General features: G+C 40.7%; 4 protein-coding genes across 9 annotated transcripts in view; 2 read left to right on the forward strand and 2 right to left on the reverse strand.

The window, feature by feature from the left end:
• Nucleotides 1-7,159, forward strand: part of slc39a11 (solute carrier family 39, member 11) — a 199,712-nt gene extending 192,553 nt beyond the window's left edge. For both annotated transcript variants that reach the window (XM_085415770.1, XM_085415771.1), the window contains exons 7-10: nucleotides 4,667-4,736; nucleotides 6,135-6,233; nucleotides 6,317-6,475; nucleotides 6,582-7,159. In XM_085415770.1, coding sequence (XP_085271896.1) covers nucleotides 4,667-4,736; nucleotides 6,135-6,233; nucleotides 6,317-6,475; nucleotides 6,582-6,660 — 407 coding nt within the window. In that variant the 3' untranslated portion in view covers nucleotides 6,661-7,159. The remainder of the gene's footprint in view (nucleotides 1-4,666; nucleotides 4,737-6,134; nucleotides 6,234-6,316; nucleotides 6,476-6,581) is intronic.
• Nucleotides 7,160-12,180: 5,021 nt separating this feature from the next.
• Nucleotides 12,181-18,774, reverse strand: LOC146663156 (uncharacterized). Its single transcript, XM_085415747.1, has 5 exons — nucleotides 18,387-18,774; nucleotides 17,656-17,770; nucleotides 14,019-14,292; nucleotides 13,748-13,870; nucleotides 12,181-13,620 (listed from the first exon to the last, which is right to left on the reverse strand). Exons 2-5 carry the CDS (start codon nucleotides 17,754-17,756, stop codon nucleotides 13,267-13,269), a joined length of 852 nt encoding a protein of 283 aa, XP_085271873.1. The 5' UTR covers nucleotides 17,757-17,770; nucleotides 18,387-18,774; the 3' UTR covers nucleotides 12,181-13,266.
• A 2,523-nt stretch (nucleotides 18,775-21,297) lies between these two features.
• Nucleotides 21,298-23,964, reverse strand: LOC146663157 (ankyrin repeat and SOCS box protein 12-like). 3 transcript variants are annotated; one of them, XM_085415753.1, is made up of 4 exons: nucleotides 23,906-23,961; nucleotides 23,546-23,581; nucleotides 22,284-23,054; nucleotides 21,298-21,654 (listed from the first exon to the last, which is right to left on the reverse strand). In XM_085415753.1, exons 3-4 carry the CDS (start codon nucleotides 23,044-23,046, stop codon nucleotides 21,503-21,505), a joined length of 915 nt encoding a protein of 304 aa, XP_085271879.1. In that variant the 5' UTR covers nucleotides 23,047-23,054; nucleotides 23,546-23,581; nucleotides 23,906-23,961; the 3' UTR covers nucleotides 21,298-21,502. The 3 variants fall into 3 exon arrangements, with proteins under 3 accessions (XP_085271879.1, XP_085271877.1, XP_085271880.1); XM_085415751.1 differs by lacking the exon at nucleotides 23,546-23,581 and having other exon boundaries at nucleotides 23,906-23,964; XM_085415754.1 differs by lacking the exon at nucleotides 23,546-23,581 and having other exon boundaries at nucleotides 22,284-23,051; nucleotides 23,906-23,960.
• A 2,052-nt stretch (nucleotides 23,965-26,016) lies between these two features.
• pkd1b (polycystic kidney disease 1b) lies at nucleotides 26,017-60,436 on the forward strand. 3 transcript variants are annotated; one of them, XM_085415748.1, is made up of 42 exons: nucleotides 26,017-26,590; nucleotides 28,876-29,056; nucleotides 29,237-29,430; nucleotides 30,210-30,328; nucleotides 30,480-30,627; nucleotides 31,144-31,409; nucleotides 31,507-32,268; nucleotides 33,333-33,464; nucleotides 33,616-33,791; nucleotides 33,917-34,053; nucleotides 34,795-38,462; nucleotides 38,945-39,097; nucleotides 39,236-39,376; nucleotides 39,548-39,824; nucleotides 40,032-40,134; nucleotides 40,260-40,388; nucleotides 40,509-40,659; nucleotides 41,166-41,303; nucleotides 42,137-42,281; nucleotides 42,359-43,045; nucleotides 45,475-45,628; nucleotides 45,724-45,979; nucleotides 46,081-46,276; nucleotides 46,408-46,575; nucleotides 47,994-48,134; nucleotides 48,298-48,508; nucleotides 48,608-48,731; nucleotides 50,273-50,416; nucleotides 50,506-50,827; nucleotides 51,003-51,114; nucleotides 51,205-51,362; nucleotides 51,820-52,022; nucleotides 54,441-54,638; nucleotides 54,720-54,874; nucleotides 55,806-56,006; nucleotides 56,441-56,615; nucleotides 56,729-56,911; nucleotides 56,985-57,089; nucleotides 57,177-57,311; nucleotides 57,391-57,593; nucleotides 59,142-59,253; nucleotides 59,354-60,436. In XM_085415748.1, exons 1-42 carry the CDS (start codon nucleotides 26,494-26,496, stop codon nucleotides 60,230-60,232), a joined length of 12,339 nt encoding a protein of 4,112 aa, XP_085271874.1. In that variant the 5' UTR covers nucleotides 26,017-26,493; the 3' UTR covers nucleotides 60,233-60,436. The 3 variants fall into 3 exon arrangements, with proteins under 3 accessions (XP_085271874.1, XP_085271876.1, XP_085271875.1); XM_085415750.1 differs by lacking the exon at nucleotides 50,273-50,416; XM_085415749.1 differs by lacking the exon at nucleotides 33,333-33,464.
• Nucleotides 60,437-60,948: the final 512 nt, after the last annotated feature.

Below are 60,948 nucleotides of genomic sequence, written 5' to 3' on the forward strand. Positions count from 1 at the left end.
ATTTTATTGATTTTATTTGACCCAATTTTTACATTTCACGTCCACCTTTCTTTAAAGTTAAACCCAGAACGTGTCTCTAAAGGAAGTGCTGTCATGAGAAAGAGAATGAGCTGCCTACATAGTGAGAAATATACTGTAGTATAATGTTATGTAATAAGCTCAAGTTATACATATCCAGTTATTTAATACCCCCATTATTCATTACCTACTCCTACATAGTGTTTGTGTAATCATAGTAAACGTATGTAAGCGTACCCTTATCTAAATTTCACTGCACTAGAAAACCTCTTCAATTATATTCTAAAAGAACAAAGCAAAAAACAAAAATAATATATTCGAAATATAATATTATTTCTTGAAAATGTAAATACATTTTAATTTTTTTTCTATTCTTTTTTTAAATGTAATTCGTTTTTTCTGTCACCAATTAACTTCAAAAAATGATTGAAGTAAAGCAGACACGTTGGGGTTTTTTAAAATGAGAGTTGGCATCTTTAAAGGAAGGAGGCAGGAAACCGAAAGGCTGAACCAAGGGCCAGTAAGAGATAAATAGGAGTCATATTAAACTGTGGATCACTCAAAGCCACTCTAACAGAGTCCAGTGATAAAATTATGGAGGTGGAAACGAGCATAGTAATGGTTTGGTTTTTAACAAAAGCTCTGTGGCACAGTAAGAACATATTGTGACTTTATGGCCTTTGTCCAGGTTCCTTGTTTAACTGTTTTTCAGCAGTATGATTGTAACACCATAGAGTGAGAAATTGTCTGTATGAACAGTTTGACTGCTCGTTCTCATAGTTTCTCTATTTAAAACTCTGTTCTCTGAATTTAAACTGAGGGGAGGAACGCCGTGTTTCCAGAAAATATTCCCTCCTTTAGTGTTCGATGGCAGTGGTGGAGAGTGTGAGCTGACACAGAATGGTGACTGTAAAGGCCATAGCATATGATTCACAATTTCCATGGTGATCGAGGTTGGTGACCTATTGTTTTCTGTGCACGGCAAAAGATTTCAATGAAGAATAAATAAAAAACTCAATAAAATAAAACAGTGCAGTTTATTCCTACTCAGCCTTTCTTCTAAGACTTGATTTGTGGAGGACGTCAGGAAGGTACAAGAATTTTTTTTCCCCTCCACAGTATTTTAACAATCCACAAGGTATGCATTTAAATGCCACGAGATGCAAGCAAAGACAGTAAAACATAGGGCTCAGGGATAAAACCTGACAGGTGTGTGAGTGTTTACCACTCCCCTGCTAGCTCTGGACTGTGCTTTGGAAGAAAAGCTTCCAGCCCAGTGGACTCTTCAGCTGTGAAGCAGGACGAGAGGTCAGCAGCTGTTGTCAGAAAACTAATTCTTCATTCAAAAGAGCAGACAAAAGTCTGGCAAATAATCAGTGTCAATGCTGAAACTCATCCTGATTATTTAGGTGTTATCCAAGTAGCTGATGTAATTTCCTTAGTATTTAAAGCAGCTCATTTTGAAAACTTCTAGTGTGCCTCTAGCCTTGCACAAGCAGCTCCAAACAGTGAAACTCTCACAGCTTATGTTTTATTCAAACACAGTTGAAGGTTTTTCAGTGCCAGATTTTTTACTGGCCCTTCAGCATTTCAGACTGTTTCCGAGGATTAAGTGAAGCAGACCCACAGCGTACCCAAAGGGTGGTTTTTTTCCCCATAATGCCACTACACTGTGTCTGCCTGTAATGAGGCAGCGGGAGGTTGATAAGAACTAGTCTGTGTTGTTATGAGAGGTAATAACAGGTGTTAGATTGTGATGAAGTGGTACCTCAGCTGGAGAAGTCTGTTTTGCAGGGACACCTGGTTCCTAGAAAAACATCCTGTTACTTTTTTTGGCCTCTGTGTTAGCTTTCCCCTCTTTAGTTTATCTTCTTGTTGCTTCATTTATCTCTCTTATTCACATTCTACTTGTTTTTGTATACAAGAGGTGAAATACTTTTAGAAGAAAAAGTGTTTTAAACCCTTTGAAATTACCAACGGAAGATCAGAAAACTATGTTCTTTCAAGATTGTTTCTACAACAGGACAAATTACTAGAAGTACCCTGTGTTGTGTCTTGAGCGCCAGTTCTCCAGGCTTTTGAGAGTTTTTCTCACTCATTTTCAGTCCTGGTTTTTAAGCCACTTAACACTGACCTATGAATCAGCTGAACATAAAAAAAAACTTGCCTAACTCGAATGACAGACAACTCGCAAACACAGTCTGACAAACATCAAACAGTATTTTGGCAGCAAAGAGGTGATCCCCAAAGAGCTGAAAATGTGTTATGTTTCATTGTATGCAGTGTGTCCTTAAAAAACCTTTAACAACTTGACAAATAGAGAACATAATAAAATGTGGCTGAGTTGATGATTATCGGTAGAACAGTATCTGACGTCAGAGGAAATCAATTCAGCTGACAGGACCTGAGTGATACACCTGGCTCTTCAGTTGATCACCATCACTCATTATCATCATCAGAAATGGTCTCAATGACTGAGCGTCTGTCGTCTTTAAGACGCACTTAAAGAATGAAATCGGGTTGAATATGGGGTTTGACAGATGACACGAGAACTGGAGTGAAAATCAGCGGCAACAGGTTTTATGGAGTCAAATGTCAATTCTTGGTTTAAATGGCGGTCAATATTTAAGGAGGACGTCGAGAGAGACATGCAGTGAGTGCCTACAGTTGTCTGTAAAACGGAGCGGAGGCTTGGTCAGGATTTCTGGCTTTTAGCCAGGCGGGGGGGGGGTTAGGTTAAAATTAAAGGAAATATTTTTTTCAACCATGCAATACTAGCTGGAAAGCATCTGACGGCTTCATTTTTCAGCATGATGATGATGATGATGATGATGATGTCAAAAACACTGCCAGTGCTGTAAAAGCATACGAGAAATGACATAATGGAACACGATCAGTCTGGATTGGCCGCACCTCAACTTTGTTAAGCAGTGTGGGATCATCCTGAAAGCGAACAGAACAAAAGGCAGCCAACATCCAAAGAAGAGTTTTAATGTCCCTAAAAAGCTGAGCATACCAAATATTGACTTTCACCTCCTAAATATTGTACAAATTCTGGCTTATATTCTGTATTTCCATGTGTTTGTTTCAGTACATCGCTGCACGCGCTTCCCATTTTCCTAACAAAATATACAGAAATGAGAAGTGGCTCAAGAGTTTTGCACACAAAAAAAATTAAATATAAATGTTACCGTGGACTGTAAAAGAAAAGCGTATTTATTAGAACATGAGGTAATTTGGGCCTCCTGGAGCTCAGTCATACTTCAATTCAATTCAGTTTTATTTATACAGCACCAAATCACAACAACAGTCACCTCAAGGTGCTTTATATTGTAAAGTAGACCCTTCAATAACACATACAGAGAAAAACCCAACAATCATATGACCCCCTATGAGCAAACACTTTGGTGACAGTGAGAAGGAAAACCTCTGGCAGAACCAGGCTCAGGGAGGGGCTCTATATTAATATATAAAATGTAAAGAAATGAATAGAAGTTGGCAAAAGAGCAGAAACCATGATGTTATCTTTTATTTTAATCACACCCTCTGTGACCCTCTCAAAGTACAGTTTAGGCTGAATTCTGTTAAAAAGCATTAATTTGGTTACTAACAAGCTAGTATTAAGAAGGTAACGCGCTGTGTCTGTAGATAAAAGGTTGGATTAACAAACACAGCAAAAATTAGTAAAGAAAAACATTTGTTAATGGTGCTTTAAATGTTTCTGTAATTTAATCAGTGTGTCACACGTGATTCTAAGTGCTGTGCAAACCTCCTCCAGGCACAGTTTTACCCTTGATTCTTGTTCCTGCCTTGTTTCTATAAATCCTCGCTGTGCATAAAGAAAATAAATAAATAAAGAGACTATGAATCAGCAGGTTGTAGCTTTGTAACAACATAGCTGTTAATGCGCATGACAGGATGTGTTTGCTTGTCAGTGTTTGAAGCAGGCCACACACACACAAACACTCATTATAGATACCCTGTGACCTTTTCACTTTCAGTTTGAATAGTGTGTACTTTAAATATATGTGGCAGGCATGACAAATGAGACAAATGGGACATCAGAGGAGAGGGCTGCTGCTCAGAGTGTGCAGAGAGGCAGACAGACTGGCTCTACACACTGGTCCCAACTTTAAGAAGCCCTCACAGCACAGATAAAGCGGCTTTCCCATTCTATAGCCTCACTGTCTGTAGCATCTAAAGCAGACAATTCACAGCACCTTATAAGGAAAAAAACCCAAAAAAAACCCCACAAGACCTAATTTCTTATATTTACACTCAGTCACAGTTCAGCAATCATATTTCAATCTACAGTCTCCATCCCACAAGGGCTGCATATCCACGTATAGCAGGTTTCATAATAGAAATCTGTTTGTAAACAGCAAGACCATCCTTCAGACTGGGAACCTCCACAGGCGTTTTGCTGTTAATAGATCGGTTTCCTGTTTGAAAAGACAGCACCTAGTATTTTTCTTTCACAGTACACAGACTTTCTGTCCATGCTGATTTTCTTCACGTATTTTGTTATCATCTACAGTTTGCCAACATGTTCTTCTTTCATCCATCCCCTTAAACTGTTCTTATTCCTGTGTAACAGAGAAGCCCAGGGACATACACTAACAAAGATCAACTGTTTGTGTCTCTGCAGAGGGCTTGGCAGTAGGTGTTGGTTTTGGAGCTGTAGGAAAGACAACATCTGCTACCTTTGAGAGTGCCAGGTAAGACTGATGTAAAACCCGAGAAACAAATACAACACACGGCCTTTCTGAAGTTGTGAAAAATGGATTCTTGCTTTATTGATTGGTCTGTTAATTTGGCTGTTGAGCATTTTATCCGTCATTGCAGCTGGAGACAGTTATGGTTGAGGTTATCTGTTCACAAGCTCTGACTGGTTATTGTTACTACATTAAAAACTTCAGATAGTTGAGTTAAATACTGAAGCTGATGGTTGGCTTTTCTTATGCTCATTTTTAGCTCCATGTTGATTTTATGAGCTTTGCACAATTCACAGTTCAAAAGAAGGGGGAGAAACCCATAGTCTATAATTTGTTCTCAGTTTTAGGTCATTTCCCTTTACAGCGAGCTTTCTTTTGATTGGCCGCTCCTCGTAAACTCAAGATTTTAACAGCAAGCGAGGGGACTTCAGTGCTGTGTGTCTGAAATAATCACAATCAGGGTATCCTCTCATCTTGATATCACACAAAGCTGAGATGAGCGTTTAAAGAACTAACCTTAGTATTTGAAATGTTGGCTATGGCTAATGTGAGTATCCAACAATGTAATAGTATATAAATGATTGGAAATAAGTTCCACTTTGAAGATGGGTTTGATTACTTTAGTGTGTTTCCATGCAATCCCATAACTGTTCTCTGTTGTGTGCTGCTGACACCTAGTGGTTATATTCTGGTACTGGCGATACAGTTGGAGATCCCAGCAAACCTTTTCTAAGCCAGCAGCCTTGTCTCTTGAAGCAGCTGCATGTTTATCTGTGGATCTGAAAAGGCATTAAGATTGAAAACAATCAGGTCTTTAACAAATAGAAACAAGGTAACACTTTGATCTGCTAACAGCGTGATTGCAGTTTCAGTTACACACACTACCAAAAGCAGTTATAAAATAGAGTTAAACTACACGTGTAGATACTGATTAAACACAGGCTGCAGCACTTATTAAAAAATATTGTTAAACCCAGGACCCACTGCACCAGTGTAGGGTCTGACAATGAGTCCAAGGATTTCATTCCAATACGTAATAGCAGTCAGGGTGGCTTTGCCTAACCTGTGGACTTCTGGGTCCCGCTCCATGGACCTGCCTCCCCACACCATCACTGACCCATGGCAAACAAACCAAATTGGTCCCCGCTGCTTATCCAGACCCTTTCTGAAGCTTGGGAGCAAGCTCAGGGTGAACCTCCTCTGATCTGTGCGGTTGACCTTCCAATTCTGGTATTCAATGGCAAATGCCAATCGGGCTATGTGGCACTGGGCATTGAGCACAGGGCCCAGTAGAGGACGCTGGGCCCTCAGCCCACCTTCATGAAGTCTTTTTCTGATTTAATATTTCATAATATTCCTTGTAAAGAAAAGTTGGGTGACTGATTGTTTGTGTTCCATCAGAAATTTGGCCATTGGTATCGGAATCCAGAATTTCCCTGAAGGGCTGGCAGTGAGCCTGCCCCTCCGCGGGTCAGGGGTCTCAACATGGACAGCCTTCTGGTAGGGAAACCACAGGTTTCTACTCACTGTATCAATCTTCAAACAGTGTGCAGCTTCCTTCATTGTTGGTGTTCTTCCTTCAGGTATGGTCAGCTTAGCGGTATGGTGGAGCCTATTGCCGGGCTGCTCGGCGCCGTAGCTGTTGTTGTGGCAGAACCTCTATTGCCATACGCGTTGGCATTTGCTGCCGGGGCGATGGTCTATGTGGTGGTGGATGACATCATACCTGAGGCGCAAGTCAGGTAAAAGTGAAAAGGAGGAGTTACTTTTGGGGTGGGGGGGTCAAAGCTAGATTACTTGTGCAAGAGGTCTAATCTATTACCCTTTGCTTCAACTTGGCATCACCAGTGGAAACGGAAAGCTGGCATCCTGGACCTCCATCCTAGGCTTTGTAGTGATGATGTCACTAGATGTGGGTCTAGGCTGAGATCACCGTGAGGACCGGCGATCCCTCACAGGACATGATGTCGTCATCATGATGCAACTTGTATTTTAAGTAAAAGGGGGACCAAAATTAGTGTTTGATTCTCAAACACTGTTTATGCATTTAGTTTTAATTGTTGATCATAAAATGGATCAGGTTTGGAAGGATGATCATACTTGAACTTAACTTTTGTCATTCACATTTTAACAGTGATTTCCTGAGAGCAGCTGACATGTTTTTCATGTCTGATATTTCATTAAGGAATTAATTTCTGAATATTTAAATGAATATTCATATTCCAGGGCTGGAGAATGTTTTGTTGGGACTTTGTAGCTTTTAAGTTTAGAAACAATATTATAAGTACAGATAATTTCTGTTCTGTTAAGTTAAAATGAATGTGTTGGGTTTTGTTTCGTCCATTTCCCTAATGATCACGATACTTGAACTCTGGTGTTTGGCTTGCTGTTGTTGGGAGTGAAAATAAATAATTACAACATTTCTACATCAGTCGTCTTGTCATCATTAAGAAACCAGACAGTATGATTATGGTGTGTTGAATTATGGCATTTCAAATATGACACTTTGCAGCTACATGTTTAACCTAAATATTTCAAACATGCAATCTAATGTCCCAGGATTATGATGCTTTTATTTTGAGATGTGGTGTTGTCGGTATTGATTTGATTTGAACAGTAGTCTATTTTCAGACCTTTTGATTTTACCGTGTCATAAGATCTTGTATTTGTTCATCGACTAACCTTTTGTAATCTATGAAAGTACCTCTCACAATAGTGTACAGCAAAATGGCCATAAAAAATGTAACCTATATACAGTGGTGTGAAAAAGTGTTTGCCCTCCTCCTCTTGTTTCATCCGAACCACATTAGAGAAAGATAAACAAATAATGCAGTTTCTAAATTATAGTGTTTATTATTAGGGAAGGGGAAAAAATCCAAACCTGCTCGGCCCTGTGTGAAAACGTGATTACCCCCTTAACCTAATAACTGGTTGGCCCACTCTTAGCAAAAACAGCTGCAATCGAGCATTTGTGATAACTGGCAATGAGGCTTTTACAGAACTAGGAAGAATTTTGGCCGACTCATCTTTGCAGAATCATTTTATTTCAGCCACATTGGATGGTTCTCAAGCATAAACCAGCTTTTTAAGGTAATGCCACAGCATCTCAATCAGAATCCGGTCAGGATTTTGACTAAGCCAATGTCGTCCTTTGTTTTTTTTTTCTTAAGCCATTCAGAGATGGACTTGCTGGTGTGTTTTTTGATCTTCGTCCTGCTCCCGAACCCAAGTGTGCTTCAGTTTGAGGTTACAAACAGAAGGTCGAACATTCTTCTTCAGGAGTTTTTGGTAGACAGCAGAATTCATGGTTCTATTTACCACAAAGTCTTCTAGATCGCGAAGCAGCAAAACAGCCCCAAACCATCACACTACCACCACCATATTTTACTGCTGGTATGATGCGTAATGAGACACACACCCTGCAGAAACTTCAGCTTTTGTCTAGTCAGTCCACAGAGTAATTTCCCAAAAGTCTTGGGCATCATCAAGATGTTTTCACAAAGGGCTCCATAGGCTTGGATTTTTTTCCCTTTAATAATACACACCTTTGTTTAGAAACTCCATGTTGTGTTTACGTGTGTTATCCAATATTTAAATCTGAAACATTTAAGTATGACAAAAATAACAAAAAAATAGGAAATCAGGAAGGGGGAAAACCCTGTAAATTCACCACAGTGCAAGTCAACCTGTTTATCCTGCTATACATTTGCATAGTGACTGAAACCAGCAACACTGACTAACAATGGGCCGTGAGAACAGTTTCATGATCAATAATATGCAAATTGCCATTGTCATACAGATATTTGTATCCAAATGTAGAGACTAAAAGTAAAAAGTAAATACGTAAAGCACAGATACCTCAAAATTCTACTTAAGTACAGTACCAAATTTGTACTTACTTCCCACCTGCGGTCAAGGCACGCCTCCTGGCAGCCCTGTGAGACCAGAGACTGCAGTTTGTTCCAGACCGTTTGGCCATATCTTCCTGCAATCCTTGACTGCAAATCTGTAAAACATTGTGTAGCGACAGGGTGCGGAAACCCTTACTCTTATATTGTCCCTTTATATCTCTTCAATTTCAATTAATTGTCAGATTTTTTTCTTTTGAAACGGAACTTTCAGACAATAAATAAATAAAAATATAAATATTTCAGTATGTTTCATCAAAAAAAAATTCTTACATGCAGTATTGTGTAATTTATTCCTTAAAAATGTATTGTGCTATTTACAGTGGCTTGCAAAAGTATTCGACCCCCTTGAACTTTTCCACATTTTGTCACATTACAGCCACAAACATGAATCAATTTTATTGGAATTCCACGTGAAAGACCAACACAAAGTGGTGCACACGTGAGAAGTGGAATGAAAATCATACATGATTCCAAACATTTTTTTTACAAATAACTGCAAAGTGGGGTGTGCGTAATTATTCAGCCCCCTGAGTCAATACTGTAGAACCACCTTTTGCTGCAATTACAGCTGCCAGTCTTTTAGGGTCTGTCTCTACCAGCTTTACACATCTAGAGACTGAAATCTTTGCCCATTCTTCTTTGCAAAACAGCTCCAGCTCAGTCAGATTAGATGGACAGCGTTTGTGAACAGCAGTTTTCAGATCTTGCCACAGATTCTCGATTGGATTTAGATCTGGACTTTGACTGGGCCATTCTAACACATGGATATGTTTTGTTTTAAACCACTCCATTGTTGCCCTGGCTTTATGTTTAGGGTCGTTGTCCTGCTGGAAGGTGAACCTCCGCCCCAGTCTCAAGTCTTTTGCAGACTCCAAGAGGTTTTCTTCCAAGATTGCCCTGTATTTGGCTCCATCCATCTTCCCATCAACTCTGACCAGCTTCCCTGTCCCTGCTGAAGAATAGAATAGAATGGCCTTTATTGTCATTGTACAGAGTACAACGAAATTGGAGTGCCACTCCCTTGGTGCAAGTATCAATAATAAATATAAATGTAAAATATAAAAAGTACAAAAAAAACAAAAACAATCGTAAGTACTCAAACAATAGTATGTACAATATACTAAATAAAAGAGAAGCACCCCCAGAGCATGATGCTGCCACCACCATATTTGACAGTGAGGACGGTGTGTTCAGAGTGATGTGCAGTGTTAGTTTTCCACACATAGTGTTTTGCATTTTGGTCTCATCTGACCAGAGCACCTTCTTCCACATGTTTGCTGTGTGCACGACTAATAGTTGTCCTATGGACAGATTCCCCCACCTGAGCTGTAGATCTCTGCAGCTCATCCTGAGTCACCATGGGCCTCTTGGCTGCATTTCTGATCAGCGCTCTCCTTGTTCGGCCTGTGAGTTTAGGTGGATGGCCTTGTCTTGGTAGGTTTACAGTTGTGCCATACTCCTTCCATTTCTGAATGATCGCTTGAACAGTGCTCCGTGGGATGTTCAAGGCTTGGGAAATCCTTTTGTAGCCTAAGCCTGCTTTAAATTTCTCACTAACTTTATCCCTGACCTGTCTGGTGTGTTCTTTGGACTTCATGGTGTTGTTGCTCCCAATATTCTCTTAAACAACCTCTGAGGCCATCACAGAGCAGCTGTATTTGTACTGACATTAGATTACACACAAGTGCACTCTATTTAGTCATTAGCACTCATCAGGCAATGTCTATGGGCAACTGACTGCACTCAGACCAAAGGGGGCTGAATAATTACGCACACCCCACTTTGCAGTTATTTATTTGTAAAAAGTGTTTGGGATCATGTATGATTTTTGTTCCACTTCTCACGTGTTCACCACTTTGTGTTGGTCTTTCACGTGGAATTCCAATAAAGTTGATTCGTGTTTGTGGCTGTAATGTGACAAAATGTGGAAAAGTTTAAGGGGGCCGAATACTTTTGCAAGCCACTGTATTTGGGATTTTTGGGGACGGGGGGGATATCACTCTGATGATGTAGAGGTTTTAAAAACTCACAAAACCCCAACAATCAAACGTGATCAAGTTCTTCCCCTAATCTACTAATAATGCAAGCACATTTTGTTACTCGTAATCTGAAAAAAACAAGACAGTATGAGCACATTTTGGACATGTGTCTCTCTGGAAACAGCATTTCAAACCAGTGTTGGTCAGAGAGACCCACAAACAAGTGACATCATAAGAAACATATAGTGACAGTCATTGACTACAAAAGATTTTCATCCATCTGTTAAAGACGGCCCTTAGGTTTAAACTTACGTTAGTTTTTCAATTTAATTTTGAGCCTGATATATATGTATTAAAAACGTCTCTGTAAATCTATTTCAAGAAAAGAACAATGAAATAATCTTCAAAATAAATGTGGTGCTGTGCTCTACTTTATACTGTCCCTTCATGCTACCGAGAGACAGAACAGGTGCTGTCAGCCTGCAGCAAACTTAACCCTTGTGTGGTGTTCGTATTTTTGTTACTCAGCCAGTGTTCATGGGTCTGGTGGACCCGCTAGAGTTTTGGCTTTCCAAATTAACACTATCAAACAATTTTATGTTAAATTACTCAACAGATGTTTACTTCATCCCAATTACAAGACATATGAACAGCAAACATGGTTAATTTTTTCCCTTTACCTTTGTTAGATCACATTTATGAATTAATGTGCTTCTCGTTTTTCTTTTATATAAAATGTTATAAATAAATCAGTTATAATCAAGTGGAGTGAGTGGAAAGACACAACACATTTACACGTGAAAAAATAATTAATTGTTTAATTTTTCTTTTGAAAAAAACTGAACACGGGTCTCACAGACCCGAACACCATACAAGGGTTAAGCAGTCTTTCAAATTTAAAGATTGACCTAAACAAGCAGTTCTTCTGTGTACAGACAGCTCTTACTGGGAGTGTTTTTTTATTCAGTTGCTCTGTTGCTGTGGTGATGGGTAGAAGCAGGCTAGATGGTTAGAAACTAAAACTTTTATTGACATTGACACGTTTTGGTTTTTTTAATTAAAGAATTTTGTTGTAATTTTAATGTGAAAATATTGGCTGGGTCTTACAGACAGAAGGTTTGAAGAGCAGATGGGTGTTGCTGAATAGATATAAGATTATTGATGACTAAATCTTAAGTTGATTTGACTAAAATACAAAGTGTAAAAGTCTGTCGTGTTTTTACCGGTGAAAGTTGCTTCATGCGGTTTACAAAGTGTCTTATTTTCCTTCACATAAAATGTGAAATGTGTCCATCTGTCTGCTCTCGTCTTCCTCCTAACCATTGACATTTTGCAACAGGAAGTGTCTCTTCCTTCCAACCCGTTTGTTGTGTGCAGAATCAGATCAAATTGTGTGCGTCAAACATGACTGGACAGGGAGAACTTGTCCCCCCTCTCTACGTAAATTCATTAGTTCTGCTTGGAGCTCATCTCTCTGTTTTTATCTCTTTTTTATTTGTCAAAGAAAGAACAGAGACATTTCATTATAGTTTTTTTTTAAATTTATTGTTGTGTTTTCATCAGCAAAATCATGAATAAATTTTTTAGTGAATGATATTAACACTGATGAGGAACCACCATTGTGCTGTAACTCAGTCTAGCTTATTTAGCCGGCAGCATGCTCCTTCTGCGGACCCATTTAAGGAAGTAACATGATGATGAAGAGAAACAATGTATGATTTTGTTGTTGCAGAGTCATTCACACACTAGGACAAGCAGACATAAACCACACATAAACTACAGTACTTGTAAAATCTATCTTTCAAGTTTACATTTTGGTGATTCTAAAAGCATCAAATTCAGCATCCACTCTCTAATAATTATGGGCATAAATTCTGTTTTATGACTCTAATGTAGCATCAATGCAAGGGTAAAAAATGTAGATCATAAACGGGGTTGTTATACTTTCTGGAATAGGTCTGTGGGTCACTTTTTCATTTAAGCAATTCATCTAAGGAAAGCCAAGGAATATAATGCTAGACACGTTTCCCTTCCATGCAGAGCTTAAATCATGATTTTTACAAATATAGATGGGCTTTTGAATAAAACCAATTTACAAGATAGTAAACATATTATTCAAGTCCTGAGAAAGTAACAAATATAGGTGCGATGGCACAAAGGTTTAAAACCAAACTCTACCCATATTCCTTCCAATTGTATATGGCTTATCCATTTACTTTAAACAAAATCCAAATTACAAAGTGCTTCACATGAGCAACTAAAAAACAAACAAAAAAACACTAAACCACACACACACACACACACACACACACACACACACACACACACACACACACACACACACACACACACACACACACACACACACACACACACACACACACACAAAGCCATCAGAGAGCAGTATATTGCAGTAAAAATGAAAGAGATTTAGGACATAAGAATTGGGAAGACCAACTGACTGGCGACTGATTTTCTTGGTCGGATTGGTTTCACTGGCCAAGATAGAAATATATTTTCCTCCACTGGATTCCCAGGCCAGTAGATCAGACTGGACCCTTACATAACTGTACTGGCCACAAAAAATTACTTGTTTCAAATATTTTAGTTTATTACTTGTGGCTCGATGCTTGACGATCAAAATCAGGTTTTGATAACAAAGTCAGCATTTTGCCTCACAAGAGCTGGAATATTTGCTTGCAGTTTTGAAAAATAATCCCTCGTCCAGGTAATCTGAGGTTTAGAAAACAGAATCTCTATTATCTTATTGGCATTTTGAGAATCATCACGATTTCTCATCAAGGTCTTGAATTTCTCCATCAGACGGTTCATGTCCTGCTGATAAATCCCTGCCGCACGCACGGCTCTGGATCCATCAGGTTCTCCTGCATTTTCTAGACGAGCCTGATGGATCAGCATCTGTGTGTGGAAGGCAGCTCCATTCACCCACTGCTTCAGAAACTGAGTGTCCATATGTTCATCTATCAGCATGGAGTTCTTAGAAAAGAAATTGGAGTACACGGCATCATAGGGTTAATTACGAATATTTCTATACATGAATACTTCTGTAAAAATCCCCTATTCAGGGATGATTCGTTACAAATGAAAGCTGGCAGCTTTGTACCTTTAGCCGTGTGAGCTGGGCACTAAGAGCAATCTCAATTTGACGGGTGTCAGAGAGTTGAAGTTGTGGGTTTCTCAGGTTGATCTGCATACGCTTCAAATACTCGTGCATCAGATCTCGCACCTGCACAGTTAAAGAGAGGAATGTTAAGGCAAATTTTGTATGTTGATCAGCAGGACTTTTTTTTTTACAAGGAAAAAAGTGAATTAGTAAGCTACATTACGCATCCAAATGAACACCACTTTTAAGTGCTAACTTCTTAAGTTCTTACCTCCTTGGCCTTCTCCTGTGCGAACACCCTCTCTAACATTTCAGCTGTGCCCATGGTTTCTTTATTTAGGCTTTTGGCGACCACGTCTAAGGCCAAGGAAATGATGAGAGCTCCCAGTCCGACAGCATGAGGCACCACGCTGAGCCCACCTAGAACATTCCCCACCTCGCTTAAAATAGATGCGACCTGATTGAGTTCTCCACTGTACAAGACGTGGTCTCTGTAATTGTTCAGCTCTTCAGCTGAGTTGAGCCCAGAGAATCTCTGCAGGGAACTGAGAGGATATTTGTTTCCCATTAGTTTAGCACTCTACAAGGAAGTTAGCTCATGCTGTTATTATATTTTAATTAACTATTGATTAACTTTTACTGCCCATTTTATTTCAGTTTTTGAAAGGTTCAGTTTGCTCCTATGATCACTAACTTTGCAAATGTTTAATGCTAAACACAAAGCTCTTGGTATTAACAACAAAAGAGTGTTAAAAGAATGCTCTACATGAAAACTCAACTGATTAACAAAATGAGTGAATTTACATTGAAAGCATGTATGTCTCTGCTTTGTATTTTGTTTGATGTAGAGATCTTATAGATATATCATCATGTAGCATGGAACGTCATCATATATAATGGAACTTTATCGTCTAGAACAGTGCTTCCCAAACTTTTTCCAGCCACGTACCCCTTGAGACATGTCACCCTCAGCCGCATACCCCCTACTACGAACGACTCTTAATTAGTGTCTATAAATACATTGCAATATCGCATGCATAAAGATAAATACTGCACAGTCGATTATTTCTCACCACCAAATGAATTTATCAATATTTTTTAGTAATGACAGAGTTTTAATAACAAACTTTACTACTTAATACTAGCAGTGTATCAAAGGATTTATTAGAATTCACTTTTTTGTCGAGAGCATAAAGGCCATGAACTTTCATTAAACAGAACTTTATTTAATGTGATGGATGTGCTTGAGCAGAGGCACACAGCTCTTCAATGTTTGGCTCAATTTGGGAAAGGCTGAGTCTTAAATCGTTTTCCACACAAAGTCTTGCTCTGTATTTTGTTTTCATGTTTGTTAAAGCAGAAAATCCCTTTTCGCATAAGTATGTGGTGGCGAAAGGCATCAGAGTCTTGACAGCGCGTTTAGCCAGCGCGGGCTGTTCAGTGCGCAGCCCTATCCAGAAATCCGCCAGGTTCTTTTGAGCGTGTTCAACTTTTAGAGATCCATCTGTGGCGATTTCAATTAGGCTCTCCTGGTCAGACGGTGATAACGAAGTAGGCACGGCGGTGAACGGGTGACGTATCCAATCATTTGAGCCGTCCGTCTCTGGGAAGTATCGGCGTAACTGCACCGCCAGCTCCTCAAGGTGCACGTTACATTCGCGCTTTACACTTTTAGATAGTGTGAGATCATTAGAGCACAGAAAATCATGCAGCACAGGAAAGACTTCAGTGTTGTTTGTATCCAAGCAGTTCTTCCAAAGGTTTAACTTCTTTATCATGGCCTCAACTTTATCTTGAACATTGAATATAGTTGCAGAAACGCCTTGTAATCCGAGATTGAGCTCGTTCAGACGAGAAAATATATCACACAGATAAGCCAGGCAGGTAAGGTACTCTTCATCATGCAAATGTTCAGACAGCTCAAAGGGATGGTTACTGAAGAAAACTTTAAGTTCATCCCTCAACTCAAAGAAACGGGTCAGCACTTTCCCTCTAGATAGCCAGCGAACCTCTGTGTGGAGTAATAATGTCTCATGCTCGCTGCCCATCTCATTGCACAACGCAGCAAATAAGCGGGAGTTCAGCGGCCTGGCTTTCACAAAGTTAACCATTTTTACACTCGTGTCCAAAACATGTTTCAAACGGACAGGTATTCCCTTTGCAGCAAGAGCCTCTCGGTGGATGCTGCAGTGTACCCAGGAGGCATCTGGCGCGACTGCTTGCACACGCGAAACCACACCTCCGTGTCTCCCAGTCATGGCCCGTGCGCCATCAGTACAGATGCCAACACATCTGTCCCACACGAGTCCATGTGTGTTCATGAATGTGTCCAGCTTTTGAAAAATATCTGCGGCAGTTGTCCTTTGTTCCAGCGGTTTACAGAACAGCATGTCCTCCTTGATGGTTCCTTCATGAATGTAGCGCACATATACGAGAAGATGCGCCAGGCCAGCCACATCCGTGGACTCATCTAGCTGTATTGCATAACATTCACTGTGGCGTATGCGCAGAAGTAGCTGCTGTAAAACATTTTCTGACATTGCATTGATGCGCCGTAAGACAGTATTGTTTGATGATGGAATGGACTGTATCGTCTTTTTTGCCTTTTCCCCCAACATTGTCCCTACCATATCTAAAGCAGCAGGGAGAATGAGGTCCTCCACAATAGTGTGGGGTTTGTTGTTTTTAGCCACTCTGTAACTGACCATGTAAGATGCTTGTAGTCTGTTTTTATTCATAAGATCTGGCACCTGAATGCAGGTTTTACTTGTTGAAAGTGATTTTAGCTGTCGCTCAAAATATTCCCTTGGTTTATTTTTCAAATGGGGATGATTTGTCTCTAAATGTCTGCGCAAAAGTGAAGGTTTCATTGAGTTCTGAGACAATACTTTTGCACAAATAACACACTGTGGCCGGGGAAATCCACCAATATTTATACACGTAAACCCCAGCGAAATATAATTGTCATCATATTTGCGCTTCTTTGATGAGGTTGTGTTACAGTCCGTGCTGTCATGCTTTCTCCCACTTTGACGCTCCGCATCAGACACTTCATCACTTTCCACATGGCTGGCTCCAGCTATGCTAGCCACTTGGCTAGTAACCACAGATACATCCCTGCTAGCACTGCTAGCATCCAAATCTGACGAACACATTGTTGTTGAACAATCACCTGTGCGGTCACTGGAAAATGCATCTTCAGATATGAGCTTATTGGTTGTTGTGGCCGGTGTCTCTGTGGTAGGGCCTTTTTTTCTTGTTAACCACTTGTCCATTTTCGCGCTGCACTGAATGCTTGGAGGCAACTTCAACTGTTAGGTGTCAGTCATTTGGGCAAATCACGCCCATGTATTTTGTCAGAGCTATTTTTTTGCTGAACACCAGAGGGTGGTATATAGTCATGTATTTGACAGGCAAAAAAAACTGCATTAGCGCAAATTTCGGCTTTTAAAACTTTTGATCCCCACTCCAACCCCAACCCACGCGTACCCCCTACAGCCACTTGCGTACCCCCGAGGGTACGCGTACGGTAGTTTGGGAACTACTGGTCTAGAATGTAACCTCATAAACTAGTATGGAATGGCACAACGTAGCATGTCAGGTAGGATGGGATGTCATTGTGTCTAATAGGATGTCATAATGCAGATGGGAATGTCATCGTTAGCATGAAATGTCAGTTTAGAATGGAACGTCATCATGTCATTATTTAAAACTGAATGAAGAATGGGATGTCATCATGTAGAACGGAATGTCCTATTTAAGAATGGAATACCGTCTTGAATGGAGTGTTATCCTGTTGATGGAATTTCATCTTGCTGAACAGAATGTCATCATTAAAACTGGAACGTAATCATGTCGAATGGAACGCTAAAGGACACTCGTTGTCTTTTGGTTGTGGAATTGCTCACCTGTCAATTTTAAGTTCATCCAGCTGTAAAACATTGCTAAGCATATCAGCAATACCTTCAAAGGCCATCTCCTCCTGCTCTTGAGATAGTGTTTGACCCATTTCCTGTTTAGTTGCTGTCATGAGAGTAACAAAGAAAAAAAGCTTTAATTGTTTTTTACATTATCTGAGACAGAATCTTTAACAATTTTTGAAATTATAAACATGTTTTTTAAACTTATTTAAATGGACTTTCCCCCTTGTTTTTTCAATGGTTTAACAAGAAGATTTCTGTTTTTCTTTCTTTTGGCACAGCAACCTGCAGGTTTAGCACTGACTCATCGTGCCAGAGACTGAACACGAATCCTTTCACTTTTCCTTGTGCTGATTATGATTGTGTAGGATTTGAGAAGCAATTTCCCCAGGTATAAAATCTTTTAACATATTCTACAAAAAATGTCATCATCTGAACATTTTGGGGAATTCTTTGACTGTCTCTTTGACTCTCTGATTTTGAGAAACAGCTCATGCAAAAGCCTAAATAAAAGTGCTTAAAGATTTTTTGCTAGTGATCTGCCCTTTGGGACACAGTAAGTACAAATCACATCCTTCTTGCACCCTTCCTAAAAATATATCGGACATAAATATTCTTGTTTTTTTGGATGAGTGGTGCTCTTAAAAGATATTTTTGCAGAATGTCCCAGGCTAAGAAGCAACAGGATTACAAACTGAAGCTGTTAGGTATCAACTCACCTAAAGATTAGAAGTTAGCAGCAGCAGCAGTGTTGGAGGTTATTTCCTTCAATTTTTGAGGTTCAGGTTTAAATGGTTGAACGGAAAAGGTAAAAGGTCACAAAGCACCAATGAAGACCTATGTCAACATACTGAATAGATGAGAGACAGGACGAAATAACCACTGACAAAATAATATTCTTGCATGGTGTTGTCACAAGAAAATGTTAGAAATCCAACTTTCTTGCCTTTCTTTTGATATATATTTGTAAGATAATAATTAGGGGTGCAACGATACACAAAATTCACGGTTCGGTTCGGTTCGATACTTTGGTGTCACGGTTCGATAATTCTACAGTAAATCTGGCTGAAACTTGGCACACAGGTACAGGAGGTGTCCCAGAGGAGGGATGTGTTGAAAGTTGGACATCAACTACTCAGGATGATTTTTAATGAATTTTTGAAAATTGACATATTTGTAGTGTATTGGCTGTATTGAATTGCATATAAATGTCCTTTAATTTCTGAGGAATTCTACAGTAAATCTGGCTGAAACTTGGCACACAGGTACAGTAGGTGTCCCAGAGGAGGGATGTGTTGAAAGTTGGACATCAACTACTCACGATGATTTTTAATGAATTTCTGAATATTGACATAATTCTATTGTACTGACTGTATTAGATTGAATAAATGTTTCCATTAATTTCTGAGGAATTCTACAGTAAATCTGGCTGAAACTTGGCACACAGGTACAGGAGGTGTCCCAGAGGAGGGATGTGTTGAAAGTTGGACATCAACTACTCAGGATGATTTTTAATGAATTTTTGAAAATTGACATATTTGTAGTGTATTGGCTGTATTGCATTGGATACAAGTACCCTTTAATATCTGAGGAATTCTACAGTAAATCTGGCTGAAACTTGGCACACAGGTACAGGAGGTGTCCCAGAGAAAGAATCTGTTGAAAGTTGTACATCAACTACTCAGGATGATTTTTAATGAATTTCTGAATATTGACATAATTCTATTGTACTGACTGTATTAGATTGAGTAAATGTTTCCATTAATTTCTGAGGAATTCTACAGTAAATCTGGCTGAAACTTGGCACACAGGTACAGGAGGTGTCCCAGAGGAGGGATGTGTTGAAAGTTGGACCTCAACTATTCAGGATGACTTTTAATGAATTTTTGAAATAAACATAATTGTAGTGCATTGACTGTATTGCACTGAATATGAGTTTACTGTGATTTCTGAGTAATATTACAGTAAATCTGGGTAAAAACTGGCCCAGAGGTAAAGTAGGTGTCCGAGAAGAGGATTGTGTTGAAAGCTTGGCATCAACTTTTAAGAATGATTTTTAATGAATTTTTGAATATGCAACCAGACTGTCACGATGGCTGTATCGGGCTGTTCCATTGTAATTTGTGTGCGTGCGTGTGACTGTTCACGCGCGTGCGTGTGTGCGCGAGTCTAGGCTTTCAATCAGGATATAAAGCGAAAAGGCGCTACCGTAAAGACTGGTGTAAAAGCGCAAGGAAATTCATGCGGCGGATAGGAGGCGGCTGGCTTGACCGCGGCTCACAAATGACGGCTCACTTTACCGCAGTTCGGCTAAAGTTAGTAGCATGCTTGTTGTTTTTGTCTTTGCACTAGGATGATGTCAGCGTAAATGTGCAGTCATATTCGTTGTGTTCCCACTAGTGCTTTCAGGTTAACCTCGTTAAAATGACCTTAACGCCACAACAGGGCAAATCTCCGTTAACGAGCTACCGCCGATAGCCCCCATGGGGCTAGACGGCCAACACATTAACGAGCTAACTGCGCTAACACACTAGCTCCCACCCATGTAATTGAGCATTGTGTGGCACATCCAACATACTGTTTTACTTTAGTCCATGACTCGCTTACCTTCAGGGTCATACGTCACATGAAAACCAAAATAATTCCAAACGCCAGATCTGAATGAGGGTGGGGGAGGTTCAATTTGCCATGTTGCAAGGAGAGGTAGCTTGCCCTGCGCTCTTCCTTCTGACGATGCTGTCTGTGTGGAGCGCTCAGTGGATCTGCGCTCGACAGTGCAGCCTAGGCGGAGTAGTCGAACGCAGATTCACTGAGCGCTCAACACAGACAGCATCGTCAGAAGGAAAGTTGATGAAATAAATTACAAATTTTGTATTGTTCGATACATATGCGTACCGAACCGAAAGCACTGTATCGAACGGTTCAATATCGATACGAATATCGTTGCACCCCTAATAATAATTAGTTTAATTTTGGAGATTAATGTCTCTCATTTTAGCAAACTTCATATAATTTTTCTTCTTGTGTCCATTTTTATTCATATGTCAGTTCCTCCCCTCTCATGTAGTATTTGTTTTCAGACCAGATGAATGGAGTAGTCTGTACTCCCTTAAATTTTTTTTGTCCTGGTTTTTGGCAGTTATTTATATAATATCATCACAAAGAATTGTGATAATGTGCAAAGCAACAGGACTTTGCCTGTCTAAGGTCACTGTTCTTTTGGAAATATTTGAGGATCAAAGTCTTTGTTGACAGCTCAGTGGGACAGAGGCACAAACGAGGCGTTTCTTTTAGTACCACTTACTTTTACAGCCTAATCCCAACTTTGAGTGTCACGAAGCATAACAACTTTGTCTTTGGAACTGGGCTTGTACACATTTACCAACATCAGCCTCTGTGTGATGGATCTCAGAGGTGAGACTGCACGATCCTGAGGTAGATACCAGATCCTCCATCAGGTCTCGACACTCCATAACTGACGAATCGAGTGTAAAGTAAAATTTGCGTGTGAATTAGAAAATATTGTTCTGACTATAATCATTAAGGAGAAGAACATGACTGCACTGGGAACTCCAGTGCAAACAGCCTTCGTAACAGTTCATTTGAGATTGGGCACACCTTGGACAGGTAAAGTGTAAGAACTACAATTCCACAACAATAATCCACCTTTATTCTTTTAGCTGAAGAATCAGTCTTAAGAGCAAGAACAATGCATACTCACACAGAAGCCATTTTAAAAAGAGGACAAAGGGGCTCAAATCCTGCAAATAAAAGCTTAAGCTAAAATAAAAAACAAAACAAAACACGGGTCATAAAATAACTTAACCTTCACTATCTACAGAACAGTGACTGGTGCTGCTTTGTGTTGCAAGAAGTTGATGAGACTTGTGGGCATTTCCAGCTGGTCGATGCAGTTGATCTTGTTGATCTTTCTGAGGTGTCTCCGCACAGCAAGTCGGCACTGTGAGGTCAAAGCTTTTGGATTTCCTGGAGACAAAACAGAACAAAGTTATACCCACAATATATCATGAATGATAATAATATTATTTATATTTAATGAAGTTTACAGTAACTATTATTACTAAACAAGACATCCAACATATATTTAACAATCTCCCAACTGGTCGTGGCAGATGGCTGCCACTCCCTGAGCCTGGGTCTGGCAGAAGACTCTTGCTGTTAAATGGGAGTTTCCCTTCCCACTGTCACCAAGTGCTTACTCAACGGTGGTTGTTTGATTGTAGGATCTCTAACTTACAATGTAAAACATATTGAGGTGACTGCTGTTGTGATTTGACACTATATAAATAAAACTGAGTGGAACATATAACTGCTGCTGTATACATATTGTAAGTACATTATTTAAGAATTTTAGCTTTTACTATGGGAAAAAAAAAAATCACACCTACAAAGTGTGTTAATGTTAAATACAAATGCTAGTCAAACATATAGTATGTAAAGCAATAGTGAGGAGAGATGCCTGGAGGATAAATGTTAGAAGTCATATTATAAATGTATTTATTTCATAGATAAAACTTTAGCACTCCTTAAGTTACATCGTCATCAGTAGTGTTAAAGATCTGAAGTGAAAAAGCGCTGAAGAATCTGTCCGACACCTCTTTCTCGCAGCAGCAGCTCCACAGCCTCGTTCTGCTTCGTTGACTTCTCGATGATCAGCGTGGGGAGGTAGACGTTTGCACCGAAGTCGATCAGAAGCTGGATGTATTCCACGCCACAGCCGTGCCTAAGGCACATCTCCAGCACAGTTTTGGGCTGCTTGTCAGAGCTCAGCAGCTTGGCATCAGTGCAGTTGTAGTCTGGGTCTGCCCCGTAGAGGAGCAGCAGTTTGAAGCACTCCATGTGTCCATAAACAGCAGCCAAATAAAGCGGCCCACTGGAGACTCTGGCACTCGAGGTCCACAGTAAGACTTTGGCGCGGGAGTTCACCTCAGCGCCGTGTTTTAGTAGCTGCTTTAGAATCTCTGCGTCGCCTTCCCTTGCAGCAGTGAGGACCGGCGAGCAGTTGTTGGACGAGCTTCCGTTGGGGTTGGCGCCAGCTTTGAGGAGAGTTAAGACACAGTCAAGGTATTTCCCTCGAACGGCTGCGAACAGAGGCGTCTGGGCCTTGACGTCCACGCAGTCTATGATGGCACCGTGAGCTAGAAGGACCTGCAGACAGCTGAGGTGGCCTTTAGACACTGCAGCATGCAGGGGTGTGCCTGCAATGCCCCAGCCACCTCTGCAGTTGATGACTTTCTTGTAGATTTCTTGGCAGAGCATCTCATCAAGGAGTCTGTCATTGTTTTGTAACACAGCCTGCCTCAGCTGGGAAATTTCACAACTCCTTTTCTCTTCTTCAGCGGTCCTTAGCTTGAGCATAGAACCTGCTGCAAATGCAAAGACAGAGAATAAATAACACACCAAATATACAAACGTATGGTCCTCATACAAACACCGCAGTGCATTTCTGTTTGTCAACGTCATCTGTTCTCAAAACAGATTTGGTGTCCTTAGGGCACCAAATCAGCAACCAGTGTTTTGTATTAAAGAAAACAACAACAACAACAACAAAACATAGAATCCAAAGTTCAGGTGAAATATAAATAAGGCTTCAGATCTGACTCGGATAAAAGTGGCAAGATAAAGTTATTATTCTATTTCCGGAAAAAAAAATAGTATATATAGGCGTTAAAGTTTAAGCTGGTCATTAAGACTTTTTCCACCAAACTTCATTCAAAATCTTTACAATTTTATATTCGCAAAACTAATCGTCCGATCGATGCATCCAATTAATCAATCTATGCTTGTTTATGATAAATAAAACCTTCTGGAAACCTTCGGCATAAAAAGGAATAAAGGCTTTTATAATTAAACCAACCGTTTATTAGAAGTACTGCGATTTTCCCCCGTGAGGCTGTATTGTAGGAAGAAATGGGACAGATTTAGTTTAACTTTCTTACACTGTGTACATGCCGACTCATGCCTCTAATATTAAGGAAGTTACCCATCGCATCTCTACACGACATACAACATACACACACGTATAGTGTTTCTTATCAGTACTACTTCGCGGACGATAAATAGCTTCGCTAATATTCACCCTAAAACCACAGTGAAAAAACCCAAATAGATATTAAATTCCAAATATCCCGTTAGTACGCAAACATCTCCATCCTTTAACAGTGCTTATTTCAAAGAAACGAAGCTAAACCCTTATGTTTTCTTCGTTTAACATTACCTAAGATATGTCACCATCAACAGCCTCCTTCTTTGCTTCCTGTTTTCTGCTCTTCCTCGATGGTGTGTTTGTGTGACGTACCGCTGCTGCCCCCTAGTGACTTTTATTTGCAATGGCAAACTGAAGCTTAAAATAAATATAGATAGCATAATAGATATTTAACAGATGCAATAGCAAAATATATAAATAGTCTATTAAATTGTAAAAAACAAAAAAACAAAAACAAAAAACAGTATTATTAACTGACTTGAATCAAATCTGATTTTTTGCAAATCCGATTTTTAATGCAGATAATTATTTTGGGGAACCCTTATGAGCTGCAGTCCACACTTTCAGGAACTTTAATTTGATTTTGAGTTGTAGTTTTATTAGTGCTGTAACTGTTTCAGTTCACAGTTACCTATAGGTCAGTCTGATGTAACTGGTAAAGCATAGGCACTTTTTTAATGGACCATTTTCAATCATAAGATGAAATTTTATTCACTTCATTGCTGAGTTAATATAAGGAAAATTTGTTAAAAATACATAAAGTCATGGTGAAAACTGACATTGTGAAATGAAATGGAATAAAATCCCATATTTGCCATGCTTCTTGGCTCTTGGACCCATGGTTTTCAGTTTGCTGTTAGTTCATTATTCCTTTTGGGTTTTGATGAGTGACTAATGTACATGTCAATAATGTTGTTTTGTAAGGCCTTATGCTTATGAGTAAGCCCATCTGATTCCTGGTATTGTTATTTGTGCCTGTAGTTTTTCTGTTAGTTATAAATGACTTTAGATTTGTCAGTTCCCTTAACAGTTCCCTTTCTGTTCCTTCACTCTCGTCTTTGTGTCGGTCTTTTTATTTTTCTCCTTCCCTGTTTAGTTGTGTTAAGTTAATCTTATTCTCCATTGGGTTGTGTCTCTCTTCCTGTTATGTTTTGGTAAGTGTTGTTCTCTGTGGCTTGCATTACTTCCCCATCTCCTTTGGTTAATTGTCTGCAACTGTGTTTCCACCTCCCTCATTAACCTCAGTGATGTTTTTCTCTCTCAAAAAAAGTTTTTTGCTAGTTTCACTCTTCATGAAAGGTTACATCACCCAGGGGTCACCACAGCAGATGGATCCACATTTGATTTGGCACAACATTCCTTTCCCTTTTTTTAGGCTGGGCATGCATCCTACTGGTCTTGAACCAGGAGTATTTTCCATATAAGATGACACCACACAGCCCCAGTCTTGCTTGGATGCAACATTATTAATATCTAGCGCTAATGAATTCAGATCACATATTCTTAACATAACTAAACATAACATAATAAAACAAAATATAACAACCCATTGGAAGTTAATACAAATAGAAGTGGGAAACACTCGTACATTTACCACAATAAAATAAGACTAAAAACATTGAACATTTGTAGGAGGCAATGTGCCTGAACCAAAAAGAACACGAACATTATACGAACATGTCATGCTGACCAACATGCTGTAGAACATTAGCAAAATTTGAATCTTAAAGTTTTGTATCGGTAAAGTTTTTTTTTAAATTGACTTAAGAGTTGTTTCTTTTCTGCTTTGTGGTAGAAAACCATTTGAATCCATAAATACTGAACTATTATATACTTCACAGAAACCAGTGACTTTGGTCCCTTTATAGAATTTTAAGTTCTTGGGAAAGAAAGAAAAAAGAAATAAATAAATAAAAATAAAAATACAGAAACTTCTAAGTTAATGCAACGTTATCGCCACCCTCTACATCAGGGTTGGGAGAACTCCAGGCTTGAAGGGCTGGTGTCCTGCAGGTTTTAGATCTCCTCCTGGGTAAACACACCTGAATCAAACAATTAGTTCATTACCAGGCCTCTGGAGAACTTCAAGACATGTCGAGGAGGTCATTTAACCATTTAAATAAGCTGTGTTTAATCAAGGACACATCTAAAACCTGCAGGACACTGGCCCTCGAGGCCTGGGGTTCCCCACCCCTGCTCTACATGATTTGTTCACTCTCCAGGCAACCCGGATGGCATCCTGCCTTTCAAATCTAGTCTTTGCGTGTGCGTCACAGAGCCTTTGTTGGGTAAGTGGTGAGGTCTTGCTGAGACAACAGTGTGTGGACACACTGCAGGAGAGTGACCTTTCTAGCTCTAACAGAAAAAAAAATCTTGTGGCCACACTGTGCTGTGAAGCTAAAACAACTACTGCAGTGACTCTTTGGGCTGTGAGGCTCGTTTCTGTCAGGACCCTTAGTTGCATCCAGCCTGAGGGAGTCTGCTTCTTTCCTTTGAGTGCCAGGAGGTTTTACAACATGGTAATGAGCAGCTCAGGCCTCCTCTGTCCACTCTGCTTCTATGGCTGTTGCTGAGAGACAAAGTAAAAGTCACCCAGGCGCTCACGGAGAACAGAGAAGAGGCCTTTAAAACAACAGTACCACCATAACTCATAGTGTCTGTGCAGGAGGAGGAAAGGAGGGCCCAGTGGAGATGTGTGTGTGTGCAGAAGGCACAGAAGTGGATGGAAAGGAAGATAAGACACTAAATTTAAGATGAGGAGAATCTTCAAATCTAGTGTAATACAAGGAGAGAATTAATTTCTACAATGCTCTGTTTCCATGCGTGATTTGCTCGGCAAGATGAGAGCCACGCTTGTGCCGCAGAAACACTCTCTACCCTGGATTATTTGCATGGTTTTGATCACAACTGCTGGAGGTGAGAATCTTAAGTTTGTACCAGGTTACTAAATGGAAAAGAAAAGCTGTGTTCTGGAAAAACTGCAGTATCAGCTTCAACATTTCAAAATAATTTCAAAATTCAGAAAACGTCTGGTTACATTTGAAGACGAGATCACAGAATACGACAGTATTGTTGTAGCACTCTTCATCCACTTTACATGTGTTGTCAGTATACAGCAAGGATTGTGCATTATGGCTTTTATTGTATATGTTGCTGTTTGTTTAATGTTAAAGAGAATGTGACTCCTATTTTCACCTTGTGTGTGCGGCAGAAACGTAGTCCTGGAAATGCGTACTTACTTAGCGAGGATTTTGCCAGCTTGGTGGCTGTTTGTGGACAAATTTTGTCAGCACATTAACAAACTGCAAGAAAGTCCAGAAAGCTTTAATAAAGCTTAATAACGTTGGTGTTTATTAAAGTGAGTTAAACCGAGTTAAAGACAAAGTGCAATATACTTAAATGTAATAGAAAATAACTTAAACATATATTTTTGAAGAAGACAGATGACATTGTGTTTAGTTTTGTACCAGCCAATCAAAAAGTGTTCTTTAAACTAACCTTTTTTTTCAAAATATGAAATATTTTCGTAGATGCTTTAAAGCTATGGTTTTTTGTTTTTCAAAATAAAACTTCCTTCTTCATCAAATGATAGTGCTCCATTATTTAGGAGTTTATGAACATGTGTTAAAATGACAGACTTTCAAAATTAAATCCTGCTATCACAATGTAACTATTACCTGCCACCTCCTGTAAGTCTAAAAAAAAAATCATTATTATTAAACACCAACTTTATTGGTGTTTAATAATAATTACCAGACTAAAGTCTGGAAATAACAACAGTTTCACTGATGTATTTCAAGAAATTCTTGTTGATAATGATACATTTTTAATCACTGAAGGGTTGAACAATATTATATTATATTTACCAGCTTTTACCAACTATTTAACTTTTTTCCCAAAATCTCGACATTGTAGCAGTTTGAATATTTGATTCCTGGTTTAATCCCAAGAGGATCTACTTAATATGTGAGGCTTCCTTCTGTGCGACTGCACTCAACAAAGAAAAAAATGCCCAAAATGTAATGTTCACTTTAAATATGAAATTACATGCATTTCTTCCCCATATAATTTGTTACTTAAGAAATGCAAGTATTTCAAATATTAAATTTAATGGAAGCTGATCAAATGAAATTTGTTTGAAAAGTATCCATTGAATTTATACCAACCATATATTTGGTAATTTTATCAATAAATAAACTGTTGATTTTATATATTTCAGCTGCATTTTATTTAAAATTAACGCTTCATGGTAATAAGGCCTATAAAATAATAATTTTTGAGTGCAAAGAAGATCCTGTACCTGAGTGCAATTATGAGGTAAAAATTACTTTTTATTTGATTTTGTAAGTCAATTGCAACAGTTCAGAGGGAAATCTTAAATCTTTATGGTTTGCATGCTAATATGACATTTGTACTTACCTTTCAGATTAAGAATTATGATGTGTGTCAGCCCAGTAAAAAGGATAGAAGAGACTAAAAAGAGTAAAGGAGTAAAAAGAGACTAATGGGGCGATCGTGGCTCAAGAGTTGGCAGTTCGTCTTGTAATCGGAAGGTTGCTGGTTCGACCCCCGGCTCAGACAGTCTCGGTCGTTGTGTCCTTGGGCAAGACACTTCGCCTACCGCCTACTGGTGATGGCCAGAGGGGCCGATGGCGCGATATGGCAGCCTCGCCTCTGTCAGTCTGCCCCAGGGCAACTGTGGCTACAACTGTAGCTGCCTCCACCAGTGTGTGAATGAATAGTGGAATTGTAAAAGCGCTTTGAGGGTCTCGAAAAGCGCTGTATAAATGCAATCCATTATTATTATTATTAATGGATACTTCAATTTTTCATAGTTTAAAGTTTTTCTGATGATCTTGTCACAGTTTGAATGTGTGCATTTTACTTGTAACAGAGAACTTTTAAAGAGGAATGTTTGTCCCACTAAATTGACTGTATTTCATACAGAACATTACACATGGAGCATGTAGCGCTTCTCTCCTAAAACCAGTGCTGTAGCTCAAATTTCCTGATAAAACCAGCAGGTGCTTTGAAGTCTCACAAACACAACGTCAAGGTTAAACCTAAAAGCTGAAATGTGATTCTGTCAAATGTGTCTTTGTTCAGCTGGATTTAAAGCTAATCACTGATGTGATTCACATGAGTTATGTAAGAAAGCACTCCTTGCATGTGGTTCGCTAAGTTTTGCTGTTGCTTTCCAGAGAACATTCCCTGCCCGCAAGGCAGTCAGGTTCACCTGACCAGCCTACGATGCTATTGGCTGTCAGAGATGGCAGTGTCATGGTTTGAAGCACGGGCTTCATGCAGAACGACCCTGGGAGGGGACTTAGCAGCTGCTGACAGCCTAGAACTTCAAAGTTTCTTTCTTCATGCCTTTCCACTGTGAGTCTGACAAACAATATACACAGTCATTCATATCATATTCTCCTGAGAACTTTCTGTTTTTTTGTGATTTGTGTGTCTACTGCAGAGGACAAATGATGACCCTGGTTCTCAGGAGGAGATGCTTCTTCAGCCTGTTTTTAATCTTTAACACAGAATGTGTAACATTTTGTATTTTAGGAAAACCACTGTGTGGGTATGGCTGCAGGACTCTGACCAGGAAGGGGTTGTTCAGTCACAAAGTCCAATATGGCGGGACAAAGATGATGATAGTCCAGGGGAGTGCACTCAGATGGTACTGGGAACACTGGGAAGGTGGAGGAAGGCCCAGTGTGCAGGACAATACCATTTCATCTGTGAAATGGAAGTAAATGGTGAGATTTTTGTTTCATTAAAGGACACCAGAAACACGCATGAATGTGAAAGCAGGAAGGAGAACTGAATGCAGGCAGTATGGTAGTTTTCAGGTGGCAGGCAAGCTGGCAAACAAACAAAAGCAGAGGGCAAGCAAAGCTCAAGCTCTGGAAACAGAAAAACACAGCTCGACTGAACATGCTGATAATTTGGCAAAGCCTAATTTAAACATCGACCAAGCATGCATTATGACCACTGACAGGTGAAGTGAATAACACTAATTATTCTCGTCATCATGACATTGTTAGTGGGTGGGATATATTAGGGACTAATGTGTTCATCGCTTACCTGGGGAACTCCTGGCACCAGGATGCAATATGGGTTGAAGGCAAGCTGACGAAGGCAGTGTGAAGCTTTTGGTAACGTTCTGTTGGAAATCCTTGTGGATCCATGTGGATGTTATTTTGACACATAACACCTACCTAAGCATTATTGCCAGCCATACACAGCATTTCATGGAAATAGTATTTCTTGACTGGTCTAAGGAGCTTGGAAAGAAAAGCAGGAATGGTTTGAGTACGACAGCAAGATTGAGGTGTTGACTCGGCCTCCAAGTTCTCCAAATCTCAGTGTAATTGTGCATCTGTGGGATACCATGCAGGCCCCCCAGCTCTCAACTTACAGGACTTGAAGGATCTGTTGTTAGTTAGTGTACATGCCTCAATGGGTCAGGTCAAATATATAAAAAATGTCATTTGAAATAGACTGAGGTGATTTTGTTTTATTCATCTTCCTGTAGCGCCTTTACCATCGATAGACAGTTACCTCATTGGATTGGCTCTCATGACCGGCATATATGCGGAAACCCACGTGCAGCTTCTTCCCAGTGTTCCAGACATCGGACGGCACACAGCAGAGGTAAAGTATTGAGCTTAATCACTGACTCCTGACTCAAGGACTCATAGGATATTATAAGATGAACGGCTGCTATGTGATTCCAAACTAGGGAAAGGAGAGGATGAAACACTCACAACTTTTGTATATAAGTAGGCTCCCATGTCTCCCACAGATGCAGCTTTTCCCAGGCTTGTGGTTCAGTCATGCAGGTCAGTTGCTATCAGTGGAACTGGTGGTCCAGCCCAGTCCTGTGTCCTCTCTGGCTCGTGTCCAGATACTTCGGCCCTACTGCAACCCTAACTACCACTTGGTACCTCCAGGTACTGAAACAGCTGTGACTAAAGCCTAATTTTTCATAGCACCTACTTGGCTCAGATCCACTCAACTCAGTTTGGGATATTTTTCAGTACAATTTAGTACTACCTCAATGTTGGTGGGATAGTTATAGGAAGGCAGAGTGTGCAGTGTGTGTCATTTGTACGCAACACAAACACAACACAAACTGGAGGACACTGAGGTGATGTATACCTGCTGGTCACTTTATGGCCTTTTGTAAGACTAAAAGAAGAGAGTCAGAAAATGATGCAGGCTCTTGGGTTATTCAGTGACATCACTCTCAGTGATGGCACGCAGTCTATCGACATCACATTTTCTGCTTGACTCAGCTTGATGGGAACCCAGGCTGACTAGGTACAACTACTAACCAAGTTACCACCTGATAGAAAACGCTAAAAACCGAGTCAAGTTGAGTCGAGCTGAGTAGGTGCTAATGGGAAGGAGGTGTAGGATGTATTTGTCTGATACTGTAGGTGATAATCTGCTTTTTTATTTGTCAGGCTGCAGCTCTCTCCTTAATCCATTCAGCTGCTGCTCAGCAGTACCGCTGTGTAACACTACAGGGGGCTGCAGCACAGGGCAGCACTGGTGCCATCTACTGGAGGCATGCGTGCTCACCACCAGTCCATGCAGCACCTACGACTCTGCCATCAGAAATCGGGGCTTTGCCTTACCCCCAAGATACTCCGACTTACCACCGTTCTATCACGTGGTGGCAGACCTGCCTCTGAAAATAAACCCCACCTTCGAGCTAAACACCATAAGGGTTTGTTGATTATCTTGCAACCTTTTTGGAAAATGCACCTTTTAAAACGTATGCCACAATAATTCTTTACACATTATCATGTTCGTTTTTTCAATAGCTGTCCCTCTTAGAGCGAGCCATCGTGGTTTACCCTGATGATATTGTGGCTATACAGCACACTCTTGACTCTGGAACATTTCTACATTGCCTAAACAGTGAAGCCTCTCGAAACTCTCCCTGGAGCCAAAGTTACCTGTCCTTCAGGGGGATGGAGTGGGGAGGCTGGTTGGAAGGAGTTACTTTACTGCCCCAAGGAAGCAAGTGGGTGGATGGAGTTGTGTGTAATCTAAGGATACTTTATGTGGACACCCTTCACAGAGCTACGGAGCATGAAGACATCTTTGACTATACTCCGACAGAGACAGCCACTGTCAGTGGTATTAGGCCCCTTACTACAGGCCCTAATCCCAGTCTTAGGTCTAAATTCCAACTTGAGGTCATTCACCCACTCCCAGATGATAAGAACCAGATTCATGTCCAAATCAATGCCCCAACTGTCATTATTCTCAAGGCCCTGTTTGGAGAAAAAGCCAGCAGCTCATGGTCAGCCCCGGTGCTCCAGACTGGAGTTCCGTTTCTTCCATCCTGTCCTGAAAATATGTTTCAGTCTTTACTTGGCTGTAGGAAGCAATCCCAGGATGCCTGGTTTTCATCTGTGACTCTGGTCTTATCATCACCTGGAATTCAAATCCTGAACATCAGTGTGATGGATGTGCAAAGTTTTCAGAGTTTGAGCGTGAAGGTTTGTGGCTACGAGCCTGTGACGGGGCTTAGTGTTGAGCCACATGGATGCCTGAGGATGCTTGTAGATACATCGCAGGTGAGACCACCAAAAAGGAAACAGTGACAAAGATGCTAAGTTTTTTTTTTAACAATATATTTTAACGAAATAGCTTGTGTGAGTCTCAAAATAGCAGTTTATGTTAATTGTTATGCCAGTTTGAATGCAACCAAAAGAAATTAATAACAACTAGATGAATTGTTATCCAAGTTCTGGAGGACACATATGGTCCCCAGACAATAGTTCATAATCATCCATCCATCCATCCATCATTTTAACCGTCTATCCACATAAGGGTTGCATGTGTGTGTGATGGCCAACACAGGAAAAAGCTAATATACTACATAACTCCAGCCACTGGCAATTTTAGATTTATTTATTTTTCTTACTACAGAGAAATCAAATTGGCAACTTAAAAACTTTTCCAGAGGTTTGTTTTTTTTTGTCAGATTTTTTTTTGGTTTTGTTTGTTTTTAGCAAAAAATGTTAAATTTGCAAGTATAACTTCAAGAATTCATAGCAGGAATACCTAAAGAACCTTTACACGTAACATAAAGTTGATAAGTATAGTATGTTTCTTATCTACATTAATTTACAATTCCAGTGGATCATTGGTGTAATATTTCATCAAGTCCAAGATATTTCAGCTCACAATGCATAGGACCAAAGATTCCTATTTGAATCCATCAGTTGCTGAAAGCTCTCTGCACTGGTCACATTGCTTTGTTCATCACCACAGTGTTTCAGGCTGACACATCACTGACTGACTTGATTCCCTTGCTTAATCTTAACCTGGGGTTTCTTGGTGTGCCTGTGAGTGTGCTTCTGTACCTGGAGTACAGTGTGTCAGTGCATCTTCTTTATACCTTGCATATCAGTTGTATTTCAGTAGCTGTATGGAAAGCTCCATCAAATATTTGTGGTTGACTGGACCACTTGTGGTTGAGCCGTCTTAAGTGCTTAAATTGGAGGCCATTTACTATTTTGTATTACATTTAGTTAGTGTTTTAGTAAGAGTTGCAATCACAGTTAAACATGGATATGAAAGTAATGTTAGTTACCTTAGTTTAATGTAATGACATTTTTTATGTTTTATTTTGTAGTCATTTACAGCCACAGTGGAGAGCGGCTCTTCAGTAAAATTCTCATGGGTGATTGACGACCTGAAAGAGTTTGCCTATGAAGGGAGATCTTACAGTGTAATGTTCAAGAAACCTGCTGAGTATAAGCTGCTGGTAAAAAAAAAAAAAGAAGTGCACTATGCTCAGATATTAGTTGTTATAAATTATTTGGCAAATATAACAAATAGAAATTTCATGATTACAGTTACCGTAATAGAAAAAAGGATTGAAAAAGCAGTTTTAGTAATCAGTGAACTATCTGTAGGTGACAGCATCCAACCCCGTGAGCTCACAGAGCCAGCAAATCCTCCTGACTGCAGATGAAATCACGCTGCTAGCTGACCCAGAGTTCCTGTCAGTCAGTGAGGTTGTGGCTGTGGATGTTACTCACCTCTACACTGTGAGGGTCAGAGTTGATATCTCCCTTCCAGTTACCTTTAGGTAAGGACTTCTGTAGCCATCTCTCCCAAGACTTTTATTGAAATTTTTATTGACAAGAAAGTCTCACACTGAAAATGCACTCATAAAGCTCTTTTTGTATGCTTTTCATGCAACTTGTCACTTAGATGGGATTTTGGGGATGGCAGTAGCAGTGTCATCCACACGCAGCCTGCTCCATGTCAGGCCATGGAAGCACATGTGGCAAGAAGAGAGAAGCAAATGTATATCCAGGACTCGGTAAACTACAGCTATCAGATCCCAGGTAAACACACACAGAAGACTTAAATTATTGACACTGCTGATTATTGTAATATTTTTCACTATTTTAACTTTACATCCCATGTCTTTAATGTTTTGGTTCACTGCCACTTTTAATCAGACCTTCCTATTTCTTAACAAAAAAGCTGATTTTAGCAACTAACTCCAGTAAACCCACTGTATTCTACCTACCAAGCATCAACACTGTTAGAAAGTCTGGAGGACATATTAGAGCATTTGGGAGTGCTGCACATTTTGGTTAAAACCAAACCAGATTCTAAATACTAATGTTCCTATATGTCTGCTTGATGTGTAATGAGGCAAATGATTGCAAACTCCTTCAGCATATTGACTTTATGTGTTCGCAGTAGAGCAGTGTTATGTTTACAATTAGTTTCTCCAACAAACGCTGGCCAAAAAGGTAATTAATATGAGTTTAATGGTGCTTTAAACAGCCAGTTAAGCAAACATTAAATTAACTTTTAGTTAATTTAATTTAACTTTTACATTTTCTCTTTGTTGCCTTTTTGGCAGAGACCCCAGAATCATATGTAGATATTTTAAACCATTTGTTTCTCTTTTAATGGAGATTCATATTTTTTTTAACCACTTTAGAAAGGATAATATTTTTGAAATTTTCTCAAATCTATAGTAGGAAGTACCACAAATGACACTGTGGTTGACTGCTATGCACTTATAGTATTTAGTACAATAAAGCAAAATTCATTTTCTGTGTTTAATCCAGAGGACTACACACTTCACGTTCAAGTCTCCAATCAATATGACAACACTGAAACATCCATGAAGATAAATGTCCGCCCTCTGTTAATCAGCCTCTTCATTTCCCCTTCCACTTTGGTGCCTGTTGTCAACCAGACTTTCGACCTGGAAGCTTCCACCGAACCCTCCGCTTTTGTTGTCTTCTACACATGGGACTTTGGAGATGGTTCTAAAGCTGTCCAAAGCATCCACGCTAGAACTGGCCGTAGGTTTGGATCTGCAGGAGTATACAACATCACAGTACTGGCTAATAACACAGTTTCATCCATTAGTGCCTGGCACGTGGTGGTAGTTATGGAGAAAATCTCTGGATTAACTGTCTCCAGCAGCAGATCAAGTGAAGTTGGCTCTGCTACAGATTTCAAAGCTGAGGTTTCTACTGGTACTGACCTCCTCTGGGATTTTGACTTTGGTGATGGGTCCCAGCAGGAGAATCTTACAGATGGTTCCATCTCACACATCTATAAGTTTCCAGGGAACTATACAGTAAAAGTGACTGTCTATAATTCTGTCAGCAAAGCTTTTCAGTCTATCGTTGTTGAGGTCTATGCTTTGACTATTAGAGGTGTTCTCCCGACAGAATGCATCATGAGTGGAAAAGACACGCAGTTTACAGCTCTGGTGAATGGAAACATATCCAGTCTGACTTTTCATTGGCTGTTTAAAGACTCAAATGTAACTGTAGTGATAGGACAGTCCACAGCCATGCATATATTTCCAAGCCATGGTATTTTTCATGTTAACCTGACTGTGTTTAGTTCTTTCACACGTAGCTCATTTAATACGAGTGTCTGTGTTCAAAGTCCGATAACGAATGTTGTGATGCAACGCTCAAAGAATGTGGTGGCAGTTGGCGAACAAATATGCTTTGGTGTGTTAGTGTCCCCTGAACAGATGATGGGTTACCAGTTCAAATGGTTTAGTAACTCCTATGATCTTGCTGCTGTAACTGAAAACTCTGAGAGGTGTTTTGTCTTTGGAGATGAAGGTGTTGAAGAGGTGTCAGTAACAGCAAGTAACAAAGTCAGCAGCAAAACAGCCAAAGTTAACATTACCATTCAAAAACCAGTGAGCGGACTTTCTATTAGGCACAATAGCCAAAGTGATGCACTGATTGTCAATACAGTAGCATCATTTTGGATTGCCAGTTGTGCTGGCACCAATGTGTCAGTGCTGTGGAACTTTGGAGATGGGTCACCAGCGGAGCAGAAACATAACGTCTCACATGTCTTTACTTTGTTGGGTCAGTTCACAGTCACTGCAACAGCATTTAACGCTGTTAGCCGGGACTCTACAACCCTCACAGTGAATGTATTACTCCCTGTTTCAGATCTTTCACTTCACACCAGCCACCCTTATTCTGTGGTAGGAGAGGAAACTGTCATCACAGCAGTTAGCAGTGCTGGAATTAGCAGTGCCAGCTACTTTTGGACAGTAGAAGGCATATCTTTAACCAGTCAGGGAACTCATGAGTTTAGATTTGCTTTCCCGAGACCAGGAGTGTATCGAGTAAGCGCTATAGCACAGAATCTATTGAGTAAAAGAGAGGCAGATATTTTAATTGAGGCATTTGAAAGAATAGAGGGACTTCAGATTGAATGTCAAAGCCTGATAAATGAGAAATATATACCAACTCATGAGGAAGTGTTGTTTACTACTTCAGTCACCAAAGGCTCCAACATTACTTTCCATTGGCTTGCCAGACAGAGTGAAACAACCCAACAAATTGCAGGTGAAGGAGAACTTTTTCATTTGTTAACTGGAACACCTGGTAATCTTTCAGTTCAGCTTAGAGCCTCCAATGTGTTGGGTGAGGTTACCAAGAGTGTTTCTTTAGTAGTAGTTGAACGTGTAAAAAATGCAGTCATAACAGTACAGTCAAACTTTGTGGCATGGAAGAAAGTAGTGAATATCTCTGTTTTTGTGGATACCGGATCAGACTTACAATATCTTTGGCATATGAATGCTAACCTTTTACCCCTTCAGACACAGGAACCTTTTCTGCTTTACACTTTTCCAAGTCTGGGTTCTTATCTTGTCACAGTTGTAGTTTGGAACGCTGTTAGCCAGAGTAACAACACCAAACCGTTTTTGGTTCAGGAAGAAGTCCAAGATGTAGACTTTCAAATTGACAACAAGACACATCCATTTTATGTCAATGCAAGTGCTACTCTTTCCTTTCATGGGTTTATTCACAAGGGTAATGATCTGCATTGGGACTGGAAAGCTAGAACTGCTAAACAGAACATTTTCACCTCAACCAGTCAAACATTTATCTACAGATTTCCACATGCAGGCACCTACCAGGTGTATCTGAATGTTTCCAATGAGATAAGTTGGCAGATGGTTTCACACAATGTCAGAGTCCAGGATGCAGTCAAAGGTCTTGTGCTGGGCAATAGCAAGTCCTCCTTCTGTAGTAACAAACAAGTAACATTTATTCCAACAATCTCCAAAGGAAGCAATGTAAGCTTTCTTATAACTTTCCAAAACAAACACTGGACTCTAAGTCATGATATTTTTGAGGGCCAATACACCACATCAAGTCTTCCAGTCGGGAGACACATAGTTACAGTTCAAGCTTTCAACCAGGTCAGTAGTGCAGAGGCGTCCTCTAGCATTCTAATCACTGAGCAAGTTCAAGGTTTGCAACTTGTAAACTGTTGTTCTACTACTCTAGAAGCTCAGAAAGGAACCCAATTCAAAGCAGAGGTTCAAAGTGGATTTCCAGTCAACTACACCTGGATGTTTCACTTGGAAAGGTCAAGGCCCACTTGGCTCATGGGAAAAGAAGTCATCTTTACTCCTTTGGATAGTGGTTCATTGTTTGTTAGTGTGTCAGCCAGCAATGGACAATGCTCTCAGACAGTAAACCTGACTGCTACAGTCGAGTGGCCTGTTAGGAAAGTAAAGCTCGTCTGTCATTCAAAGAAAATATTTGTTGAACATCCTGTCCGATTTTCTGCAACGGTGGGCAAAGGAAGCAATATTAAATATGTGTGGGACTTTGGAGAGTCCAAGGAATTATTAGTGACAGAGTCAAGTGCTGTTAACCACACTTATTATAACACCGGCAAATACAAAGTTATGGTCACAGTTTTCAACAGTGTCAGCAATGTGTCCTCACAGCTACACATAGAGGTGGAGGATCTTCAATGTTCCAGCCCACAGGCCTCCCTGGTCCAAAGCCAGTCTACTATATTTAGGTCTAGAACAAGTTTCTTTGAAGCAAGTATGAATATTAATTGCTCTTCTTACAAGACTCTCTATCTGTGGGAGGTATTCACCGAGTCAGACTGTGCCTATGGCAACACTGATATTTCCGGAAACAAAGTCATTCTCCAAAATCTGGAGGATGCAACACCCTTTCTCTCAATCCCAAAGCATGTGCTTAATGTAGGGAGCTACTGCCTGGTATTCACACTTTCATTCCAGGAAACTCCCATCCTCCTCAAACTGAAGACTAACATCACAGTGGTCCACTCACCATTAGTAGCTCTCATCAAGGGAGGCTCCCACAGATGGTGGTCCAGCTTAAACAACCTTGTCCTTGATGGGTCTGACTCTTATGACCCTGATATTGAGCCAGGAGTAGAAGATGCCCTTCAGTATCACTGGAGCTGCATGGCAGTGGTAGGCAGCTTTGTATGTTTAAGATTTCTATTGTATTGCATTCATTCTGTGTCTAACTATGGATGATCTGATATCCTCATGTTGGTGTTGTTCCCAGACCATCATGAAAATGTTGTTCCAGGTTCAACATTGCAAGTGACCAATCACATTGTTGTGATGTTATTCTTTTGCGCGCCAAGCCATTCGTGCATTTATGAAATTCCAATGTTGCAAGGACAATATCAATTCTGCTTACTGTTTATTAAAGGGTTAGGGTTAGGGTTAGGGTCCGTTGATCGGCGGACAGAGGTGGTTTCTCGCAGCTTAAGTACAGTTTTTTGTTTTACGCCGGTTTTTCCCGAAGTCGCAAAAGTATGACGTCACAACAATCTGATTGGTCACTTGCAATGTTGATCCTGGAACAACATTTAGTATGATGATCTGGGAACAACACCAACACGAGGATATCAGATCGTGCGTCTAACTATAACAACAATTTGCAGAACTCCAAAGAGTCCTCTTTTGTAAAGCAGCCCATCGGGTGGACCAGCAGTAGGATGACTATACAAAGCAATCATCTACACCCTGGCACAATCTACATTTTCACCCTTACTGTGCACAAGGAAGGAAGGAAACCTTCCTCTGTTAACCAAACGGTATGGAGTTATGTTGAATATTGCTTGCAATCAGATGATTTTGGAGATATAAGCAGGTATGGATGAACTTGTCACTGAGGCAAGAAGCTACTGGGCTGAATGACCATCAAACCTTGTCTTATGTCTTATTTCTTTCAGGTAACTGTCAGTGACGCTCACTTGCTTCCTGTGACTATAGAATGTGTATCCTGTTCTGTTCGCTCATCTGCTAACCACATCAGTTACAACGCCCCCGTTATCCTTTCTGGACGTTGTGGACAATGTGATGACCAGGCACAGGTAACTATTGTCAAATTAAATGCAAAAGAAATATTGTGTGAGGTTGTATTTAATTATTTCTTTAGTAGATAAATTAAAGTAATGACTGGCTGATTATTTTTAAATTGGGAAATATATAAATATGCCTATATATTTTGTTATTACTGTGATTCATGAACGTGTCTTCTACAGTACAAATGGAGAGCTCATGACCAAAGTGGTCTGTCCCTTGTCCTTGATGAGGTCACCACTAAAGGGAAATATTCTCGCTTGGTGGTGCGATCAGGCATCCTTCAGCCAGGACAGAGTTATTACTTTGCCCTAGATGTAGCCCAGCCTCACAGTGGGGAACGGGGCAGTGCCGTCTTGATGATACAAACAAACAATCCACCACACGGCGGCCTATGTGATCTGAGTCCAGAGTCAGACATACAACTACTGGAGACAAAGGTCACCTACAACTGTTCAGGTATCACTAAGTTATAAAACGACAGGGCTACACAATCTAATTTGCATTGATGTTTTCATCTGACAGGTTAAAAGTGTAAATATTTTTTTTTTTCACACTTTTCAACCCAGCTGACAAATTTAATGAAACAAGTTAAAATCACACAGCTGGAGTTTAATGTACGTTGTTGTTTATGGTTGTGTCTAACATCTGCTCTCTCTGGGATAGGATGGCAAGATGATGAAAGCAGAGTCTCTCAGTTGATCTATACCTTCCAGGTGGCATTATGTCAGCTCATTAGCACTGTGTGCCCTGTGCTCACACTCTATAGGTAAATGGCCTCAGCTTGCAGTTATTAATAGACATCCAAGTACATGCAGGCTTAGTTATTCCTTTAAAATTAAGCCTTTCATAACACAAAGTTATAGTTTGGATTGTCTGAATTTTTCTCCCAAGGGGGACACAGTCAACGTTCAGCACGCTGGTCCCAGTGGGAAGTCCTGGACAAAGAGAAACCGTGTCAGTTATCAGAGTCATTCTGCTTGTAGAGAACCATTCTGGGGCAAAGTCTGTGGCTTTGAACAGGTGAGAAGTCGTGTTAGTTAAAATCTAAGAGAATTCTTTATGAATAATACATCTCAGGCCCAGTGTCTGTAAAGTTTAATGCACTGAACTGATGTGGCCCTGCATTTCTGCATTCCCAAGAACACTAACAGTGGAAAATCCTGCAGTCAATGAAGCTGCCAGTCAGTGGCTCAGAAACAAGAGCCAGACTGAACTGTGGGCTTTGGTCCAACATGGTAACCCTCAAGAAATCATCCCGTATTGCATTGCCCTCACCAGCAAGCTCAATCAGGTAGTGTATGTAAAATGTTCATATTCCAGTGCATGTGTCATGGTCTGTGGATTTTGGTATTAGAGATTTTTTCTTGAGCTTTTTTTTTTTTGGAGTTTTAGTTTAGATTATAAGATTAAAATTCTATTAGTCCCGTCAGTGTTTCCTTCTGTGTTTTCCCTCTGTCAAGTTAATTCATGTTTCAGTGATTATTCATTTCCTTTTCTTCTTTGGCAATCATGTGACTGGTGTTTTGAGCTCTCCTGGGTGAATGGTCTTACATCGTGTCTTGATGCCGTCTTGTACCCAACATCCCGATTGCCCTGCCACTCATTATGTATTTCGATGTTCTTGAAAATTAAATCTCTGTATTCCTGTGTCCTATTGGTTCCCTTTTGGAAAACGATTTTACTTGGATTACCTCTTATTGATTTCCTTTTCTGGCCTGTAGCTACTAGTTTTGTAATAAAACTTGACTATTATTTGTTACTTTGAATCCTGAGTCTGCACTTCACTCCTTTCACCAGATGGACTTTGAGTGGACTGCCGAGGAACTCATGGATAGGAGGGAGATCCGAGAAAATGTAACAGAAGCTCTCGCCTCTCTCCCTGTGTCCACCTTACTAGATGTTGATCAGATCAGTGCGACACTGTCGCAGTCTGTGGTAAGGAACCCACAGACAATGCCCAGACAAAAACTGTGAGCTTGAGGGGAAGAAGCAACAGTTTGACATTTTGGAAAAATTTACTTGGCTTTCTGGTAGAGAATTGAAGGAAAAGGTCAGCACCACTCCCCCACTGCAAGCTTAATTTAGCTCACAGACGTGAAATGGAGCAACTTTGGGCTTCGGTATCTTGCTGTGGGGGGTTCATGACAAAAGTAGTAATACTACAATGCAAAAAATAAATAAATTACATACCTACTTATTATGCAGAAATTCAGCCTTTTACATTGTATTACTGGATCATAATTATAGATTTAGTAACAAGAGCATGACTTTTATGTTTTATGTACTATGTGAAGTGTAAATATCAACACTGATTCCTCAGAGGCATCCGATGGAAGACAAAACACTGCTCAGTAGACCATTTAACACTTTATTACTTCTAGAAGGGAGATGCGTCCTGCATGACACGTTGCCGTGGATCTCAAAATGGTGGTGTGCCCCTGACAGTTTTATTACAGAAGCTCTCTCATTCTAGTCTAAACAATAGCGTCTCAGTAACTTTCCACTAGAGATGGTCCCCTCTTATCTACATTTCCCCAGGCAAGCGTGAGTGAGAGTCTGCAGCTTTCTACTCTCCAAGGACACATGGTCTAATGCCTTTATTTTTCAGGGCTGTGTCCACTTAATACTACACTATATAACTTTATAACACTTATTATTAAAAAGCATAGAATTATTGAGGCACTGCAAATTATTTAATCCCAACAGAAGCATAGTCGTCTTCTTTTTCTTTTTGCTTGCATTGACATTGCATGTTTTCTTTACTCCAGGCTGTTCCCAGTGAGTTGGTACGTGAAACCTCTCAGAAGAAAGTTTTGGAAACTGTGGGGAAGATGATCCATGTAATAGAGAAAGAGACGGATCCTGCCGTTTTGTCAGCCGCAGATAAGGGAAGAAACATCCTTAATGTTATAGGTGCTGGCCAACCACCATCTCCTGCATGAAATAGTCATGTACTGACATCAAATTTACCATATTCTATGTGTTTCCAGGTAGTACTCTGGCAGCCGCGTCTGAATCATCCAGTGGTTTTTACCCAGCCTACTCGGGAACTCTGCAGGGAGCATCAGTAATCTCCCTGTCAGCACTGAGTCATGCTGGAGCTCTAATGCGCACACTGATGCGTTCATATGTTTCTGGCAAGGTGCCTTTTTTGCTGTCCACCAACTATATCACCTCAGTGGGTTTCCAAGGAGACCCTTCTGATCTCCTCTGCCAGTCAAACCAGATAACGAGGCAGTCATCATTTCCTGACAAATCTAAGGCTTCTCATCATTGTCAGTTTACTATGCCCTCCTCCCTGATAGCTCATCTGGAGAATACAGAGTCTGAGGTGGTGCAGGTGTTGTTTGGTTTGGATAAACTACTGGATAACAACGCTTTACTGGAAGGAGCCAATCCTCCAATTTCCACCACTCTTGTGGCCATGGAGCTCAGCACTCCTCAGGGTCAGCCCATACCCATTGTGGGTTTGGACCCTGAACAAGCCATTCAGGTCGCCCTGCCAAATAAGTACTCGTTGGATCATGGAAATGAGAGAGTAGGTAAAGATAGGAATGGGACATGTCTTACTGTAACACTACCGACTAAAGGACAGCTGAACTTCACAGTAAAAGTTCCAGATAGCCTGGATGAAAATGCAGGTTTATATATCGCCTTCAAGTTCACCTTGGCGCCAGGTACAGTTTCTTTATTTTTTTCTTACTCTGGGTCTGTCCTGCTCCAGATTTGTTACCTGTTTCTGTTTTCATGAGTGTAGAAGTTTTAGCTAAATACCCATTACAAATATGAACACAAAAGCTACTATTTCTTAGTTTAAAGCCTCTTATTAAGTCAATACACAGTTCCTAAACTCTATGGGGTCCTTTAGCATATCACAGCTCATTGCTTTTATAGCCTGATACTTAATGGAGCTCTGTGGGGTTTTCTTGCAAACACAGTTACAAAAGTTCATATTGAGTTTAGAACATTGTGTGTTTTTTAGGTCTGATTTTAAAGACATTAACCTCTTCTTTTCATAAAATATTCGCAAGGCTGATATAACTGTTTAACATCCTGGGCTGTTGTTTATAAATAAATACATTTACCAGGTAAAGAAGAGTGAGCTGGGGAGCTATCAGCTAATGCTTGCGCTTACTAGCTATCTTGATTACCAGGATGCATTTATGTTTTTACACCAGGAAAAATAGGTGTAAATAAGTGCTCTAGTCTGAAGCCTTGAGATGAGCAATGTCATCATCACTATTCTTGTGTTTTGAAACCAGATGTGCCGAGCTAGTAGCCAGGATCTCAGTGCAAAAATCCATACACTTATTAGCTAACTATCACAAACCTTAGCCAACCCACATAGCAAGCAGGTCTGGCCCGGATCTGGTATCAAGCCGGCACTGCTGGTTAATTTCTATTTAGTTCTTAAATAGATCCAGCACAGCACAAATTAAATTTCTTTTAGCAATTATTGTTTTTTTTAATGTCACAATTCCAACCCTGCTCCTTTACCCGGGCTTGGACCGGCAAAAGTGACCTGAAATAGGCACTGTGGTGGAGTTACTTTGTGTGTGTGTGTTTATAAGTAGTTTTAAACCTTGTGATCCACAAAACAGCATAAGAGTAAAAGAGTAAAAGAACTGACTGCGTTACAGCACCCGCTGCTTGTTGAGAGTAAAAGCGATACGCGCTTTCACGTCTTTTTTTAGCGTCGCTAAGGGGTCTGAAAGCTTGCTAAATATAGCGACAAAGTCGCTAAGTTGGCAACACTGTGTGGGCCATGTGTAAGCACATTGTGTGGGACAGATCCGGGCCATACCAATTTTGCTATGTGGGTGAGAGTGTTTAACTCTAGCCAGGATAGTCATTCTTTCTGGTACTATGACCTAAATTTATAAAATGGATTAAATATTTTATTCATATAACCCAAAATGAATACAACGCCAAGGGAATTTTCTTATATACTTCAAAAGGACCAAACATTTTTTGCAGCCTCCTGGTGGCTGCTAAATAATATACAGGTTTAGAGCTTTTCAGACCCAAAGCTACTGTGCTATAAAAATATATATTTGCCCCCTTTCTTACACAATATTTTTTACACATTACACATTTTATCAAACCTGTACATTTCATATAAGAAGCCAAATCATAATATTAGACAAAGATTTAAATTATGTCTTTACTTTAGTAAATAATGATATCATTTATTAAGAGAAAGAAGTTATCCAAACCTGGTCTTTTATGAAATGAAAACAGATGCAACAGGAATCAAACCTTCCAAAAAGTTCAACTGTATTTTCCCCAAAAGTCTTGGGGATCATCAGGATGTTTTCCATGGTTTTTGCCATGGACCTCTCCCATGCCATCTTTGCCCATCTCTTTCTTATTATTAAATCTTGAACTCTGACCTTAACGGAGACCTGCAGCTGCTAGATGTTGTTCCGGGTTCTTTTGTGACTCCTGGATGAGTCAGTGATGTGCTCTAGAACTAATTTTAGTAGATCGGCCACTCCTGAGAACATTCACCACTATTCAAACTTTCTTCCATTTCTGAATGTCTCACATCATACCACTTTTTCAAATAGGGCAAGGTAGATTTAAAAAGTTAAAAAAAAAAACCCATCTATTTTGTATTTTTACAGGTTATCTTTGTCTAATGCTAAAATTTGTTGGAAACATTGAAGTGTGACAAATATGCAAAACAAAAAAAGAATAGCACTGTACGTCTGTTGTGCATGATTCTAGTTTTTAGTCAGTTTATTACAGTCCATAGTGACTACCTCAGGGGGCAAACATCACAGTCAGGGAATAGCTTTTTATCTTTTTAGATAAATAAAATAATACTGTTTAAAAATAATCAGTGTGTTGCTGTTACTTTACTGTCAGTCCCGAACAATGCAATGACTACTATACTTACAAAATATGAATGCATTTTCATTAATAAATGTACTAATAACATGAGTGTACACATTTCAGGATAGGAGGTATCTTTCAGGACCAACCATGTAGTGCCTCTTGTACATAATTATTTATTAAACCTGCAATATATGTTTGTGCTATATATATATATATATGTGCTATAATAAAATTACTGCTTTTAAACTGCAATATCCACCACTAGGAGCAGCTCCACTGCCTGTAGGACATGTCAAGATTGAAGCAAGCTCTGCAGTGCCGAGGACCAATGCATCCCAGGATTCCCTGATGAGAGAGTGGGCTCTTACACTCTCTCATCTGGCCAGCTCCTCGGAAGAAACCATTTTTCTGTCTCCCCTGTGAGTCACGGCTCTCTTCTGCAACTCACTGCTCTAATTGCTCATTTTGATGAATAAAGATGACCTTCACATGAATTAATTTTCCTCTACAACAGTCTGAATGGGACAGATACGCCTCTTTCTGTCAACCTGAGTTCATCTCTGGTCGACGGCGGTCCAGTCAATGTGTCTGTGTGCGTGTTCAGCTCTCTGTGCCAGTACTACAATGTGAAGGAGAGGCGTTGGAGCCGGGAAGGTCTTCAACCACTGGAGGGCAGCACACTCCACACAGCGCTATGTCTCACCCAGCACCTCACCATGTTTGGGGCCAGTTTGTTTGTTCATCCAGGGGCTGTTGTTTTGCTACCACCTGTACGTGAGAACACAAAGGATTACAGCAGATGTAGATATTTTAAAATAAAATAAATGCATGATTTTTGCTCTTTTCCTTCTCCCCCTATTCAAATCTGCAGTCAGGAGAACCTGTGAGGAACATGGTGGTAGGGATTATCTGTGCTGCCCTGGTTTTGATTCACCTGCTGGTGGGGCTCATTGCCCACAAACTGGACCACTTAGACAGCCTGAGACTGAGTCAGGTACCACTGTGTGGGCGAACCGGGCTGTACCACTACAGAGTGCTGGTAAAGACTGGCTGGAGGCCCGGTGCAGGTCAGCCAAAGAGAAGACATTAAAGAGACAGAAAATGAAAAGCCAAACATTACATGTAATGGCTGAATTATCCTGTTTGAATGCTTTAAAATTAAATGGAAAGTGATCGTTTCTGTGGTGCTACCCTTCAGGGACTACGGCACATGTTGGCATTAGTTTGTATGGTCTGAAAAAGAGCGGCTCGCACCATCTGCAGAGGGATGGAGCTTTCCAGCGTGGCAGCCTGGACCAGTTTCATGTGGAGACAGATGACAACATGGGCGAAGTCTGGAAAATTCGCATCTGGCATGATAACACAGGTACATTATGTGGTCACAATTACTGGACCAGGCCTCTTCAGTTATTTCCAGTTCTGTTCCCTCAGGTGTACAAAATCAAGCACCAGGCAATCTAGTCTACCTTTAATGATTTTCAAAATAGCAAACAAATCAAATGTAAGAATGATATTTCTTTTGTTTTATGTTTTATTTTGTTGTGTTTTACACACAGTCCCTTTGAACACGTGATCACATTTTCCTTTAACACCCCTCTGTTAGCATTTGGGAACTCAGGAGGGAAGTTGCTTAACAGTTTACGGCCTCTTTTCTCCTGTTTTTAGTCATAATGTCCAAGTTTTTTACTGGGTGACAGGTGTGAGTTACAGGTGTGAAAGCTGAGCACCCAACTCTTGCTCCAGAACTATACATTCTCAGCATGGTTTGGCATTGCCTTTAATTTCCGGATGACAACATATGGTGCCCCAAAACGGTATATATATTATTCATGAATAATGGTGCCTTCAAAGATGTTAGAGTTACTCATTAATGCCATGTACACCAATGCACCCTCATGCCACCACAGATGCTGAGTTTTTAATTGCGCACTCATAAAGAAATAAATAAGAAATTGTCCCCTTCTTTAATAGTCAGTGTACATGATTAGCAAAAGGAAAATAAATATTTTATTGGACAGTTTTCCATCTGAGCTTGGGAGCAAAAAAAAATCCCTTTTTAATTGGAAGAACTTTATAATACAGCCTACAAATTTAAATTCTATTGTAATTTTCATCAAATTGAGCCTTAAATTTGAGCTACAACTCTGCAGTCGTGGGCTGGTTAGTTCACTTTATAATATTGCTCACACAGCTTAATTTATTGTGTAATTATGGTTTAGGATGCAGCACTTAGTCCACTCAGCATTACAACCTGCGTCCTTAAAATTATTGTGTGGTTAAAATGTAAGGCAAGAGAAAAAAGGAACTACTAACATATTTATTTACTGTATGATTTGTGTCTGCTTTATTAAAATATTCAAAGGTTTCCTTTACAAATGCTTACAGTACTTTATTTCTTCTTACCAGTAAGACCTCAAATTGTTACTCCCTCATTCTTGTATACTTCCTGGTAAATATTTTAAGCTAATTAAAATGACAACTTAATTTTGGATAAATTGTATCAGAAATACACAGTAAACTTTGGGGAAATTACACCCTATGTCATGTTTTATTAAGTGCTACCTTTTCTTTGCATGGTAGAGTCCATACTTGCCTCTGTGGACAGACACAAAACACCATGTTCAATAAAGTGTTCCTGTATTTAAAGTGTAAGTATAGGGATTAACTAGAAACAGTTTTTCTAGTGAATGAAATGTGTGATTAATTAGTAACAGTAAGTGTTTAAGACGTGTGTGTGTGTGTGTGTGTGTGTGTGTGTGCGTGTTCACATGCATGTAAATACAGGTTTGGACCCATCATGGTATGTGCAACATGTGGTGGTGTGGGACCCTCAGACAGACCACATGTTCTTCTTCCTGCTAGATGATTGGCTCTCTGTTGACAATGAGACGAACAGCACAGTGGAGAAGGAAGTACTTGCCTCTTGTAAGGTTACAGATGTTACTCTGAACTCAACTGTTTAAATGGAAAAGCACTAAGGCCATTTCTTAAGCAGACCTATCAAAGTTCCACTTTGTGTGCTTTCTCTTCCTGTAAACTGAAATATTTTTCTTTCATTGTCTTTGAACCGTTCCATTTGTCCCAAAAGGTCCAGAGGAGCTCACTCTATTTAAAAGGGTGTTCACCTCCCAGCTGATATTTGGCATGGTCGACCGCCACCTGTGGCTATCCCTGTTGGAACGCCCCCCTCACAGCTGTTTCACGAGGGGACAGAGAGTTACTTGCGGTGCCCTTATGCTGCATCTCTACCTGGCACTGGGGGCTCTGTGGTATGGAGCTGTTGGCACTGTGGGGCACAGGTGAAGTGACTGAGAGTACTCAATACTCGAAGATCTAATAATTCCAGATATAAGCCAGTAGATTATTGATCAAATCGATATGTGTTCTTTATACTCAAGTGGACCCATTTCAGCCCATCTGCTCGCCAACGTGGAGACGGTTGCTGTGGGGATGACTGTTGCTGTGCTGGTGTTTCCTCTCCAGTGTTTCCTCTGCTTCCTGTTTAGAAAAGCTCACAGTCGGGTAATTAAAAACAGTATCAACTTTTTATTTTTATTTTTTTTTAACTAGTGAACCTATTTAAAGTAACTTGAAGATCGTGGGGGCGATCGTGGCTCAAGAGTTGGGAGTTTGCCTTGTAATTGGAAGGTTGCCGGTTCGAGCCCCGGCTTGGACAGTCTCGGTCGTTGTGTCCTTGGGCAAGACACTTCACCCGTTGCCTACTGGTGGTGGTCAGAGGGCCCGGTGGCACCAGTGTCCGGCAGCCTCGCCTCTGTCAGTGCGCCCCAGGGTGGCTGTGGCTACAATGTAGCTTACCATCGTGTGTGTGTGTGTGTGTGTGTGTGTGTGTGTGTGTGTGTGTGTGTGTGTGTGTGTGGATGGATGGATGGATGGATGGATGGATGGATATGTAACGCGCTTTGGGGTCCTTAGGGACTAGTAAAGCGCTATATAAATACAGGCCATGCATTAATTTCAAAACATTAGACAGAATACTTGTGTCAGCTGTGCGTCCATGCTTTGTTTGTTAAACACTCTCACGCACATAGCAAAATCGGTATGGCCCGGATCTGGCCCACACAATGTGCTTACACATGGCCCACATACCGCAAAGAACAATGGCCCTTTGGTGGCCCAGATCTGGTTTGCCAGATATGGCCCACACATGGGCCAGCACAAGGCCAGTTGTAGACACACTGCTGGCCCTGTGCTGGCCTATAACAGTTTCAGCTCTGGCCCCAGATGTCAGCCTAATGTGTACCTTAATCAAGCCATGTAATACCAACATGTGCTGGAACATGATAGTGCAAAAGTAACATGACAAAACTCTGTTCAGACAGTGAATGGACTGATTCTTATATAGTGCTTTTCTACTCTCCCAGATTACTCAAAGTGCTCTATACAACATCCCACATTCACACACTTTCTCTAAGCTGAGTTCTTACTAACTACATTCATACACATTCACACTTATAACATGCAGACAGGGATCGAACCACTAACCTTCCGATCAATAGGTGGCCTGCTCTACCACCTGAGCTACAGTCACCCACTGGCAAAGATGAGTAAACCCTCACTAGATTTTGGATAAAGTGTAAACTCACAAACCTGTCAAACCTGCATTTGAAACGTTGGCTACCATACCAGTATAGTATTGCAACATGGCATTTGGGTCTTCTAACTAAAATAAGAAAATAGGAACATAAATAGTGCCATCATTGCCAGACCTGGTCCACATCTGGTTGACATACATCCTGCCATGACACCAGTCAGTCAGAAGTGCCAGCTTGATACCGGATCCCAGCCAGAGCTGTTTTCTATGGGCCTGGGCCACATGAACCAAACCATAATCGTGCCAGATATGGCATACCATCACATAGACAGTGCCATCTATGCCAGGCCTGGCCCATATCTGGATGACATACGTCTTATCATGCCAGAAGTCCGCCAGCAGTGCCGGCTTGATACCAGATCCGGGCCAGACCTGCTTGCTATCTGGGCACTTGTGTGAGAGTACACTCAGAAATGTTAACGCTGCAGGTGTATGTTTACATGTGACTCAGGTAACTGTGGACATGTCAGTCCCTCCCTCTCCTGTTTGTCACTCTGTGGAGATGGACGTATTCCTTGGCCAATCGGAGTTCTCCTGCCCTACTTTTCTGTCTTTGCCAGATTCCTCTGGCCGAGTCACTGACAGTCCTTCATCCGTAAGGACATGCACATACACAGTATACTTGTTATTTTACTCCTGTCTTTTTCTTAGAATAACTCCAGTTGTTATTCTATCTTTCTCCAGTTGCCGGAGAGTAAGGCCTTAGACTCCAGCATCCTGGACTTCTGGGCTGCCTCTGGTTTGGTGCCCAAGAAGTACGAAGCACATCAAGAAGATGGCATCGTAGCGTGGCCATCATGTGACAGCCTACTCAGTCTACCAGTGGGTTCAAGCCCCTCCAAGCCAACCTTAGCCCCTGACCCCTGCAAGGCTTCATCTGCTCGTCAGCTAAAGCGGAAAAAGGCCTTGATGCAGCTTCACTTGACGCCGCACAAATCCCCAGATATGAACTCCAATCAAGTCCAAGTTCACAGCCACAATCTGACAACACTTCTTACTCTTTCCGGTAAGAAACTGTTAAAGCGTAATTAATTTCTGCTATTGACGTGAATGGTCTCCAGCACTTTGCTTCTTGCTGTTTCTTGCCGACTTTCTTTAAATTAAAATGATTCCAAATCTGTTCTGGGAACACCAAGTTTTCTGAATAACATCTGATTCTGTATTCTTGTGTTTGGTACCAGAGGAGGATTTACTCATGTCTATTGAAGCAGCAGACGACACAGCAGATGCTAAAAACAGCAACTCAGACAGTGGGCGGGATTCTCCGAGAACAACATCCTCAGTCTCAACCATGTAAGGAAAATAAAGATTTATTTTTATGATGTTCTTTATTGACAGGTAACATTCTGTATCACTTCAACTTTTTTTTTTTTTTTTTTTTAGGCGGAGCACCTCCTGCAGCAGCTGGTCAGAGCACAGTGAGGATAACTCCCAGTATGGCACTGGACTCTATGAGTGTCCATCCGTAGACTCGATGGCAAGCACCTTCCTGCCAAGCACTTCTCCTGACTCCACATGTTCCTTCTACACGACACGCATAGGTACCATAAAAGGTTTTTCTTGTTAATTGTACCCACAAATGTATTGTCAAATGTACTCCAGTACTCCTTCAATGAGTGGATACTGTTTCAATAAAGTGTTTTGGGATGGCTTAAGAATGGGAAACAGATCTGTGTGGGCACCTAATTCCTAATGCAACAGCCCAGTAATGGAGCAGGTCCATAGGGCAGATCCGTATCTGCAATCAGTCGCCCATACTACATATACAAATACAATTCACAATTATCATTTTAGCTAACTATATATAAGTTTAAGGCCTTCTCTATTACAAAGCACTGTACTGGGGAGAAGCTGAATATAAGAAACTGAGGTAGTCATCACTATTTCCATGAGTCCCTTTACAGTTAACCCTGGTTTGGAATCTTTTTGTTAGACTATGAGACAAAAAACATCCTATCTAGAATTTTTTATTCACATTTGGAGATTTTATTTGAACAGGTGTTGCTCGGAGTCAGCCAGGCAGGCTACTTCCTCGCTGGGCGCTGCGTGTCATTTATCCTCTGCTCGCTTTGCTGCTTGGAGCGTGTCTGGCTGTGATGGGACTCTATGGAAGCTGCTTCTCCAGGACAGTAGTACTCATGTGGCTGGTATCAGCTCTTTCTGCCTTTCTCACTTCTGCTCTGCTGCTGGAACCTCTCAAGGTGAGTCAAGCATGTGGTCCAGTTTGTTCACCTCTCAGGGTTTTGGCAGATTATAACTACTTTGACTTGCATGACTTGCATTTGTATAATGTTGAGTTGACGAGACAGTTTTTATCTTTCACGCACTCCTGCAGTCACACACTAATCTACCAATGCTGAAGCTGGATCATGTGCACTCACACAAAGTTCAGACGTTCCAACAGTCATTTCAGTCTAATCAGACTTAGGGTTGCCAACTCCCTGAAAAATAAATAAGGGACACCTCGTGGCCAGGGCCGGGCAACCCAGTTGTCTTCACCCTTCCCAGTGTGGTAGCTCTTTTTTTGTGTGTGAAATTATTTTTTAACCATTTGACTTGAACTTGATTTAAGCAGATGCATATTCTTTGTGATATGACCATATGGGAAACAAATGATCATTTAGCCATTTATTTTTAGCTCAAAATGACAACATTAACACAGTAAAACAGGTCTCTTTCTTAAACAGAAGCCTGTCATGCTTAACTTTTGAGAATATAAGTAAATCTTTCTTTAAAAGAACTCTGTCCTGCTTAACTTAAAATTATATAAATTAATAGAAAACAATAGAACAAAATCATTCTTGTAACTGTGCACATTTAGTGCATTTAGTACAATTGGCTTCAGTTGAGGTATTATTTCAGCTTTTCTAATGCTAATCAGCTGCTCCTGTTTGTAAACCCACTTGTTCCCATGATTACGCATCTTAAGTCATCATCATTATTAATCTATGTATTACTTTTATGTATTAGTGATCTATTTGTTGTAATCATCTATCCTTGCAGTTGTTTATTACACAAAATAAATTATATTATCACACTTCTGGCCACATAGCCCTGATATTCACCGCACATGCCCATATTAACCTTAACCAGAGGGTTTAAAAAAAACAAACCAGTGTTTACATACCATATCTGCTTCTGCCGTGGCCTGGCGGACAAGAAATTGGTTAAGGGTTCCCCGAGCTTTCACGCCCCTCGTGTTCTTCATGTGCCCACCATTAGAAGCATGCCTATGGAAAAAGTGCGCCGGCACACAGTGCAGTGCGCTTTATAGGTGTTATAGTGCACTTTTCCAGCCAGGTGTTTTCCTTTTCCCATTCCTCTCTGTACTTTTGCAGCCTTTTTTTTTCTTTCTCTGAGCGAACAAACATTGCTGCTCTAATGCTGGGCTTACACTGTGCGATTTTTGGCCCATTTTGAGACGATTTTTGAGTCGTGCAACCGATTTGGTGATCGGCCTGATTTTGGCCTTCATCGTGCGTCGTGTAGTATACGTGGGGTAACGAGAAGCGATTAACACCTCACGACCAGCTCCCGATATCAATCGCTCGTGAGGGTGTCACCACAGCCGCTCACACTGCTCACACGTAAACGTCGGTGAAAAAGATGGAGCAGCACGGCTGTGCAGCGTGTGATCTGGACACAAGCGATGGAGGCACAACTTGTAGAACTTTGGAAAGCTCATCCGAGCCTTTTCGATGTGGCATCACAAAATTATCACGACCACAACAATCGTGAAAATAGTTGGATTTACACTGTTGCTCAATCACAGCTGCCTGATTAATGTTTTTCATTAGCAATTTAGCAAAGTTGATGGTGGTGGTGTGTCTGTGTGAGTGAAAGACAGAGAGAGGGAGAGCGAGCGACAGATTTTCTGTTATAACCTTCATGTTATGGAGGCACAGTGTGCGCACTCAGGTCGCATCAGAGCATCGGGCGGTATAGTGTGAGACCCTGCATCGTGACCTACAAACTTCTAACCCCTGTGAGTCAATCGTGCAGTTTGAAAATCGCACAGTGTCTGCCCAGCTTTAGGTGTACTGTCGTCCGAGACTTGCACCGCAGTGTCGGCGTTTGTTTCCCTGTTGGCCATGCTTCTTGTTGTGGTCATCTGTTGTCTTCCGGTATTTTCTCCGTAAGCGACCTTTCCTCGACCAATGAGATAAGCGGTAATCTGACTTGTCATACTCGAATTGTCATAAGTGTGCTGTCAGCTCATCGGTCACAAAGCAGAAGAGGGGCTGGGAATTATGTTTTCAAACAAAGCGTTAAATCCATAAACATTTATAGACTACTTTTGATTCTCACTGTATTACGGGACAAAGTGCGTCCCTTATTAGCTCAATACGGGATGTGTACTTTTGTTTCTAAATACGGGACGATTCCGTTTTTTAAGGGACGGTTGGCAACCCTAATCAGACTTGTCCTTTGATTATCTCTTTGATTATGAATAAAGGCGATGTACTGTTAGCAAACTGGAAAGAGCTGATTAACACTCATTGTTAACACATAAGGGTGGATATTCAGACTTTCTACCCTCTCTCAGATGTCCTGACAGGAAGTTGGGGCAAGGACTTCAATCTCTCTCCATCCAACCTCTCTTGACACCTGTTTTTCAGGTGTGCATGCTGGCCTTGATCTACACAGTCCTGTGGAGACCTGTAGATCCAGAGGTGGAGGAGCAGCTGGCTCAGGAGGCCACTGTGGTGAGGCCGTTTGGAGAGCAGAGCGGGAAGGTCCGACCGCCATGCGGCTACGGCCTGCTGCAGGCGAAAGAGGAGGCTCGCAAAGTCCAAGCACTGCAGTCAATTATGAGGGTGAGGAGAAAATATTTAAGATTTATTTCTGTCTGGGAATTTTTCTTCCCAGACGTCACACTTTTTTTCTTTTTTTTGCAGCAGTGTGTGTGGCAGCTGTTATTTCTGTTGCTGGTGCTGATGGTGAACTACCAGGATGCAACTGAGCAGGGACAGGCCAGGCTTCTGCACGCCACCATCAAACAACGTCTTCACGCGTCACCCTTGGGGTTTCCCAACCTCACCTCACTCAAAGAGTAAGGGTGACACCAAACACCACACAAACACAGCACACTGTCGCCACACAGTGTAAAATGTGGGGACAAATCTCGAGTTCTTTAAATTCAAAAGGTCAGAAAACATTTAGATGTTTAATGATTGCTGAGCTAATCGACAGAGGGGCAGATTTACTTAAGAGGGCAAAATAGCATGTGAGGGCAATCCCCAAATAGCGCTAATAAATGTGGTCAGTTTTACAGGTGAAATACAAAATTGGTGCTGTTTTTCTAAACAGTTCATTTGAATAACAAGCGAAACAAAAGACGTTTCTTTTTCAGCGTCAATTATTGGCACAATCAGCAGTAAATTGTGCATTTCACACATTAGAAAATCTGTTTGCACGCTTGATTTAAATTTCCTGTTATTTGTGGCTTAAGAAATCTCTGTGTTTCCACCATTTATATGCACTTTTGTAACTGCACTTTTTTATGCAAGTTTGCACTAGAGTAACGTGTTTGCAATTCTGGTCCCAACTCGCTGAAAGAACTGTGTCAGATTTATGCTGTTTATATCAGACATGATAAGAGCTGATTGTTGTGAACTTTGACCTTCTGTGGAGCTCTCAGCCACACTGCTATGTAGCTCCCCGACGACGTTAGGTCAGCTCCAGGTGTGTGTGATGATCCAGTTGGCAGGGCCACACCCACCATGCCTAAAGATGCCCGACACAGCCGCACCCTTACACATGCACACCTACATACGCCTATATATAGAAACAAAGGACAGCAGCACCGTACCCAATATATTATGTAAGTCCATAATTGCTCACCTTAAATTTACTGCCTGGTAATTTTGCTGGGGACTACTTTCATTTATGTGTCAATACACGTTTGGTGGACTGCATGAAACAGTGTTTGTGTTGCCTCCGGAGTGCAACTGTTCAGCTTATTCTACTCTTTCTTCTTGCAGCTGGTTTGACACAGAGCTGTGGATCAATCACACCTTGGTGCCACATCTCCACCAAAACCCCTCACTGCGACTCGTGGGCTTAACGCAGCTGCAGTACACACATGCGCTCGGTAGCCAGGCGGTTCACCTTCAGTCAAACAACAGTGGAACGATACCCGAGCTCCTCACTGCCCTTCACACGGCAGGAAGAAGCAGGAAACAGTAAGTGGAATTGTCAGAGCAACATGAGTGCTTCTCTCAGACATGCTGAGTGTGTTCATCAATACTGTTGAATTGACTCTTTTGCAAATAATGAGGCGTGTGAGCCCATTAGAAGTTGCCAAAAAGCAAAACAATGGAACGTTGTTTTTCTTCTGAAATCAAATGGAGCATTAACACGCAAACGACCAAAAACTGTGGTGCACATTTTGTCTGTGGTGTCCAATCATCTTCTAATGTCGTTATTTATCTGTTTGTTTATGGCCCACAGATTCTTGCATAACATTTACCCTCCATCGTAATGATGAACTCAAAGCTTTTATTTACGCATGGGTCACGCTTATCGAATTGCATTCATTTACATATTCAGTCGACAAAAAAAGGACAAAAATAAAAAGGTGAGTTTTTATTTGATGATTTCTTTTCCTTCGCTCCAGGTTTGAAGCTCTTTCTATAGAGTTCACTCAGTACCACAGAGAGTCTGCTTTATTTCTGTGCGTGTACGTAAAACTTGAGCAGACTCGGACACAAGCCATCACATCCTGTCTCTCTATCCATCCACTCCTCATCCCTTTATCCGTGTCAGGACTGGACCTGCAGACGGCACTTCCGGTAACAAATCCTGCAGTCTTTCAAATGAAAATCTTTCACCATAATCTGGTATTTAGAGCTTAATAGTTAATAGAAAGTACTTCTTCACCCAATCCAATGACTTTATACCGCAGATTCTTCTGCTCATCTCTGCTCTCCTGACTGTACTTGGGGAGCTGTGGTCTGTGGCCACTGAGCGCACCCAGTATCTGCATCAATGCCATCACTGGTTCCAGCTGCTCCTTGCCTTCTTGTTGCTGACAACAGCTATCCTGCAGCTCCGCTTCCTGTCTTGTGCGTCGTCATGTGTTTCCCAGGTAAAGAATAACATTTTAAAAATCCTCCAAGCAAAACAAAATTAGTATTCAACAACCTTTATGTGCTATTTAGCTGCGGTCCCAACCACACAACTTCATCAACTTCCACAGTGCTGCCCTTCTGTCACAAAGGTCCTCTCAGTGTGCAGCCACCCTGCTCACTCTGCTTGTTTTAAAGGTGAAGTATTGTCTAACACATGTCCACAGATATTTCACTTTGATTTAAAAAGAAAAACAAAAAAACCCAACTCATTCCCATTTCCAGCTGCTGGGATCCTTACGGTTTGTGCAGAGGTGGGCTGCGATAGGCAGAGTGTTGCACAGAGCCTGGAGGGAGCTGCTGGCTCTGGCTGTCCTACTACTGCTGCTGATGCTGCTCTGCACTCACCTTGGGAATGTGGTATGAGCAGAAAAACATCAGCGTAAGCAAAGATATTTAAAAAGGCGAGATGAAAGATATTTGATATGGTTTGTTTCAGCTTTTTTCACAATCAGTAGAAGGTTTCCTGTCAGTACAAGACACCAGTGTCTCAGTCTTGTCCTTTCTTCATGGTCGGATCGTCCTGCAAAAAATCTGCCAGGTCCACCCCATCCTGGGCCCTCTCTATGGGCTGCTTCTCATGGGAGGAGGTGTTTGGGTTTTGGCTAGACTCTGTGGAGCTGTTCTTATCCATACTTACAGGTACACAACATTACCTTTCTTTAGATGCTATGTTTGCTTTAACCAAAGTTAGGTTTTGTTCTTTTTTCAAAGACAACAGAGTTTTGTAGACTGTCGAAGTTGTTAGCCCTTGAGAAACTGTGTTTTAAAGACAGAAATAGCCCTTTAAGCCCTTATAGGCCTTAAACAAGTTTATAATCTTGCCATACTGACATCTGATGTTTGGCAATTTGTAGCTGTGAAAGTCTTCTAGGTGTCTGGTTACCTAGAAATTCCATCTTAAGATAGAAAGATAATGTCACGGTTCTGGGTCCTTTTGACCCAGCATTTTGAGTTTTGTGTTCTAGTAATATTTTGTATTACGGGTTATGTTCAGCTCATTTGATTGTAATTGTTAGATTATAATATTATTTTATGCCATGTTATACCCCTAATTAAAGATTGTGAATTATTATGTAGTTTTAGTTTGCATTATTCTCCTGAATTAGAAGAAGCTGATAACTATTGCATTAGTTAAACTGATTTGCATTACATTAGACTGCTGATTTATTGTGGATGAATGATATTGTTTATGATGCATTATACTGCTGAGTTATAAGAAATACTGTTTGCAGAAAGTCATCGCCTTATTTGTCTGATTAGAAGAGAACAGAATATACTGGAGAGGTTTTCTGCCCAATCTCAGCAGGAGCAGATAAACAGGGAGCCAAGGTCGTAGCTTAGGCGCTGTGTGAGAGAAAGCATGTGAATGTTTAGGCTTTTTATGATAAGGTGGGGGCATCAGAGGCTATAAGAGTTTGAGCAATGCTCCACCATTTTGAGATCTGAGGCTGTCTGCATACGGTGTCCATCTCCCACGCGTGTGTTCATTAAAATCATCGTTTGACTTAACCCGGCCGGACCAGTGTTGTTATTGTGGTTTTTTTCTCTTGTCTCCATCCCCAATATTTTGAACCTTAACATAATGTAAATGGGAAAAAAAAAAAGGAAGATGATCTGTAAATCTTTTAAACATCCCAAAGTCAGCAATACCCATGAGATCAGAGATGCAGGCTTTTGAGTGCTGATAGCAAGCCAAACTTTCTTTTTCGATTACGTTATAGATGTCCTGATATCTTTGTTTGAAAATTCTTGGCAGACCTCATAATTCATGGCTTTGTATATGATGTTATGTTATCTTGGCCTAAACTCAGCAAAAGCGCTACCAAACCGTGATGGTACCAACCCCGTGTTTCACAAATGGATAAAGTTCTTTGGCGATGGCAAAAATAAAACCTCTTTCATTGCAAAGAAGTTGCACTTTGTAACCCTGCACAGTATTACACACCTTACTGTTGAAGTGATCTTTGAATTTCTATTACTTTTGTGATAATAGAGTAATGTTTTCAGTAAGAATTTCTGTATTTCCACAAAAATATAAGTGGTTGACAAAATTTTGAGTGCCACATTGTATCATAGGAAGTTTTGTTAAATGGCATGTTGTTTTGAATGTTTTGCTGAAATGTACTGAAGATAGAGCCACAGAGGGATCTTAAGTTTTAATAAACCATCTTCTTTCGTCTTCTAAAGGGCAGAGCAGGCTGAGTTGTTTCATCCAACCATTAAACCTCAGGACTATCAAATGGTGGAGTTCTTCATCAAAAGGCTCAAGCTATGGATGGGACTCACTAAGGCTAAACAGGTGAATAGACTGCTAAATGTGAAGCATTCCATCAGGAAGGCTGAGTAACTAAAAATTGTAGCTGTTGTTACTGATTCTGCACATTTGTTCCCCTTTCTAGTTCAGACACAGGGTGAAGTTCAAAGGCATGGGCATCCCTCCTTCCAGGTTTTCACAGGAATCTTGTCTCTCCACCTTGTCTTCAACCGTTTCTTATTCCCGCTCCCCTTCTTCGCCCTCCGCATTCTCGTCCCCACGTCCTCTATCCTCGGCTCTCTCCAATGGGTCTAAGGACTCGTCAGTGTCTGAGCTTGGTTTTGAAGTCCAGCAGTACCTAGACAGTCTGCTGCCCCGTGTTACTGCTCTGTTATCTCGTTTTGATCGGGTCAACCAGATAAGTGAGGACATTTACAACCTAGAAATTAAACTGGATGAGGTTCAGACCAGGAGAAGGAAGACATGGATGAATTATGAGAAGAAAAGTGAAAGAATCTTTGGAGAGTTAGGAATACCAACAGGCGCAGATGAAGGAAGGATAACAGGAGAAGTTACTCACAGGAAGACCAGTCTCCATCATCCCAAGCTACTAGTCTCCCTGCCATCTACACTCCAGTCCTCTGTCCCTTCAGTGTACATGTTTCCCAATACATATATCTCCTATTCCAAGTTTGAGTCAGTAGCAGTTCAACCTCAGCCAGCTAGTGTTGTGCACTCTTGCGAAGTTGCCGACCCTACACCTGGAATCAGTGTATTGTATTCAAAAGCTTCTCAGTTTGAAAAGTTCCCCAGAAGAAGAGCGTGGCATTCTGGGAGCTCTCATTCAGCTGATGCTGCTCAGAGGACATTCCAATTGTTGGAAGTTTCTCCATGTGGAAACGGAGAAGAAAATTCTGCTTTTAATCCCAGACCCAAAAGTGAAGAAGGCTTAAGAAGATCTATCGGGGATGGGATTCCAGTAAAGAGGAAAGCTTGGATCTCTGAAGGACCAGAGACTGAGTGAGAAACCTCACAATAGAAGAAAAATGTCTGTGTCTGGAAAACAGAATCATTTGAAAAAAATGACCAAAATGAAGACACACGTTTTTGCTGTTGTCCATTTTATGAACATTTTACTGTACTTTACAACATTCTATAACTCTAAGTGGTAAAGACACTGGGCTGTAGATATTCTGCTCTGCAGATGAATAAAGGCATGACCATTTGATTCAGACATTGCAATATGTTTGAAATCCACTCCAGGAACAAGCAAAAGTCCCTCAGATAGCAATATTAAATTATAAACCAAGAAATTGTTTGGCAAGAAGCAGGAGCAGCAGCAGGTCAGCTTATACATAAAAAAAATTCCAAATAGCAAAGAGCAGGAAACTAGAAAACATCCCTAATTAACAGAATGTTACAGTTTAATTGGACTTTATGCTCCACATCTTTGAACAGAGAAAGTGTTCCCTCATAACATTATGTGTGTACTTCTGTGTGTTTGCTTTAAGTGTTAACATAGCCTAGGACTATTTTACATACACATGTTATATTGTTACCTAACCGAAGGAATAGAGATAATTTAAGGAACAACACATTCTGACATGTAAGTGCTGGAGTGGCAAACCCAGTCAGTGGAACCAATGCTGGATAAATGGGGATAGTTCCATTAGGAAGAGCATCTGGCATAAAATCTTAGTCAAAACAAACTTTCAAATTCTGGTTCATAAAGAATAAAAT

This window comes from Rhamphochromis longiceps, linkage group LG8 (genome assembly GCF_057381845.1).
Source record: "Rhamphochromis longiceps isolate RC_006_pf linkage group LG8, R_longiceps_female_GT1.1, whole genome shotgun sequence".
NCBI classification, from domain to species: Eukaryota; Metazoa; Chordata; class Actinopteri; order Cichliformes; family Cichlidae; genus Rhamphochromis; species Rhamphochromis longiceps.

Coding starts and splice junctions, on each gene's coding strand:
- LOC146663157 (XM_085415751.1), bottom strand. CDS start 23,046: ATGCTCAAGCTAAGGACCGCTGAAGAAGAGAAAAGGAGTTGTGAAATT. Junction 21,655..22,283: donor GCTGCTGCTGCGAGAAAGAG/GTGTCGGACAGA, acceptor TTTTGTCTCCAG/GAAATCCAAAAGCTTTGACC.
- pkd1b (XM_085415748.1), top strand. CDS start 26,494: ATGCGTGATTTGCTCGGCAAGATGAGAGCCACGCTTGTGCCGCAGAAA. Junction 33,465..33,615: donor CTGCTGAGTATAAGCTGCTG/GTAAAAAAAAAA, acceptor AACTATCTGTAG/GTGACAGCATCCAACCCCGT. Junction 51,363..51,819: donor CTTCTACACGACACGCATAG/GTACCATAAAAG, acceptor TTATTTGAACAG/GTGTTGCTCGGAGTCAGCCA.
- LOC146663156 (XM_085415747.1), bottom strand. CDS start 17,756: ATGGGTCAAACACTATCTCAAGAGCAGGAGGAGATGGCCTTTGAAGGT. Junction 14,293..17,655: donor GATGAACTTAAAATTGACAG/GTGAGCAATTCC, acceptor ATATCCTCTCAG/TTCCCTGCAGAGATTCTCTG. Junction 13,621..13,747: donor CCCAGCTCACACGGCTAAAG/GTACAAAGCTGC, acceptor TTCTTTTCTAAG/AACTCCATGCTGATAGATGA.